The sequence below is a fragment of the Tachypleus tridentatus genome, chromosome 6 (genome assembly GCF_004210375.1).
Source record: "Tachypleus tridentatus isolate NWPU-2018 chromosome 6, ASM421037v1, whole genome shotgun sequence".
NCBI lineage: Eukaryota > Metazoa > Arthropoda > Merostomata > Xiphosura > Limulidae > Tachypleus > Tachypleus tridentatus.
The window spans coordinates 31,270,587-31,342,675 of record NC_134830.1 but is presented as its reverse complement, the minus strand read 5'-3'; the positions used below and the strand labels follow the sequence as shown (position 1 = coordinate 31,342,675).

Below are 72,089 nucleotides of genomic sequence, written 5' to 3'. Positions count from 1 at the left end.
AACTGTTTAATGTCATACTTACCCAAAGCAATTAATACTACCCACTTGATTGTCATTCCCAATGAAGCATCAGGAGGGCATAATCAAAAGAGATCAGTTGACTGCTCAGATATAAAGATACGTGCTTAACATCACATAATACAGGTAACCTTGCAGCTTTATTTGCCAGATGAAGATAAACTGTGCTACTCTAGGTTAGTGACACAGAAGAATAGGTTACTAGAACAAAAATAGTTAAAGGACCTTCTTCACCAGTGTCTTTCATGGAATCTATACACATCTGCACAAATAAAACTTTTGAACAATGCCTCTATTAATAAAAATAGGAATGTACGGTATGCTTATATACCAAAAAAAAATATATATGCATAATTTTTGTTTTCATTCTATAAAATGTCTTAGGAAATAAAATTATTATATTTATATATAAAACGTTGCACTTTCTGATATTTTTAAAAATAAGAATGAAGGTACATTTATCAAACTGTTGTTTTATTAGTCAATTGACAGTGTATTTTATTTACTTTATAGGATTGTAGAAGGTGCAATTCACTTGAAATTGAAAGGGCTAGTTGGGTCAAAGAGCAATCCAACATCCTGAAATCCCTTCATCAATCTGAGAGTGAAGTCATCAGACTCAAAAGCTACTTCAGACCACAGAAAATGAGAATAATGGAAATGCTGTAGTTGATAAAAATAAGAAGGTATATTGTATCACACATGTATTTTCTTTTGCAATATAGTAACTTTGTATATACATCTCTCAGAATGCCAAAAAGGATTATCTCTTAATGATTTGTGGGGAAGGTTTTTGGAAATTGTTAAGAATAGGTTTCTTCACCAATTAGTCAAGGAACTGACCAGAAACAATGTTATTTTAGATTTATTGTTGACTTCAAATATAGAAATAATTGAAAGGGTGGAAATTGGGGAACATTTGAATACAAGTGATCATTGCTCTTATTAATTTCAATATTTTGTTACATATAGATATAAGGAATGATATTATTTTAGTCACAAATTGTAAACTTTGAAGGCATGCAACAAGAATCATTTGTTGTGAATTAGGCAACTGAGTTTTATGAAAAGACTGATTGCTTGTGGAAAATTTTTAAAGATAAATTTTAAATATTCAAAATAAACACATTTCTTATAAAAACGTTAGCTCAAATGAGTTAAAATTAAAGAAAAACATCATGAATATAAGAAATTTGAATTGATTGGTATGACAGGAAACTTGGAAGATCATAGAATATAAAGAAAGTTAATGAAACAGGATTTCAGGACATTAAAAATATGTATGAGGAAAGGTTAGTTGAAAATATAAAAATTAACAGTTAAGATTTATTTAAATACATTAAAAGTAAACAAAATGTCAGAATGAGGGGAAAACCCTTGAGGGATGGTAAATTATCACAATATGATAATTGTGAGATGGCTGTGTTATTTAGTTTTGCTTTTTCTTTAGTTTTTACTAATGGAAGTTTAAAGAAGATGACTGAATTAATTTTGAGCTGGTTAATTATAAATTGGGAAATTTAGGAAAATGATGAGGCTCCTTGGCCATTGAACATTTCCCCAAGGGTTTTGAAGGATATTAAAGATTGGATATGTGAGCCACTTTCTACTATTTTTTGTTCGCCCTTGAATAGTGAGCTGGTTCCAAAGGATTAGAGGTTTGCTAATGTAAACTCCTCTTGTCAGGGAAGGTGATAAAAATTATTCCAGTGATTGTAGACCCATCAATTTTATTGCATAGTTAACATAATTTCTGGTGTTATCTATTTATTGCATGACATCACAATCTAACTGTAAAATTGTGATGACATCATAGTCAAATTTTGTGCCTACTGGGAATGCCATCCTATTTCTTCCTGAGTTTCTTGCTCATCATGTGTAACAGATTTATTATGTGTTAAGTTTAATACACGTGTGTGTTTCAGTTTGATGCATGTGACATATATTGTTGAATATGTATTGAGCAAGTCCTGACTGTTCTCTGAATTTGTAGAAGATTCTTGAGAATAAGAATCAACAGTATTTGTATTGTGAAATGCTGTTGCCTTTGAACCTGTGAAATGCTCTATTATCTAGTGTGATTCATATAAAACTATCTGAGAGACAGTAATAGAATATTATTAGTCAGCTACAGTTAGTGTGCTCTAGACCTCAGAAGCTGTAATTGTGATTAATACCTATTAATTGAAAAACTACAGAATTGGACCAGGAAATTCATAGATTTCAAATGTTAGAAACTGTTCAACATCAGTGAATTAATTTCAGACATCAGTATTTCTTAAAGGACATTAAATATCTTCCTCAGTAAAAGTCAGAGGGATAAGGTCAACCTAGTCAGCTTAAGCAAGGTGTGACAATACCAATTCAGAATTAATTTGCTCATTATTTTCCTGAATCATTGACAAAATATTCAGTTCTAGGCTGAATATAAAACTCTGTAGTATTTGTAAGTTTGTAAAACTGTTGTATGTAAATCATCACTTGTAATAACTGTTATTATAAATTATGTTGTTTTATTAATTTTCTTTGCATATTAAAATATATTTGTGTGAAGAAACAAAATTGTGTGTATCAATCTTGTTAGCAAATATCATATATGTGGTATGTATTGACCTTTAATTAACTTCTATTTAGATATAAGTGATATTTTTGTGTATCACATGCTTTCTAATTGAAGAACTGTAAATTGTTTGTTTAAGTAGGAGCATCTCAGTTAATTTATGACTGTTACAGTGTGACTGTAACATAATGTAAGAAAATTTCAAAATATTTTTGTGATATAATTTGATAAATTTGCTTTTTTTAATAAACCTTTACTTGTTTTTTGTAATGTAAGTGGAATCTTTTAAAGTTAAAACTGTTTTCATCAATTATGTTGTACATTTTTTCTTAAAGTATCTGAGAAAACTAATATTTTTGTTTCTACAATTTCTATCGATTTTATAAGAAATTTTCCCTGGGCTTTCCACCTAACAAATAAAGATGTCCCTCATTTCAGCAGCCAGTTGAAGTCAGAGTAGAATATAAAGGTTGCAGGTAGCTGGATAAATACTTAGCAACATATTATTTTTCACTGTGAATAAAGATCTTTTTCCATTCACACGTTAGTGATTTTTTCTTGTAATGATTATGTTTGACATAATTTGCACATACCATTTCTGGAATATGCATGTTGTCAATACTTTTAATTTATTTACCAGATATCAGTGGACCTGAATACTGCATATATTAAGAATTCAAAACAGATACAGTGGTTTATTACATCAGGGTGTAGGAGATATACGACATTTATACTTTTAAGTACTATATATAAATTTTTGGTTAAAAAAACACTTCCATCAAATCTTATAAACTGTTTGTTATTTAGTCATTTTTCTGTTAAAAGAAATAGGCTTTTATCTTTTCAGGGTATAGCTCTTCTAAAAGGAAAAATCAGTTTTTTTTCTGATTACATGTCACTTGCCATTTAGTTATTATGCAGCAGTTATTGTTACATTTAGAATATCTTTGCCCCAAAATAATTATATACTTTATATGTAACAATTTATAATTTTGTCCCCTTTATTGTCTACATCAGATTTATGTTGTTTTAAATACACGTTAGTATCACAAATATACTTTTATATGCTCTAATTTTTTTTAGATGCTGTAGCAAGAAAAATATTACAAGTTAGAGTTACTCCTTATATGTGGTATGAACCATTGATATTCAGCAGATAAGTTTAAAGTGTCTACAAAATGCAAATTCCAGAAATGATATGTACAGAATACATTAAACATGGATGATAAAAGACAGTAACACAATTAAGTGAACAAACAGTCTATTTACAGTGAAAAATATATGTAGTTAAGTGTTTCACCTACTGGTCAGTCTTTAATTCTGCTGTGACTTAACTGGCTGCTGGGGTAAAAGAAATCTTTCTTCAAAATGAGTTGCACTGGACAAGGGATATTCTTTTATGTCTACTCAGAAACATAACAAAACGAATTCTGTTTTTTGCTGAAAGTTCATTATACCAGAATCCAATGTTATGTACATCATCAGTTGTTCCAAATAACATTTACTCAGAGAGACAAGATAATATTACTCATGCAACTTTGTGACACCTTTGAGATAAGCTTGCCACTTCCTTGGGTAAACAGTCACAGAACTATGTTACGTGTTTGTAACCATTAGTGAATGCAACCCTTAATTCAGCAATTTTCAAGTAATTAATGTGTTTTCAAATGTAAAACATTATGTTGATCTAAGTGAGAAGAAACCAAAGAAATCAGAACTTAAATTATTAAAGAATAATTGGTTAAGAAATCTTTTTTTCTATTTAAGAATATGTGTTTTATAACATTTCACTTTCTTCATTTCAACAGTTTTACAAGGCTTATTGCAAATACAGACGTGCTGAAAATTACAGGAGGTCACTGGTCTACCAAAAGAAGTATTTGCTAAATCTATTAAATGGATTTCAAACCACAGAAATTGTAACTATGGCCCTCCTTGCAAAAATTATTGACGAACCCACTGATAACCACCAGACTATTTTGTCTCCTGTGTCATCATTTCGATCTGTGGCATATGCTATTATAGCACTTCATCGTATGCATTATCTGGTGAAACGATGGAAGAAAGCTTTATATATCTGTGCAAACAGCAACTGAGTATGTGCAACAGAATGACCACCATATTCTGTCATTAAACAAAATTCTAACGTGTATTATTTGTATGTCCTTGTTTTATGTATCTTTTCAAATTTGTGTTTTAAGAAATAGATAAAAAGTGTACATAAATTTATATTTTATTATCTCTAAACATTGTGGAAATTATATGTGTACACTAGCCAAAATCCTGATTGAAATATTTAATTATTTGTGTGTAACTTTTGAAATTATTATTTCATTTAGATAATTTACAATAAATTTAAGTTAATTCTCTGTTTAAATGGTTTACATTTTGTTCTAACTCACATGACATAATGACAACATTATATGCAATTAACATATTTACACAAAATAACTAAAGGATTTGAAATAAAAAAAGACTGTATAAGTTCACAATTTTTTCAGATGGGTCACAAAATGTAGAGGCAGACATGGCATAGTGGTTGATTCACAATTCATATCCTGCTCCACACTTTGGAGCTGTGAGTGCATAATAAGAATGATGGACAGATCCGACCATTTGATAAGAATATTCCTAAAATCGGCTATGAGTGCTGGTCACTAGCAACCTTCCCTCTAGTGAACCATTTCAAAATTAGGGGCAACTAACATTTTGTGTTGATAGCCCTTGAGTAACATTTTGCAATTTTACACAAACAAAATCAGAAAGTAATATGTATGACAGTCAGAATATCTTATAATATTTAATTCATTTTCATCAATAAGAAGAAAATTAAATGTTAAATGTTTAAACAAGAACAGTGATTTTCTGAATGTGAACTGATTTATGAACAAGTTTCTGAATATTCACACATAGCTGGTGATAATTGCAGTCAAGAGAATAACTCTGATGACCCCACTTTGTTAAACATGTATACAAAGTAGAACACTGGATTGGGGTTAGTTATTTTGTAGTAAAAACAAAATAGGTTAGTTGGTGGGCTAAGTATTAACAAATGCTGTTTGAAACATAAACCACAAGACATAAAGCCTAACATAAAATTGTTACAAGTTGGAAAATAATGATAACACTATGGTAGATATTAAACTAGAAAATGATTTATTTAACAAACTTACAACCTAAACACTTAACAAGGTAATACAACATTTGATGATGAATGTACTTTCATTAGTGACTGTTTAAATATCAACTAATGGAAGGTCATACTTTCATGTTCAGTTGCAAACACAATAAAACTATATGTCTGTATTTTTTTCTCTAAATATTCCAATTGGATTCATGAATCCATGGTAACTACAGGTCATTAGTCGGGATTAGTCATTAATATAACATCTTCACCACAATGTAGTGTCTCTGTCTCCCACAAATCCTTAGATTTCAAGACCTAGTTTTTGGGCTATCAAAGTTGTTGTTTTTTTTATCTGGAAGTAGAGAGAAAGAGAGTCATTCCAATTATTTTCTGGTTTTGTTCCCCTTGGTATTTTGGTTTAAAAAACACAGGACTCTGGGATCCAGGAATAAATATGGATGAAAAAGATAGATAACCTTCACAAATGACTCATTTGTCAATCTGAGTTGCCATTTTAAATAAGATTGTATATGTTCAGTGTCATCAGCTCCTTTCTGCAAATTATCACACTGATGGCATCCCACCAGTATTAGTTTGTGTGCACAAGGGTCTGGTGCAGTTCAGGATTCTCACCTTCAAACTATCATTGGTATTACATGGGTTTTGATGAATTGTACCTTTTGTTCATCACCTTCACTCCCTAACCCTGTACACACATTATTCCATGGATGTCTGGTTACTGTTGATACAATCTCATCAAATGATTCAGAACATCAACCTAGATTCTACTTTCAGAAACAACCTAGGCAGGCATCATTTTTAGAGTTAAGACATCTGTTTTATTTCATCACAATATGTTGCAGTCAAAGTATTTTTATCATTATGTTTACCAGTCCAACTCAGCTGACTCCCAACTGGCTCCATGCTATGGAACAAAAAGTCTGTCTCTTTCTCATCTGTCCTTCTCTCACTGCATGGATGGTTCTTTTGCTTTTAACAATGTCAGCATCATTTGAATTCCTCATGTCTTTGGGACAACCATACAAGAGATCTTTTCAATGGTATTTGTGCAACTACTGGATCATAAACAACAACTCAATGGATTCCCCAGTTTCCTTATTCAGGATCATTCTATTTTACCTTGAGATGCAGTTACATCAGCACAATACCAAGATATGGATTCCTCTGCTGCCAGCTTGTCCAGTGATATATATATCTTCTTGAATGCCTTGCTTTAGTGATGAGGTGCATATCTCAACAGTCAGAAATTTCATGGTCTATGAATGGATAGTAAGGCTTCCCTACACAACATTTTGGGCCTTCTTGATTTCTAAAGGCAATATCTCATGACTTGGGGCTAAATAAGCAAACAATTTTAGGCTTCACTCTAACAATTAAATAGCTGTCACAGTAGCATTACTTCATTACACTACTTAAGTAACTTCTCTGGGACTTATTGTTACTTAAGTACTCAAGAACTATATTATTTTTTGATAAAACTTTGTAGAATGGACAGCAACAATCTATCAGGAATATTTTATTTTTTACTTTGCCATGGTGATAGTTTTATTTACATCAATCAGAGCATGTGTATTCTTTCAAATGAGACAATACAAGCAGTGCTGCTGAGCAGGAAAAATAATTTACATCTACTATTGAGTGTAATAACTTTGTCCCTGTGTAGCCATCTTGTATGACACAAAAAATCATGGCCTTATTAGAAAGACATACTTTCACAGAAAACAGTATTGGGAAATTTACTGAAGTTGCAGCATACAAGTATTTGCTTAGTTCAGTGTGGTTCTTGTTCACAATGAGACAAGCTAATCTAGCCAGTAGGAGTGTTAAAAATCAGATGCTGCTGAAGCTAAATAATAAGTGGAGTGTGTGGGAAGAGCTATACCATAGACAGTAACACTGATTGTTTCAATAAAAGTAAAGTTTGTTGAGTTAATATTGGGTAGTGCCTTTTATGTGGGGATTTAAGTTAAACATAGACTATTTTTAAAAATGCATTCAGTCCTTATTTTTGCTAATACTTTTCACTGTATTGTTACTTGAGTGCTGTATATATTTAGTACTTTTATTTTTTACTTGAGTAAATATTTTCTAAAATAATAGTACTTTTACTGTTGTAAATATTATCATTGCTTTACCCACTTCCTATATGGTGTCTTGCATTTCCAGTCAAAGAGGCACTTCGTTCAGGGTTCTTTGTCTTTGAACGTTGGATCTCCTTTTTCAGGACCACTCCTGCCATGTCATTCGACTAGCTTGCCATGTTCCATGGGTGAGGACTTTGGTAACCAATCAAATTATCTCAACCCAAACAGGTTCTCCCAAAGAATAGATTCTGCATTACAAGTTTTCGTCTGTTGGATGGATTCTTGCTTTGATACACTGATGATTGGTTGATTGGCCACTTGTTGGTACACACAACTACTGACAATTTGGTCTCTAGTACCTCATCCTTCAGCCTTTGCAATAGATGCTTTCTATCATGATGGAATGAAATTACAATGCCATGCCTTCCCTTCAATTTGTATGTTACCCATGGTCTTAGCTATGATTCATTCCAATCCATAGTTAAGTACTTTTGATAGCACCAGATATGCAGCTAAACCCTGGTTTCTGTTTATGCAGTACTTTCATGAGTAGCCCCCTCTTCTACTTCCTCTTTGATCATCTCTCTGAAGGCAACCATCATCTGACATTGTACACCAAACTGTCCATAAGCTCAAGCTTCAGGCATGTAGATTATGTTCTCCTTTGCACATTATCAGTGTTTAATTTCCAAGATTACCATATATCTGGGTTAGCCTTTGCTTAGTCCTGCAATGGACATGTATCAATGGAAATGGCACACATGTCACCATTGGTATATTGAGAGGAGGTTGAATCTACTTTAATCAGAAGTGCCAATCATAACTCATTTTTAGTCTGGCTCTGTGTCAAGAATTTTACATCTCCCAATGTTTCACTGCATAAGACAGCCTTATTTAACACTTTTCAATTATAGAGACAAAATATTCTTTGAGTCCCTAGTACTCTCCAGACTACCTGTGTTGTTTTGAGTTCTTTCTCCCAAATGGCCATTGCAGTTACCTAACTGGTATGTAAAGGTGGCATTACATTACATTTATCAACATCCATTTGAGTCCTTGGCCTCACACGCCATGTATTACTTGTCCGTCAAGTTTATTTTAATAATACGTTATTAAACGTACCTGTGCATAGCCACCAATAGTTTTAACCTTATGTTCAAGAGCACCTGTCACAAACCTTGGGTTATTCTGATGAAACAGTGAGATTCAACTGTCACTCTTATAATACACTTACAGTTACAAAGTGTGGAGTGCATTTTCACAGCAACAGTATTTAACCTTTAACTTTTAAATTCAGTCTTGATACATAACCACAAGGCCCTGCTTGGCCCAAAGAACATTTAATGAAAATGAAATTATTACTGTGTTTATAAAATGAGAGCTTCACATCAACAAAATAACTTATGACTGCACACTTGAATGGTACAGGGCAGGACAATGTGTTTTATACACACTGTTTTTGATATGCAAATATTTAATTGTTTTTAATTTCAGTTTATTTGGGATGAGGAAAGTTACCTGGTTAAACACATTTTAAATTTGCTTGTTTCAATAACAATACATGATATTGTGTACTAAATGGTAATTAGTCAAGTATCTTGCAAGAAAGATGGGTAATAATACCTGCAACTACTAAGTAGTCCTGTCTGTCATTTAATTAGATAATGGCCAAGAGTTTCCACCATGCCAGCACAAATGGATAAAGGCCACATGTAGAATAGCATTCCCTGTGCAAATCTGGCTTAAGTTGTTATTGTATTTTTTAGTATTCTCCTCAGTTAGTCAGATTCATGTTGAAATTTTAGATTACTAAAGAATTTATATATATTGTAGAGATCTTACATTTGAGGTTTCGAAGAGATTGTGCAGAAGTTTTTAGATCTATGGTAACATTTGTGACTTCTTTTAATTTTATATATTTTAACTTGGTTTAAAAGTATTCAGCTTTGTAGTTTACCATACAAATGGGGACCAATCACTAGACTGGTGAGGGAGAGATCACTTTGTTTTATTTCCTCTTTCTTGCAAGTACAACACATGACAAACACTCTTGCTTTTGGTGTTTGATATTGCAATTGTGCTTTTGTGAATAAACACTGTACTTTTACATCTTTCAACTTTGAGACTTTCTTTCAGTCATACCCAGTTGGTGATCTGAAAGATGCACAGTCACACACCATAGACCATTTTATAAGAGCCTCTAATTGGTGAGTCTAACTGACTGCTTTGTGAGAAAATCATTCTCAGGAAAACACCACAGTTATAGCAACTGTATAATATTTACACTATAATAAAATTACTAGAGGTATTTTAATCTTGTGAATCGTCACCACTTAATACATGTGTTTTCAAACACTCAGTGTGTGTATTTTGAATGGTTCCTTATAAAAATGCATATTCTGTGTACAGAGATTGTCGTTTCCAAAAAACATAATCTTGACAAAAAAAACAGAAACAGGAGAAATTGCCAAGATAGACAAAAGCAGGCCAGGAGGTTATTTTTCACAATCTCACAAGTTGAAAAAATCTAGAACTTGACACAAACATCAATTGAAAGTATGAATATGGTATGTTGTATGCTATGTAAAAATCTAGTACTGTACACTATGTCAAATAAGAGACAATTTGGATGCACAGTATAAGTAAAATAGTACACAACATTAATTAACAGTTGTGACATCGGAGTATACGAAGTTACAAATAGAGAATAAACAAAATCCTACAGGAAAAGTAGATATCTAAATAATTTGTATTATAAGATGCAGTTGAAGTAAAAAATGTAATCCAATTATTATTATTTATCAAAAAGATAACATTGAGGCCTCTTTAATTTAAGCAGTCATAGAATTTAGAAGATTTAACAGCAGTAAACTAAAGTTTTCTTCAAAAAAGTGGACAATTTGCAATATTACTAAACTATGCTCTGTTTCCCAAACTGTAGAGTACAGCTGCAAAAGGAGTTGGAACATGATTTTGGCTTACAACCACCATTTGTTTCTGTAAGGAATACATATGCCCATCTTGAATACTTATAAAATTTATTTTTAAAAGTTTTTTACATTTGATTGATATCACCAACAATGCTATATCACAAAATGATGATAATCATCTTTCGAAAACCAAACCTGAACTTTGGACTAGCCCAGGCTACCTGTCATTTTACCCTAAGATATCTTCTGTCATTTTAAGCTAGGCTCCCCCCATCCTCAGTGGCACAATAGTATGTCTGCAAACTCATAACATTAAAAACTGGGTTTCAATACTGATTGTGAGAAAAGCACAGATAGCCTATAGTATGGTTTTGTGCTTAACTTTAAACAAACCATTCATTGCCTTTATAATGGTTCTACAGAAATGATTTGTTTCCTTTATTCTGCAGCAAAAGCAACAGTAGGGCTACTGAACTCAGCAGTCACTACAGGCTCCAGGTAAGGCCATACAATACAGGCTTGTGTGAGCTTCAGAGTGTGATTACATAGTATCCCTGGCTACCATGCCATTGTTATTGTATTTTCAAAATTCTGCGGGCCTTTGACATATGCTAGATGTACCGAGATAAGTTAAAATCTCATCTACTGATAACACTACTGATCTCCACTTAATTTAGTTGCCCAGTTCATAACAGGAAATTCTTCTATCATCTACTTAAAATTTGATTTTTTTGGAATTTGGATCCAAGATATCATTTTTACTTATCTCCACATGTAATAAAACATCACACCGAACTTAAAATCTTCCACAATTATGACATTCTTAACAGCTGTAGGGTTTCTTTAAGTGCTCTGTAACAAATTTGAATTAAAACCCAAACTGAGTCAATCATCTCAATACTATTAACTTGAATACACTCATTTAAATAGGATCTAACCCACATTTTTACATGTGGAGCCACTCCTCGACTTAATAATTTATCCCTATTAGTGACAACAATACACTTAATGAGAAAAGCCTAGAAGAGTAAGATCACATCAAATGTATTACAAAAGCCTTCTGCAACAATTAAACTACATACACAACAAATGAATTGTAATATGGAAATACATATCTAAACTTGTCATATTTATTGCTTTTAAAATAACTTTTAACACTTGTTATAAAACTAAATAATCATTAAATAAACTACAAAATAACTTTGAGACAGTACAGTCTTATATATCCAACATGAGAATCATCTTTATGAAAAAGATTGTTTTCAGTTCATACTAAAAGTCTTCTTATATGGTCTTAGGGCTAGTGGATTTTTATATTCTAAATTGAAGTCACTGTCTCCTGGATCAGAATCTATGGCAACCACACTTTCCATGCCCATCTGTGCCTCAGTAGCTGCACTAATTAGGTCTTCTCCCCTTTCAGAGTATCTCTACAACAGATTAATGTCATAGATCTTGGTTTTCCCATCTACCTTTGCTTTATAGTATACTCTATTGATAACTTCCTGCACTTCAAAGGGTCTTTTCCAATGCAATGACACTTTGTTGTTGGCAATGGGTAGCAGAACTAAGACATTCTATCTGATCCTGAAATGTTGATCCTTGGACTTCGTGTCACACAAGAGCTCTTGACTACCTTTGTGTTTAACTTTCACTGTAAAACTGCTTTGTAGGTCCAATACAGTACCGTACAGTCCTCAATTCTTTCGGTTTCTTCCCCTTTTTCTTGCGATCGACTTTCTCTCAGGCACTGTCCCAAATTTTCTGAAGCAAAGAGTTTTTCTCAATGCTTCTTTCAGTTCCCATGGACATGCATTTTGAATGTCACTTTCAAAACTTAAAGGGGCTCTTATTACTAACTTGTTCTTCTTGTTCTAACTTTTCTTGAGCTATTGTGGTAACTGCAGGTACCTCATTAGCTTCTTTTCTGTCTAGTTTATCCAACCTTCTACTATCTGGTATGTTTCCAATCATCAAATCATAAATTGGTGCCTTCATACACATGACTCCAAGGTTTCTCACTTAGTATAGAGTGTCCACCTGTATTCTAGCTATGGGAAGCTTTCTCACCATCCCATTAATCAGCACATACCTTGCCCATCATTTGATACAAGTGATTCTCATTACTGCACCCAATATTTCATGGTAGTTTTACTTTCTTGTCCTTGACATAGCATTCACTTACAGGCATGTTTTGATTTGTTGGCACCTCTTAATGTTTCTCACACGCTCCAATAATTACTGGTACTGTTGACCCATTTGCTGACTTGGGCTGACCATCAGTTGTGCATTGTTTAATCATGATGGTAGCAATTCCTTCTGTTGGTTAATCTAACATGTCTTGATTCTGTTTCTTCTGGCAGCACCATATATGTAGACAGCTCCAGCTTTTTTATATTGAGAGTTCTGAAGTTGCTTGTTGACAAGAGATGTGTACTCACTGACAATGTGCCTCATTGTATAAAAAGCATAGCATACCTTCACCTATTTTACTGTTAACCTCCTGTAACATTTTATAGAATCCTGGTAATATTCATCCATTACTTGTTTTGACTTCAACTGGTTATCCTTGAGTTTGCCAGTAATACTCCCTCCATGGGCTTCCATATACTGTCCTGCCAGATTGATCATCTCACCTAAATCCGTTGGCGTTCTCTTCCTCAGAAACAATGACATATTAGTGGAGCACGTGATCACGAACTCTTCACATATTAGTGTTTTCACACTTGGCAACTTTAGTCAACCTTGTAAATGTGCCACAAATACAAATACAGTTTTTCCATACACACTTATGGAAAAAAAGTTTGACTTTATTGAATTTCTGGTGAAAACCTTCCTCGGTAAATATATAACATTTCAAGAACACATTTTACTTTATTCCCTGTCATCATGTCTGCAAATGCTTGTAGGTCTTTTCCTGTAAAATTGGACTGAGACAGTTGCCTTCTTCCCAGTTCTGAATTTGGGGAAATCTTTCATACTTCTCAAGAAAACATTCATGTTGTCTTTTTGTTTACCAAATTTGGACAGGTTTGGTCAATTGACTTGACCCTGTTCTCATTCTTGGGTCTTCATCTTTCTGTTGAAGAGCTTTACAATCTCACTTGTTCTCTGATTATCTCTGTATGTATTTCCAGTTGCCCCTTTCCTTCTTTTAGCCATTCTTCACAATATAATCAATGCTAAGTTCACCTATGTTATCACAGTTCTATGTGTAGCTTTAAATAATTGTCTTTTTCATCAAAAATCCACAAAGTCTGTTCAGTTACTTTAGCAATCAGTTAAGAAAATGAACATTTTTTCTCAACTCTGTTATTACAATACAAACTGTAAATATTAATTACACTAACAGTTGCCACTATATACTTTATATGGCTAAAATCATGATCATCCAGTCTATACACATATTTTTCTTCTCATTTTTCACAACTTTTGGTCATACACGACAGAAAAACCCACCCCTCTAGTAACAATATTACACACACAAGTGAAAACCTAGAAACTTCAAGTGAAATCATGTTAACAATATTACAAAAGCATAGTACATCAATTAAATTACCAACACAATGTTCAACTTGTACAGTATTACATAATGAAACTCACCATAACTCTTTTAAAATAAGTATTTTTAACCCTCTTCTGATGAAAAGTAAATAACCATTAAACATTAAAATACTAAATAAACTAAATAATAACTCCAAAACTGAACAGTATTCTACATCCGATACTCCTTACGTTTTCATTCCCATCTCTGTCTGTCCTTTCCCTAGTTCCTTGTCTATATAAGCAAAATGCTGAAATCTATTACTCAACAGAGTTATTTCTACTGTTTCTATCTTTTTGACAGTTGTTATACCTTACATACAAATGTTAAGTTCATCATGAAATCCTGCTGCTATTTCCAACAGTTTACCCTTCACTTTATCTACACCTCTGCGTTATTTAGGAAGCTGTCACATTTTTCCACCAATCAAAATCATATTTCACATCTTCACTTCTACCTCTATTAAAGATACATACCAGTCCTGAATTCCTAAATAAAATCTAATGTGTTTATTAAATGTATTAAATAAACTTACTACATCTTAATTTGTTGCTGTACATCAAATTTTCTATGAAATGGTTAATAAATTGTTTAAACTGTACTTTACTAAATGAGGGAATACAATATTTCTATTAGGATAACAAATAAATTTTATTTTACCAGAAGAGTCATATAAACAAATATTGCTTAGGCAAAGGATTTGCTGCCTCTTTTTGATAGCTTACTGAAAACATTTGTTCAATATTACTTCAAATAAAGTTCATTTATCAAATATAACTATGCCCATTATATATTATAAGAAGAGACTGAAATAAAAATAAAAGGTTTAAATATATAAATTTATTCACAACCGAGTATGTGAAACTCTACTCGTTTCACAAAAAGTAACTTCGTTAACTCCACTAGATCCTTCTGTTTCAATTTTTGAGCATTTTATATTTCTTCACTTTGCCAGATAATGGTGATTGGCTATTGTTTAACTTTTTGAACTGACCTATTTCCTCTTGATGGTCCTAAAAATATTTAAGAGTCTGAGATCTTGGAAATTTGGGCAAGAATTCCAAGGATAAAACTGATATACTTACCTTGAAATTTGTGAAGTAATTTCAGTGCTTGCTAAGTGGCAGGAGGCCTTGTTATCATGCTTGACAAATCATACTATCCTGCTGACTAAAACATACAAAGTGACGTCTGAACATAGTACTTTTTCAATATAAGTTATGTTAAGCTAACTCTATCTTGCTAAATTAGAAATTATGAAGTTGTATAGAGTTCTTATTGTTGAGTTAAAAGTTTTTGATGTTCTACAGTTGGTGTATGGTTTGTTTGTCTCAGCCTTTTAAAGGTATTCCAATTCATCACTTGGCACTTGTTCACACTGACGAAAATTTAGTTGTGCTAAATACATTGCGAGTATTAACCAGCTGTAAATGGTATATTCATGATATTGTCTGATCCAGCGTCTCTATTTCGGCAGGTTTTTGGTATAAGATAAATATTTCATGTGAAACATTAATCCCCTGGGGTGCTCGAAGACTAAACAGTCTTTCTTCAACCCCGCACATGATAGAAATTAAGAGGTTAACCAAGTGAATAGATGATGGGGATAATCGGAATGATGGATGTACACTTTATTTGAATAAATGCTAGTCTAGTCTGGTAGGTGTGGCAGGCGGCAAAGCGAAGGCAAGATGAACCCCAAACGAAACGGAGATGAGAAGAGACGACGAGAAGCAAGCCGGATAAAATATGAACAACACCCAAACGGGCCATTTCAGGTCCGGGCATGGATCGATGGATCAAAGTGTCCTGGCAGGGATCTACAGATCCAATGCCTAAAATTTAGGTGTGGGGGAAACGGGAGTACCCCGAGAAAACCCACTTTCACTAGACGGGACCGAATGAAACCTGCCTAGTGCCCTTGAGATGTGCTGGTCTTGGGAGGTGGATTGGACCTGAAACGAGACTTAAAAAACAACAAGATATGTTAGTAAAAAAAAGAGAAACAAGAATTATGTTGTGTTAGACTGATTGTGGATAAAGTTATATGGAGATAAATATTTACACCAGGATTTGGGAGTAGCTGCTATGTTTTTGAAGTCAGAAGTCAGTGCATTACGATGAGTGGATTTTTTAAAGTATTTAGTGGCAAGTTTAATTAATCGTTCGGTAATTGGCAAGATTTTAGTGTGTGTCTGAACATATTCAACAGGTGTGTAGTGTGGCAGGCGGTGTGCGAGTCGTATAACTCGATTTTGGAGTCTCTGTAATAGTAGTACTTGGTTCTTGTTAATGTTGCATGTTACCATGGCTCCATATTCTATTAGAGGTCTAATGAATGTTTTGTAAATATGTAGAATAGTTTGAGACCTGCAACCATGGGTGTAATGACTAATTTTGCAGAGATATGAGACTCTGGTTAGTACTTTCTTTCTAATGTTTTTGAAATGGGAGTTCCAAGTAAGTCTTGTGTTGATTGTAATACCAAGGAATTTAGCGGAGTTAGAGAAAGAAACAGAGGTGTTATAAAGATGTAGTTTTGCAAGCTTTACTCGTTTTAATCTTTTGTTAAGCCTACGGTGGAGGATTATAGCCTGGGTTTTAGAGGGATTGAGTGTGACTTTCCATTTATTGCATCAGTGAATAATTTTATCTAAAGCTTTTTGTATTTTCTTAGCCGCTAGAGGGGGTCCCATGAAGTGGACCATAAGGCAATGTCGTCGGCATTTTGTGATGCATAGGTAGATGACGTGGTCGGCTGCCGTAGATCGTAAAGAAAGAGTGAGTATAGTAGGGAACTAAGAACTGATCCCTGTGGGACACCTGCGTTAAAGGTGAATGACTGAGAAAGATTTGAGTTTATCCTGACTCTAGATGTTAGGTTTTCAAGGAAATTTGAAATCCATCTAAGGAAAGTGGGGGGTATTTTAAACTTTAAAAGTTTATATCTTAAGCCATTGTGCCAAACTGTATCGAAAGCTTTTTGTACGTCTAGGAATACCGCGACTGCAGCTTGGAGTTTATTGAACCTTGTAAAGCTTCTTTCTACGAGCCGTACAAGGTGATCTGCAGTTTGTCTATTTTTGCGGCCTGCATTCTGAATATTAGATAAAATGTTTTTGTTTTCTAGTTTCCAGAGCAATTTGGAAGTGATGATTTTTTCCATTAGTTTGCCAATACAATTTATTAAACTAATTGGTCTAAAATCGCTACTGTGGTGCGAAAGAGATCCTTTCTTGGGGTATAGGGTAATAATGGCAGATTTCCATGCATTAGGTAGATAGCCTGAGTAAAAGGAGAGGTTAAACAGATTAGTAAGATGTGAAAGGAGTTCGTTAGAAGCATTTTTTTGAATGATATTTGGAATGCAGTCTTCCCCAGGTGTTTTATTTTTAAGTTTTCTTATGTATAGCTTGATCTCCGGTGTAGATATTGGGTTTGTTATGTTTTTTGGTCGTGTGGATGTGAGTTAGGTCGACTGGAAACTTGACTGAAAAAAATTCGTTATTGTCTGTGATGGTAGAGTTTACTTTAGTCTCGTGATGCTTGTTGAAGTTTATGTGTAGTGGTGTGCTGGAAGTATTTGGCGAATAGGTCAGTTTTTTTCCCTGTCATTATTAGCGGTGAGTATCCCCGCCTGTCTAATCCAACGTACTGACGCTCACCTCCTTTATACAATACTGTATCACTACGCGCAGTATTTGAATCGGTTTACAATCGGGATCTAACATTCATACATGAAAATACACTCAAAGGGTTATATCATTGATTAAACAATAAGCCACATAACATTGTTATATATTCGAATAACACTGCATATATTGGAATCTGAAAGAAATCCAAAGTTACAACTAGTACTATTTGTAAATGCACAAGATTCTCATTCCACAAAGGTGATTTGGCTAGGGTTGCTTCGAACTAACATAAATTATCGTTTGGCGCTGAAAACGCTTGACACATTGCGCGATACACAAAACAAATAAATAATGTTGAGCAAAACTTTAATTGAAACTTCACACTCCTAACCCAAATCACTTTGATTTTCTGAGGATCATTGAGAATACTGAGACTGTCTAATCCAACGTACTGACGCTCACCTCCTTTATACAATACTGTATCACTACGCGCAGTATTTGAATCGGTTTACAATCGGGATCTAACATTCATACATGAAAATACATTCAAAGGGTTATATCATTGATTAAACAATAAGCCACATAACATTGTTATATATTCGAATAACAATGCATATATTGGAATCTGAAAGAAATCCAAAGTTACAACTAGTACTATTTGTAAATGCACAAGATTCTCATTCCACAAAGGTAATACTGAGAGCTATGATAATTACAAATGCTGACCAATATGCCTAATACATTATCAATACATCATACATTATCGATATACAGTATTAAATCATTCAGTAATTCAATGCTGTTCTCTCTCCAATAGTACAACTACTTTGTGTATAGGGCATTCTAAGATAGTTGGCTGAGATAGTTGCTTTCCTTTCCTAGACAAACTCAGGTCCCAATGAGGAGCTCCACCTTTCTCATTAGGTTATCTTGGTCAGGTATAGCTTCTACAACATTGTTAAGTCTGTAATGACTTCTTACTATATCATCGTATTTAAACAGGACGATATCGTCATCTGTCAAGTTCCTACATTAATTAGTCCATTTTTGTCTCTGCTGGAGGTTTTGTAGATAGTCTTTCTCCCATCGTGTACAAAACTTATTAGTCGGGAACTGTACTTTCTTATATCGCTTGGTGGCATGCATATCCTCTAGAACAAAATTTCCCAGGAGGGGTATCATTTTTTTTCACTTCATTGTGAGAAGTCATTGTGATGATTAGGTGTCAGAGGTTCTGGTGCATTAGGTTTATTGAGGCTTTCTAGAGTCAAAGACCAACTGTTGACAATGGCCATTGTCTCATAGAAGAAAGTTCTGAGAGTGGCAGGATCAAGTCTGGAGCCGTGCAGTCTCAGCAATGTCATCAGAATACTTCTCATGGGGCGGATTTGTCTCTCCTATACTCCTCCCATGTGGCTTGAAGAGGGTGGATTCATAAAACTCTACCTGGGATGATACAAGAAATTCCTTAATCTTTGACATCTCTGTTTCTGATGCTGCCTTTTACAATTCATGTGACACTCCAATGAAATTTGATCCTTGATCACACCTAATAGTTCGAATAGGAGCTCGAATGACAAAAAGCAGTGCAAAGAATTAAGGAAGGCATCTGTTGACATGTCATCAAATAGCTCTATATGAACTGCTCTGGACACCAGACAGGTTATAAGAAGACCATATTTCTTACATTTCTTTCTACCAATTTTCTTCACAAAGGGTTCAAAATAATCCATGGCAATGTGAGTAAAAGGTGGTGAAGATGCTGTTTGTTCCTTTGGAAGATCAGCCATTTTTTGTGTATGTAGCTTGCCTCTCAGTTTCTTGCATGTTATGTATTTGTACAAGTGAGAGGAATCTGCTTTTGTTCCTCCAACGATCCAAACCCTGTGACTGGATTTCATCTAGGATAAAACTGCGTCCTTGATGAGCTACTTTCTCATGAAAATGCTTGATGATCAAATTGATCAAATGACCTTTTCTGGGAATTATGATGGAATGTTTCATATCGTAGGTTGCCGAGCTTCATTGCAATCTTCTGCCAACTGTGAGAATCCCGTCGTGGTCCATGAAAGAATCCAACTTCTTCAGTGGTCCTATGGCTGATCCTTTGTTTCGACTGATGGCCTTGATTTCCTCATGGAAGGAGGTACTCTGAAGCATGTGAATAATGGTGTTATCCTCAGTTTTTATCGCTTGTACTAGGCTGATAATTTCTTCCCCTTTCTCTTTGCTATATACCTCTGGATTAAAGCAAGAGATTTAATTGCCTGGAGCCAATCAGAAAAATGCTGTAGCCGTTCTAGGAGTACTGACCCACTTTGATCTTTCTCTGTAACAGTCGCCGACACATTACTGACTTCAGGGTCCTCTCCTTTCAGTGTTGTGTCCATATCATTGCTTAAAGGTAGCTGTGAATCCCAGAGGAAACAAGGGCCACTAAACCAAATGGATATCTGTATTTGTGAAGCTTGGAGTCCACGAGAAGCATCATCAGCTGGGTTTTGGTTGGTGCAGACATATCGCCACTGGCTTGGATTTGTTGTTTTTCTGATTATTTGGACTCGATTAGCTTCATTATAAATGTAGCTGAGCACTCTCCTTGAGTTTGTCCAAAAGTGTTCCGACATTGCAGGTTTCATCTCGTTTTGGAGTACGTTGCTGATCTTCACAGCAGTCACTGCTGCAATGAGCTTCAACCTTGGTAGGATTATAACCTTCAGTGGAGCAACTCTGGCTTTGCCCGGTATTAGAGAACAGTTTACCTGTCCTTTACTGCTTACTAGACAGAGGTATGTATATTTCCCATAGCCTGAGAGGCTTGCATCTAAGAAATGGTAGAATTCCCTCTGGAAGTCTCAGGTTGGAGAGGGAGTCCAGTTACACCAGCCATTGTTTCCATTTAGATTGTAGATTTGACAACATGGGCTCATCCCAGCCAGTGTTTTCTCTGCAGAGTTACTACAAGACCTGCTCTTCAAGTAATGTAAAGGGAGTGATACTTCCTAGTGGATCATACACTGATGCAACAATTAAAAGGACACACCTACGAGTTAATAGTCATACTGGTAGGCAGAGGCAGAAATTGAATTCATCTGATTCGATACACCACTGAGTGTTGAAAACTAGTTCAATGGATAGCTCGTCAAAGTGTAGATCCAAGTTCTTCAGTTCTTTAGCTCTTTCCAACTCAGGGACTGCCATCATAACCTCAAGGCTGTTGGAAACGAACTTGTGAAGTCGAAGATTTCCTGCATAGCATGAGGCTTGGGCATCTCTTATCAGCTGGATGGCTTCTTGAGATGAGCTACAACTCGCCAAGCCATCATCCACATAGAAATCTCACTCAAGAAAGTCACAGACTTCTTCAGAGAATCTCCCACGTTCATCTGCTGTAATTCTCTTCAAACCAAAATTTGCACAAGCTGGTGAGGATGTAGTACTGAACAAGTGCACTTTCATTTTGAAAGTGCAAGGGGTTGTCGAATGATCACCATTTCTCCCCCAGAGAAAGCTCAGATAGTCTCTGTGTTCAGGATACACACGAAACTGGTAAAACATCTTTTCAATGTCCCCATAAAAGCCACAGGTTCCTCTCGAAACCTACATAGGACGCTGATCAGGAAATTCATCAGGTCTGGGCCTTGGAGAAGTTCGTCATTCAGGCAGTTTCCTTGATAACAAATGCTACAATCGAAGACAACTCTGATCTTTCCTGTCTTCTGAGAATGATAAACGCCGTGGTGTGGAATGTACCAGGAAGTCTTAGATTCTTTTTCAAACAATGACACTTTTTCTGTCTCCTCTCACTCTGTTATTTCGAACATGAAAGACTTGTAGTCTTTTAAATACCGTGAATTCTTCAGCGTAATTTGTTCTGGTTTCTTTTCTGCCAATTGTTTGTTGTTAGATCGGTATGGCTGTCCATGGTGTATAAACCTTCCTTGTATTTCTCTCCAGCACTGTCATGAACTTGATACCTTCCTGAGACATCGAGAAGTCTGATTTCAATAGTTCAATAACTTGAGACAGAATCTCCTCCTCTTCTGCACTCATGTTGCAAATGAACTGAACTTCATCAGGATGACGTTTGTTCAAATAGCGTCTGTTCAAACAGTGCTAGTTCTTTTGCATATGCTCCATTCCAGATCCATTTTCTGAGCAAATGGCTCTCTGTCATGACCAACTATAAAATCACATGGAGCAAGAGCCTCAGAACAGTTGTAACCCACAAGAAGTCCAACCTCGCACTTTTGAAGAGGGAGTAACTTGTTCTCCAGTTTTCTGAGGTGCTTCCATCTATTTGCAGTGGTTGAGGTTGGGATGTGGTCTCTGTTCAAAAAATGAAGTCTCTTGAATAGGTTGTCAACAGACAGATTATTGTGCTTGAACCCATCCCTCGAACCTGCAGTCCTTTGAACTTTAAACAGTTAATTGTGGAGGCAGATGTCAAAGTGGGCAGCTTGAATCTGATAAGTTCTGGCTCAGTTAGAAGTTTATCAGCTGTGTTTTCCAAGATAAAAGTTGTGTCGCTCTGTATGTCCAGCAATGCATACACCCTGACCTCTGTATCAGGATCCTCCTTCATTGACAGATAGACTGGCACAATTATAGAGGTCATTCCCTCACCATTACCGTTTGTCGCCTTCAGTGTTACAGAGCCTTCCATTGCAGTCATATTTATTGATGTGATTCCATTTAAATGTGCTGTCTGACCATTCAGACGTTTTTAATCGCTATGCAAGCAGAATGGATGCCATCCCTTGCATTTGGAGCAATGACTCTTGTTGGTTTAGTTCTGGGAAAATGCCCATGAGTGAGGCAGCTGAAGCAAAGCCCATTCTTCTGCAGATAACCTCTTCGCTTGGAAGGAGTTTTATTAATGAAGAACTGACAGTCGTGTAGGGTGGAATTGTTCCTCTGACAGACGATGCATCCCGTCTTTGAAACCTTTGTCGTGTATGTAACAAACACATTAGCACCCTTGCTCTGCTTTGGTTTTGTTGGAATGTCCCTCTTTGGCTCCAGAATGGCGAGGTAGGACAAGAGATGTGATTGGGTTGCAAGCAATATCAGCTTTCTTATTGAGGAAAGACACAAAGAGCTTAAAGGATGGATAATCTTGGTGTTCAGAAACCATTCTGCCCCAACATTGCACTAACCATTTTGTTAGTTTTGCAAGGATCTTTCGATTCTCTCTGCATCTGCAATCATCGAGGATTTCCAAATCCTCAACATGGCCCACTGTTACTTGACACTGTTGCAGAAAATCAGACAGTTTCCTCAATGATTGGCTGTCTCTGCTCCCTTCTCTCGGTCATTCTTGCAGCTTGTCTTTGGATGCTTCTACTACCATGAATGGATTCCAATAACGATCATTCAGGATTTTTCTGGCACTCTAGTAGGCAGATCCTTAATCAAAAGAAAAGGTTCCCTCTATTGCATCCTTGGCCTCTCCACCAAGATACTTCTTCAAATAGTGGATTCGCTCCATGGGAGCAATTCACCTTGAGTCTATAAAGTGCTGCAAGGGAAGCCTTCCACCCTGAATATTTCAGGGTATTCCCTTCAAATACAGAAGGCTCAGGCGCGGCGAGACGACTGATTTTCACCACATCTATGAACGTCTTTACAAGCGACTGTATATCAGGGATAGTTTTTCCTGACGAGGAGTAGCTCTTGACAACTGCAAATCATGTTTAGTGCCATCTATGTCTGATGATTCATCATCAAGAGCTTGCAACTCTGCTTGTTTTTCAAAGAGTTCACTAATTATTCATTGTTCTACTAGTTCATGTCGTTGTCACTGAAGTTCCCCTTGAGCCTCTTGCTCTTCTTTGTGTGCAGACACCTCTGCCTGTAGAAACTCCAGCTCATGTTTTTTCCTTCTTGTTTCCTTTTCTGCCAGTAGAGCTGCGGCTTGAGCAGCGAGAAGTGCTCTCCTCGAGGCAGCCACCGAGCTTGACCTTGTTGAATTGCTGACCCAGCTGAAACCTTTCAATGTTTAGTCATTTGTTGTCCCATATGAACTATCGTCTGGATATCACTCTTTGCTCTGTCTGATAGAAGCCTAATATCAGGTGGTACCTCGTTCTCTGTATGATCATGAACCTCAGAGTACAGTCTGTCAAGACAATCTAAACTACTATTCAGCTGTTCCATTGTGAAATGAATTATTTCGAGACGACACACAGAGTCAAAACGTTTCTCTGCCTTGTCACGTAGCTGCCTGCTCTGCTTGAACCAGATCAATGGTTAATAACCTCCTCATTCTTTCCCATAGCCTTTAGAGATGGCACGCAAACTCTAGTACTACAATGGGTATCTAATGCATTTCGAGCATTAATGGAAGTAAGTTTCAGGATGAGCATCTACAGCCACTACAACGTATTGGGAAACATGAGTATGAGTATTGGCAGGGATCGGAATGTCATTTACAATGAGATTGTATAACAAGTGGCTAAGTACAGAGCCTTGTGAACTCCAGCTAGTAAAGGGAACGAGTGAGAGAGTTCATTATCAACTTTAACTCTGGTGACGGAGTTAATTAAAATGCTAGCTATCCAATGGATAAATGTATTCGGAGTGTTACACCCACGGCAACCTGGTTCTGGTTAAAGGCTTGGAATAGGGATTCAGTAAGTATAACAAGGTGGTCAACGGTTTGATGTTATTAGTTTCAGCAAAGAAAGTAAGTCTATTAGTGATGATTTTCTCCAATAGTTTGCTTAAGGTATAAATGAGGCTAATAGGTCTGTAGTTTGAAGAATCAGACAGGTTAGATAAGGACTTGGGGATGACAGTGATAGTGGTTGTTTTCCAGTAATTAGGGTAGTAGCCATGCAAAAAGGAATAACTATATATAGAAAGTAGATGATTTAGAAAGGTCAGGGATAGATATTTCATGGCGCAGTTATTTATGCCATCTACTCTGGGGGCAGTATTGCTTTTAAGTCGCTTGATGGACATTTCGAGTTTGGTTTGGTGGTTTGACTGGTTTGGTGATATAAGTGTTATGGATGAGAAGGTCTAAACTGAAGCTGGGAGTTAATATTTTGCGATCTTGGGATATGAAATTATTTATATTAACGAAGTGAGTGTTGTCAAAAGCAGAGAGGTTAGACGTTATGAAGAAATTCTTGAGGACTTTAGCAAAAATTGTGCATTTGTTCTTGTCAGTAGAAGCCATTTGGTTGTTATGTACTAAGTTGTGAGTGTTGAGATTTTATAAACAAATTTAAATTTATTCCAGAATTATTTAGGGTGGTTGCAGAAATTGTCTATTGAGGTACAGAAGTTTTCCCATCTAGCCATCTAGTAAGTTGTTGTTGTTTTATTAGTCGTTTAATGGTATTGTTTGTTTAATTGATTAATGTTTTGAGGTGGTAATTGCGTGTAGAGACAAAACGTCTACGTAGACGACGTCTTTCAGTAATGTGGCTTTGGATTTCGTGAGTTAAGGCCCAGTGATGTAACGGCGGGTGCGGACCTGAGCAGAAGTGACAGAATGCAGGGCATCGGTAACAGATTTAGTAAATTTAAGAACAAGATCATCAAGGACTTGGGGGCCAGAGATTAAGGGAGGAACATAGAAGGGAGTGTTAGACAGAGTAGATTTAAAAGCATCACAGTTGGAACTGGAAAGTTAAGGGTAGAAGATGTGGGAAGGGAAAAGCAGGAAGAGTTATTAAAAAGATGGAAGGACACAGGAAGGTGATCACCTTCAATATGATTATTGACTTGAAAATCAGAAGTATGAGGCAGATGGTTAGGGGTGACTATGACTAGATCAAGAATATTTTGGATGATCGTTATTGACACCTGTTAGATTCTTCAAACGTAAAAAGTTACGAATAATATGTCCGTTACGATTGTTGGTGCAACAGAAGAATTCTTTGTGCTTAGAATTTAAGTCACCAAGGATTATGGAGTGTTTGTGGAGAAAATGGGCGTATTGTAAAAAAGTGGAGTCAGGGAACTGTGAGGGGCTGACGTAAATTAAGAATATGATGATGGGGTTGTTATTAGGAGTTAGTTCAGCTAAAATAGTTTCATTATGGGGCTGAGTGGGAGGCTTCAGAATTTTAATATTTAACTTAGGTTTGTAAATAAAGGCAATGTTTCTAGTGGGGGCAGAATGGGAGACAGAGAAAATTTTATAACCAGGGAGGGTAAAAGAATGATTGATATTCAGTAAGGTTTTATTAATTGAGATTATGTCAGTGTTTAGGGTGTTGCAGAGGTCGAAAAGCTCATATTTCTTAAATAAAAGCCATCTTGAATATTTATGTGTAAGAATGAAACCATACCATTTACCTGGAGGGGTACTGACCTTTCTTGCTTGAATCTAGTGGTACATGACACTCAGATCCGGGTTGCTGATGTCTAAGAACTTGGTAGAGTGGTATATCCAGGAATATAGTTGGTGGAGGGACTCGGATTTGTTTTATGTCACCATGAAAGCAATATCAGCAACAAAAATAGCGAGCCGTTCATGGAAAGCACAACCAAAACCCCTGAGTTTCTTGGGAGTAGGCTCCGAAAGTTATTGAGCTCCGGTCTTGTTGAAAGTTGGGTTTTCAGGGCTGCTGCATAGTTGACATGTGAGCCTGGACAGATTTAGTATTGGAAGCAGGAAGGCTGGGGAAATCACTGAAAGGTCCACCTGAAAGTGTTGGTTTGCCAAGTTTCAATTTGTTTTTCCAGCACTTGTTAGTATTTAGGGCAGCCGTGGTAGGAGGCAACATGATCACCATTGCAGTTGCTGCACGTAGTTTCCTGATGGGGCCTCTGGCAGTTACTCACGTGGTGTAGACCTCCACAGCAAACGCATCGCGGAGAGGCTTTACAGGCTGCAGGGGAATGACCAAAACGTTGACATTTGAAACAGAACTCTCTGACGAGTTTCCATTGGGCTATCCTTGTATCCCAAGTAAAAGCAAGGATGTCTATGTTTAACGTATAATCTCCAACCATCATACCATGTTTGCTTTGTTTGTTTTTGTGTTAACATTTTGATATACATTCATTATTATACTTTTCAAATTTTAAGTGTTCAATAGATTACTTCCTTTCGTATTTTGAGCAGAAATTAAGTAATTGAAACAAGTAAACACTTAAATAATATACGAATTGGTGATGTATAATTAAACAAAATAAAGAATTTTAAAGTTAAACTGATGTCACAAAATCTGTTTCATTTTGCCTGTAAACGACGGACATCATCACTCAGTGCTGCTACCTAGAACATTCCCGATGCTTAAAGCTTCATTTTTTTAGTAAATACTTTTTCCATAGGTGCCAAAATTGTACTTTTTTAAAAATAAAATTGACCGAACTTAGCCTCGAAATCAAATATATAGTTAAATTCTTTGATGACAGCAAGCATTTGATTATACTGCGACAAATTATATGATGTTTTCTTTTCAAAGTGTACAGGAAAAAGTAAGATGGTGTTTGTAATGTTAAAACTAAATCAAACTGAGGAATAAATATGTAATGTAAAAAAAATATAAATAGACCGATATCTTCAGTATTACTTTACATATAAAAATATATAGTTTTTATTTTGCTATGCTTTTTTTATCGAAATGGCGAAGCTATTTTCTTTGAGTAGTACAATTGTCTTGTCAGGTGTACTTGGATAAAGTGTGCTACAACGATTGAACAACACTTAATGAAACAGATATTGTGGTTAGTAAACTCAAGTAGAGGATTGGAAAAGGTTTAATACTTATTCAGTGTGTTAATATTCTTGTATTTCTAAAGTTTATTTCAGAATTTTCTGATCATATTTCATTAAGGTAAAAATCGATATTTTTTAATGCGTCCGTCTCGCTGAGCTGATTATTCTTTATTCGTTGTCACATGTTTTGAACAATTGTCGTCTATAATTAAGGAAATCGTTCCGCTTGTAGAATTAAATGTGTACAAATGCTACAAACGTATTCAACTTTGAACTCAAACTAAACACCTAGAGTTATTTTAACAGAAAACCAGTAGTTAAAAAAACATTCATACACTCATTTTCTTTCAGAAAAACAAACGAGTTTGAAGTTATGAAGAAGAGAAAAACACCAGTTGAATTGACACATTCCACTTGTGTGCATTTTACGAATTCTTTGCACCTAATGAGCACGGGTTCAATGCTGATAAAGTATATCTGTGTATAAATAACACAGTGATGAATCAGGAGCGTGCGTGGATTCGTGATTCATGTTATGAGCTATGGTTCGAAAGCTCAAATTTCTAGTAGCAATAGGCTGCAGAGCAGGTTTCGCGCTTTTAACTGTGGTGGAGTTATGACTATCATAAACAATCCTACTAAAAGTATCCATCTCTTTAGTACTTTGAAATCATGGATAAATATTCCCGACCATTTGTTACCTGCTTTTTTGAAACCCATGTTCCACACAAGGTGTTTAGCAGTTGGAGATTAAGGATCGTTATGCTTTAAATATGGGATCTCTGACCTGTGTTTTGTGGTTTTAACATTCGAAAAGTTTTATTTATGGCACTCGGTATTGTTTATCAGGCATTTCGATACCACAGGAAGACGTGACATATTTTCTAATTGTACTAATTAACAATAACAAAAACAAAGACATTTTATGATATTTAAAGTAAAGAAAGTGCTTAATCAACTCAATCGCATTGTAACATACGAGTAGAAGATTTTCCAATGGTTTCGACAAATACTGAGACGTTTGTTTTCAAACTGTTTCGTCTGTATTCTCGCAAATATGAATAGCTTGGCTGTAATCTACCATCGCAAACAATCCAACAAATGTGATGCTGAGCTTGCAAGTATACAGATATTAAACATTATACAGTTCAAGAATATCCAATCCCATTAGTTGATTCTTTGGTTTTTTCTCAAGAAAATAAAATTTATAAAAATATCAATGAAACTGCTGGTAGTGTTCATATTTTCCAAAAACGTAAACCTAAATTGAAAGCAAAAAGCATTTTAAATGTGATATCCCATTGCTTACATTTGTCTGTTAATCGTATTGCAATATCTTTATTTTACGTGCAAAATCTGTGCTGTTCTCACCGCAAAAATACAACCCTGAATTTTATTAGACCTTAAACTTATCTCTTTGACATTCTTAGCATCTTTTACTGTTTCCTGGATAATGTCAATTAAACTAGCATAAATTACAAAAAAAAATATTGTATACATCATCCAGTTAAGATCTGTACATAAAATTATAAATAATAACTATTTATGCTGTAAAAAAAGTTTTAAAAATTTTCAGAAGAAACCATTTAGAAAATAAAGACTATTTACTGCACAATAGTATAATATTACAAACATAATTTACAAGCATTACACTATTGTTTTAGCTTCAATTGATAATTTTTTTAAATTAATAGGTTAAATCCATATGGTGGCCCGGCATGACCAAGCATGTTAAGGCGTGCGACTCGTAATCTGAGGGTCGCAGGTTCGCATCCCCGTCGCGCCAAACATGCTCGCCCTTTCAGCCGTGGGGGCGTTAAAATGTGACTCTCAATCCCACTATTCGTTGGCAAAAGAGTAGCCCAAGAGTTGGCGGTGGGTGGTGATGACTAGCTGCCTTCCCTCTTGTCTTACACTACTAAATTAGGGACGGCTAGCGCAGATAGCCCTCGAATAGCTTTGTGCGAATTTCAAAAAGAAACAAACAATAAATCCATATGGCTTTATAGAAGCCGAGTTTGAGTAACGAATTTATGAAGCTCTATTCAAAACCTAAAATTTTTAAAACATGAACAATTCATCACAGTCGAAAAATAAACATAAAAAATGTCTTTAAGACAAAACAGATTATTTAATTGTAACAAATCTCGATATTAATATATCTGTCCCGTCAATCCACTCAAGTATCCAATAATTTTTCACTACTAACCGAGTAGAGTCGAAGCTGTAAGAAGACAGTTGAAAACCATAAACCACATTTTCTAGTTTGATAGTTATAAAGAAATTTGGATAAATAAACAAGGATCATTTACCTTGAGACAGGGCAGGAGTAATTATCAGTGTGAAACAAATATTTACAAGTAATTAAATGTAATAAACTATATATCTGGAGGTGTTATCTGTGGGTTATGTATGCTATACGACCAAGAGTATTGAAACTCGGATTTTAGCGGTATGAGTCACATTTACTGTTGAGCCACTAGAGGCACGATATCTGCAATACAAATATTGTTTGGTTCCCGTTTTCGTAACTGTTCACAAAGTTCACAAATAGTTACAGTGTATATTTTAATATTATGTTTCGAAAAAAGTTTGACTTAACTGAAGCAAAAGTTCATGATGTATTGTATTTTGTCTTTTATATTAAAGAGCTGCAAAATGTTTTAAATCAATGTTACTAAAGAGTTAGGTGGATAACTTATCTTCAATTATACAGTTATTTGTTTGTTTGTTTTTGAATTTCGCACAAAGCTACTCGAGGGCTATCTCTGCTAGCTGTCCCTAATTTAACAGTGTAAGACTAGAGGGAAGGCAGCTAGTCATCATCACCTACCGCCAACTCTTGGGCTACTCTTCTACCAACGAATAGTGGGATTGACCGTTACATTATAACACCCCACGACTAGAAGTCGCACGCCTTAAGACGTTTGGCCATGCCGGGCCATTATATATTTAATTCCACTTTATAGTATTAATACATTAATCTATTTAATACAACTTCTTTTTTCAGAACGATGGTTACTAGGTCACTGTTAGTATTTAAAACTGTGTGAACAGTGAAAGGTGTAATATAGGGATGAAACACTTTATGTATATGCGTGTGGAATCACAGAAAATTCATTTTATTGGTTTCTCTCAGCATTGCACTAATGAAGCCAAAATAATTTTCAATCACTCTCTTCATCTTAACAGTGGTAGTGAATGTTGTTTCAGCCACCCAGCTCAAGACGAGTTGTAAGTTATTATAAATAGTTCAGTAGTTGCTACTGTATGCTTTCATTTCTAAAACTACGAATTTTTCATGCAAAAAAATTAAAAACTGATAGAACTTATAAGTTAGTTTAAATGTTGACAAACACGGTCATACTTTTACACTTAACGTTTAGTTTCTTGAATCCTAGCAGTTAATACGCCTCCTAGTCTAACACCTAACTATATACGTACATAATCAAATTCAGTTGAGATTTTGTTTTAAATCAGGTAGAATTAACTTGAATACAATTTGAGTCTTAGTCTTATTCTTAAAACACATCGTACGTCAGTTTGGAAGATTATAAATCAACTATCAATTACACTAAGTAACACAAATTTTGTTCCTGGATAGTTTGTGTTATTTCTTAACTTCTTATGTTGTAAAAGTACAGCAAATAGCCATTATTCCCTTCAAACTTTGCTTTTGTGACCTGTATAATGAAATTTAGAAATTAACCTATTTTCTATGTAAAAACGGGCAAATTTGCACATTTTCATTTACATAAGGTATGAATAAAACAACATATGAATCAAGATTTGCATATAATTATACTAAAGTTGTACCAAAATGAACAAAAATGTTTAGAAGTGAGTAGTTTTTCGAATTTTGCGACTGTAATATAAATCACTTTCACGAATCAGCCCCCAAATAGTCTCCCATCATGTTTTCATTATACGCTCCTTGGTCACAATAGTTAAGTTTGGAGAGAAAAATATGTCTTTTTCATTTACTTTAGACATAAGCAACTGGGAAATAACGCTTTCTGCCCAGGAGCAAGAAAAAGTAAAAATGTTATTACATAGTGTTATAATATTTGTAGTTATCAGTAGTAATACTGTAGTTTAAACCCGCTGTAAATTTAACTACGTTAGGCTTACAACATACACACACAACAAATAGGCTAAAATAATTACAACAGCAGCAAAAACAAAACAGAGAACTTTTTTTTTTCAGTACTGAACCAGTGAAAACCCAGTCATGCATTACGCCCCAACGTTTCGACCAATACCTCACGCTCTTAATAAATGAAAATATTTTGTGGTCACGGGCTTGCGATGTAGTCTAGATACTAGCGCCCTCTTTTCAACCCCAATATTGAATTAATGCCACACCCACAGAGCTTAAGTTTTGTATATAAGCGTCGCGTTGAGTCTGCGCGAATAACTTTGCTTTAGCTGACAACTTTGTAACTAAACTGTGTAAAACTTTTCCAATAACAGCATCCTATATTCAAGATTTAAGATGGTTTCACAGGTAAGATTATTATTAATAAAGTTTTTCATACATTGTATTTTGAAATTAGTGTTTAGATCTTCCTATTTTCAATATATATTTACTTTTCTGTTTTCGTCGTTTATTTTAAAAACAACTATATTTTGGTATTTATTCGATTGTAAATTCAATTTAAGCCAAATATATAGTTAAAAACTGTTAAAATTTTATTCGTGTACTATAATACACCCAAAAATATTATGGGAGCTTAAGATCGTATACTAAATCTTAAAAATTTGAAATGCTTAAAAATAAATAAATAATCATTCTTTTGGGTTGTATAAGAATGCTGTTTCGAAATTCTACAATTTCAGTACCAAAACATTCTCGTGTTTTCGTATCTACTGCTTGTATTAATTGTCGTTAAAATGTGTAAAGTTATTAATATACCAAAGTGATAAAAATCATCAAACTTTTCGTAAAGTGTGTGTAAATCAGCGTTTTACACTTGATGTCATCATTAATGGTATATTTGGATATTTATTTATTTATCAATAAATATTTATATTGATATATATCGATTTGTCAATAAATTTTCTTAGTGGATTAATAAAAAGTACCTTCAATTATAAATGATTATCTATCACATAAAATGGGAAATTTCAAGGGGCTCTTTTTATACAAAACCCATTTATTATTTCAATATTAAGTTGTTTCAGTATTTCGGAAGTATATATATATAATTATAGTAAATAATACATATCTTGTTATATTTTAATATCTGTGTTCGGTATCTACTTCCTGAGTCATTATCATTAACATTTACAATTGTCTTTACTGAGATTTCTTTTTTCAGGTGCATGAATTTGAAGTGGAACTGACTTCTCAGGATTGTGTCGACGTTGTGAAGAAAACCGTGGAGGGCATGGAAGGTCTGTTTGTAATTATCTTAATAAATTCGAAATAGAGAAATAAAATAAGATCAGTAGAATCAGCGGTTAGGCTTGTTAAGTAAAATATTGAAAGCAAACGTATTTTCTCATGAAGTTTTCCTTCTTTTTGTTTTTCTTACAATAACTCAAACTATCTATTGCTTGTAAAATAGTTGTTTGGAAATACACAGGTAATTAATAGATATGGTTAATTAAGAATTGTAAAATGATTTAATGAAATGCGTCAAATTATCAGATTTGTGTCTTGAAAATAATTCCATACGCTGTAATTATGGATTTCCTGTTTGTTTCTCGTTTGTTACAAATAAAATTCACTTGCTCGTTCGTTAAAGAACAATAGACATATCATATGTCCCATCCACGAGTGAGATTCAGTATTGTATAATATTAGTTAAACACAGAACACGTATGAACGGAATTATGCGCTTAATTGAAATAGCTTAAAGAATTACCAGGAAGTTTTTAAAAATATTTCCCGTTTAGACGACCATCGTGGTACAATGATAGTTTTAAATCGGGACAATGCACTCAGTATATTACAACAGGAGCACATGCATGTCAAATGATACTTGTTACCACTTGAAATGTCCTGACGTAACTTGTGTAATTTGAAACCGCCGTAATGTAACTTGTCATACTTTTCGTGCTACTTACTATTAACTTATTGATTACAACTGCCGTTTTCATTTGATAACTCTGAGGTCAAAAAATCTCTTGCCCTGTCCAACAATCTTATTTAGACACTGTATATAGTTTGATAACAGTGAATCAGTATCACTTGTCCTTCGAAATGGACAATATGGGGGACGTATGGTGATCTCTTTAGTTTATTGTACTGGCATTCTTGACCATTTTACCATTTATATTTCAACTGATTTAAGCTGTCAAAATGTTACAAGGTTAGGTGTAGGTCAAAGCGAACTAGGTATAAATCATTAGCGCACTGAGAACCTTAGGCATATGAGGAAAATCGAGTGCGGTGAATACTATAGAATAAATCTGTACAAACATCACTGTAACCTGATATTATGTACAAACATCACTGTAACCTAATATTATGTACAGACATCACTGTAACCTGATATTATGTACAAACATCACTGTAACCTGATATTATGCTTTACGATAGTCTAAATCTTTATTGTTCGATTTAATTTCACACATAGGAATAAAATATGACGTCACATATTTATTGTTTGTTTTGTTTTCGGTTTTTTTTTATTTCGGGCAAAGCTTTTTCTTATTCTTTTTGAATTCACGCAAAGCTACTCGAGGGCTATCTGCGCTAGCCGTTCCTAATTAAGCAGTGTTAGACTAGAGGGAAGACAGCTAGTCATCACCACCCACCGCCAACTCTTGGGCTGCTCTTTTACCAGCGAATAGTGGGATTGACCGTCACATTATAACGCCTCCACGGCTGAAAAGCCGAGCATGTTTGGTGCGACGGGGATGCGAATCCGCGACCCTCATATAACGAGTCGCACGCTTTAACCCACCTGGTCATGCCGGGCCTAGCGCAAAGCTACACAAGGGTTATCTGCGCTAGCTGTCTCTAATTTAGCAGCGTAAGACTAGAGGGAAGACAGCTAGTCATCACCATCCACCACCAACTCCTGGGCTACTCTTTTACCAACGAATAGTGGGATTGACCGTCGCATTATAACTCCCCCACGGCTAAAAGGGCGACACATATTTATTATATTTAATTAACAACACATAACCTTGTTCTTAAAACGTTTCTTATAACAATGGTTAATCAAATATCTTCGTGGACCTTGCGTAACAAAGTATTCTTTTTTCCTCAACACTGATATTTATTTCATGGAAGCGAAATACGAAGAAAAATGGATAATTTAACAGTGCATTCGGTTAACTCGCTTATTTATCCAACACAAACAAAAGAGAAAGGGAAGATCTGTTCCTCAAACAATGTATAATTTCAACTAAACCTATAAGTTACCTCATAACACATCTATGATGTACAGTAATCTATACATTTTTCTTAGAATCTTAAGGTAATCCGAAGTTTTATTTTAAAGATAAAGCAAGTTGAGTTGCTTTCCTAGAATGTAATCAAGATATCTATAACCACGTGTTCATCGTGATGTAATGTAACTCACTTTATTATTAACGTATATATTACTTACGATATTCATTTTCAACGTAATACATTAATCCTATCGTGAAAACAGTACTTCATTCTTTAGCAAGTACATCTGCGTGAATACCGTTCACCAACAAAGAAATAATGTAAACTAGGTTAATTAAGTTTAAGCGGTCAGAAATTCGTTGCTATCAAACCATCAGATAAGGTAAATATTTCAATATAATATATTTATGTTATCCTAACAAGCAAAAATCACTTCTAAGTCCAAACACAAATGTTGTAACACCAGTGTTGTTTTGATGTGCATGCATAAGAAGTGACGTTCTCTCGCTCGTTAGGTTAACACCGTATCATTTTGGCTTGACCGTCTTGAAAAGCGTATACAAATTAAAAAGCAAACAAAAATAAACATTAAAAGCTAAAATGAGAGCAAGGCCTAACTATGAATCAAATTTCATCTATAAAAAGATGTAAATTACAGGTGTGTGATTATGTTACTTACTGTCATTATACTAAAAAATATCATTGGTGTAGGATTAAAAAGAAATTATAAACGGAGTGCTTCTGAAGAGGGAGATGTCTGAAGAAGAAAGGTTGTAGGACCTTACTATTGCAAAATTGATGTAAAAAAGTAAAAATATCAGACATTTTGTGTTTTGGATACTTACCACTAGGTTCGCTGTTTCCAGGGCATGGCCAGGTGGGTTAAGGCGTAATCCGACGGTCGCGGGTTCGAATCCCCCTCGCACCAAACATGCTCGCCCTTTCAGCCGTGGGGGCGCTATAATGTGACTATCAATCCCACTATTCGTTGGTAAAAGAGTAGCCCAAGAGTTGGCGGTGGGTGGTGATGACTAGCTGCCTTCCCTCTTGTCTTACACTACTAAATTAGGGACGTCTAGCGCAGATAGCCCTCGAATAGCTTTGTGCGAAATTCAAAAAAACAAACAAACAACTGATATTCTTGCTTTTAGAATAATTTAATTTTCCTGAGTGACTCAGTGCACTAATTATATTACATTAGTTAGTAAAACAAAATGCGTTATCTTAGTTATAAAACTCATCCATCCATCCCATGCGAGTTGGTTACATAACCACATTTTCTATGCTCGCTGAGCAAGTTTCAAGTTCTCTAAAAATATGTATTAAAAATCGCCTCTCTTTTTCAGAAGTGTGCTACGTTGGTATTTTGTATAAATGCACTAATATACAATTTCTTAACTTAGACTTTTATCACTTGAGAAGATATTATTGTATAAGACAACTCTGAAATCCTTATTTTAAATTGTTCATATATTGCTTATGTCCTTTTTGGATGGAAGTTTCACACCTCAGTGTAACATAAATATTTACTGAATTTACATTATTACATGTATTTATTCTACACTTGTGTCCATCAGCATTTGTTCTTGTGTTTTGTGACGTTCTTGGGGAGATCACGTTTAGATGACTGACTGGAGGACTTGTATTTGATATTAATTCGGCTTTTAACTCATCACATTATTTTCGCACATAACATTTTGTTAAACGTGAATGACATTTCGATTTCAGTTTGTTCGCTTTATTCGATTAAGAGGACAATGAGCAATTAAAGTCTGTTCATCTTCCATTCTTTCTCCAAACTACCCAGCAGACGATTTCTGGTGTAAAAGGCGTGACATAAAACATATAGGAATGTTCTCTTTACACACCACTTGTTTTAAAGCTGTAATGTATTGATGAAAAATAAGGTAATAAAAACCATCCGCACTCAACTGTAATTATTATCACGTTCGTTTACGCTTCTATGGAAACAACGTTTTGGTTTGTTTTGCATTTCGCGCAAAACTATACGAGAGCTATCTGCGCTAGCCGTCCCTAATTTAGCAGTATAAGACTAGAGGGAAGGCACCTAGATATCATCACCCACCGCCAACTCTTGGGCTACTCTTTTACCAACGAATAGTGAAGAGGATGCGAACCCGCGACCCTCAGATTACGAGTCGCATGCCTTAACACGCTTGGCCATGCCGGGCCAAGAATATTAGAGAGAAGAGCAGAAACGTTAGTTTTTTTACTATAGCAACAAAGAATTTTATTGTTAGAGTTTTGTACTATAGCCACAAAGTATTTTGTTGTTAGAGTTTTTTTATTATAGCCATAAATAATTTTGTTGTTTTTTAATATCCAACATTTATCAAAATGAGTAAACCAGAGGGTTTTGTCAAATAGTTTAAAGTTAAAAGATCCTCTGACAACTCCAAGCTTCAAGTTGAAAATCTTTGAAACGACCTCTTAATTTTAAAGTTTTCAATTCCTTTACGCAAAATGTTATAGATCCATCTTATAAAATTATGAAAACCATTTAAATAAACTTTATATCTTTGACCTTTGTGCTAGACAGAATCAAATACTCTGACCATCAAGAAAGGTAGCTAGAAGAGAAGCTTCTTTCAAACCAAAACATTTAAATTCACGTTGGATAAACAAGTTAAATAATTTGTTAAATTCACGTTGGATAAACAAGTTAAATAATTTGTTAAATTCACGTTGGATAAACAAGTTAAATAATTTGTTAAATTCACGTTGGATAAACAAGTTAAATAATTTGTTAAATTCACGTTGGATAAACAAGTTAAATAATTTGTTAAATTCACGTTGGATAAACAAGTTAAATAATTTGTTAAATTCACGTTGGATAAACAAGTTAAATAATTTGTTAAATTCACGTTGGATAAACAAGTTAAATAATTTGTTAAATTCACGTTGGATAAACAAGTTAAATAATTTGTTAAATTCACGTTGGATAAACAAGTTAAATAATTTGTTAAATTCACGTTGGATAAACAAGTTGAATAATTTGTTAAATTCACGTTGGATAAACAAGTTGAATAATTTGAGACTCTCCGGTTTGTTACTTACAAAAACTGTTAATGTATTATTTATTGAGTGCTAGTTTCTAGTCCCTCGGAATATATATTTTTTCAACATAATATTAATTCTTGATTAAATTAAGCTAAAAATCAACCCGGTATGAAAGTAGCTGATTAAATATACTGTTATTTCTTTCTTAATTATAAATATACAAAAAGACCTTAATTTGATGAGCTGTTTATTGTAATCAGTTGTATCTCAAGCTTCGGCAACTTTGAGAGATTTGGGTTAGTTCTAAATTCATATAGACACGTTACGATACAAAATAATCTTTATAATGAATATTAATTATACTAAACTACACATAATAAAAGTAGATGTGATATGTAAGAAACTAGACGGCCTATAACAGTTTGATAAGTTGTCATTTTATCAAGTTGTGACCGAAATTCATCACAAATCCTGTTTGTAACCTGCACAAGAAACATGAGGTTTTACTGTTAAACATCTAAGCTGGAAGGAACCATGAAATTTGGTTGACATATATTTCCCTGAGGTAGTCCACTACAGACTTAAATTTCCAGATATTCGCTCATACTTGTATAAATCATATAAACCACAGAATCACCAAACATATATTCATTTATGACGTTGCTAAAAGATTAAATGTTTCTCATGTTTATGTTGAAAGAAATGTTTATCTGTGGTGTAAATGAAATCATTGGATTAAATGTGTTCGGGACTTGATTTCTGCCACATGTATCCAGACCTGACTCAATGAACCCGTTTCGAAACCCAAATTCACCGTCTCATCCGTCATCAAAGATCTGGTACATGTCTGTAGAAAGTAAGACTTACACTTGATATCAGCTTTGTTTTGGCGGGTTATATACGCTCTGTCCTCTGCGAATAATCGAACTCCGGATTTTAGCGTTTTGAGACCACGAACTTACAACTGAACAAGTAGGGAACTTAACATTATAAGTTATCTTGTATAATAATCAGTATGTGAAATGACTCCTAAGATTGGTTCCACTTCATATATTTTTTTAGTTTAAAAGATATCTGATATTTTGTCATATGATGATTAATCTTAAATAGTTATAATCTTTGTCCATCAGTGGCAATTAAAAGACGATGTTTAAAATTCATAGCGCAGAAACCGATAAAAATAGCACCAAACATGCTCGCCCATTCAGCCGTGGGGGCGTTATAATGTTACAGTCAATCCCATTATTCGCTGGTAAAAGAGTAGCACAAGAGTTGTGGTGGTTGTTGGTGACTAGCTGCCTTCCCTCTAGTCTTACATTGCTAAATTAGAAACGGCTAGCGCATATAGCCCTCGTGTAGCTTTGCGCGAAATTCAAAACAAACCAAAGCAAACTAAATGAATACTAAATTTTGATGTATTTTAATATAAGTACATTTATAATAGACCGGCGATAATCTGTTCCCTTGTTATCTATATAAGTATTTGACACAACACATAATTTGCACACGGTGTTATATTTTATACATGTGTTTATTTGCAATATTACAGAAATCCATTATTGTTTAAATAAATGAAAAACTTATTTTGAAGCAAAAATATTTAAAACTACTTGTTTCTAGTATTTAGATTTCATTTAGAGAGAGTGAGACTAGGGCTAAGAATCTAATACACAATCGATAAAATCCTGTTTAAGTTTTGTTTCACAATAAAACTGGTCTCAAGTTTTGTATTTTGTTTTAACCGTGTAGGTGTAAACAAGGTAGACATTGATCTCGAGAATAAGCGTGTTTTTATTGACTCCAATTTGTCCTCTGACGAACTGCTCGAGGTCCTGAAGAAGACAGGCAAAAAATGTTCTTATGTTGGAGTGAAGACTGCTTGAAACGTTCCCAGTTTGTCATGCGGGCCAATAATCATCTGTAGATGCATTAACGGGAATTTTTGTTTTAACATGCTAGTTAAATGTGCTAATTTGTAATGTTTCATGCATTTTAAATAGCCAAACTTATTGTATTTATATAGCATTTACCTTATTATAAAACCTGGAATGTATAAATCATTGGTGACTTTGTAAAAGAAATGTTTTAAAAGAGTTAATTCGTCAAAAGCGTTAAATTATAGTTTCGAAAATTTATTAGCTACTCAATCTTGCTTTGTGAGATTTACAAGTAAAGTGAGAAAGTATAAATTCAGATTAACTAGAACATTTCAAATTTTATATCTAAACAAAAATTAGCTTGATTTTATTTTGTCAGTGAAGATTTGATAGCGTCATTGTTTGGAATATGCATTTAATGTCCTGAAATTGTAGAATGTTAAAATTTCCCTTGCATATAACTTCAGTTTTTAAAGGGAAGAAATGTTTATGTGCATTTTGTTACTGGGGCTTCAAGCTTTTGCACTCTGTTAGGGTACTCCTAAAATGAACATTTTCACCTCTGAATTTATTTTATATCAGGAGCACATCTTTTCGCAATCCAATAAATCAGATGAGGCACAGATTCTTATGAGGAAGAAATAAAGAAGTTTCTCCTCTTGGGAAATAAAACATGAAAAATACTGTGCTATTTACTGAAAGTAAAAATACGGATTTGCCTATCATGGCTGAGGTTTATAGAATTTGTAATAGTGCTGCGTATATGGTTAAAACACACATTTTGAACACAAATTATTCTAATAAAGGTTAGATGATTCATGAAATGTTTTGATTTGACTTAATAGATAATAATCCTAATCTTATTCATATCGCAGTTTATTGAATAACATTTGTTTATTAGTGTTTTTCAATCATTATTAGATGTTGAAAAAGTTACGCTTTTTTTGTTTACTGTCTAGTAATCGTAATCGTACAAATTAAATTCAAAAGTTATTATTAGTGTTTTGATTTCTGCTCACACAGAAAAACAAACAACAACAATATGGAAAACACAATTATAAATGCGTATTGTGATATCATTCATCAGTCCTAAAACATTTTATTTATCTCTACAGATATATTTTGTGCACGTGTTAAGTAGCGGCATGAATATATATATATACATATATATATTAATATATTTTGAAACGTAAATTTTAACTCGTGGATAGTAGACTTTTGGCAGTGTGCCAACACAAATGTAACTTCTACTTTGCTTTAAAGGATGTGACCCCCGTATCGGTCTGGTTAATAACTAACAAAAAAGGTCGAAGTAAAACATGACGTCACTGAAATCCAATATGATTACTGTGATAAACTGTTTTTGTTTTTTGTCTGTTTAGTCGAGGAACTAAATATTATATACACGAATAATGCCGGCTAACGAATAATTACATCATTGAATGAATACTAACAATTTTGATGTATTTTAATATAAGTACATTGAAAATAGACCAGCAGTAATCTGTTTCCTTGTTAACTTGCAAGTATTTAATGCAACATAATATATACACAGATTTAAAAGATAGATAAGTGTTTCGCAATCGTCATATCCCTAATAAAAAGGGAAAAATGGCTCGAGATTAGGCAATCAGAGATACGAGTATAATAACTTGACCATTAGAATAGGCAGTACCGTGATTAAACTGGACACATTCAGAATTATGTTTGGCCCTTACGGTATTAAGAGTGAAAAAAAACTCTAGCTTTAGAATTAAAGTTAATAATATAACATTAAATAAAATTCAGTTAAAAGTTTCTAATGTGAAAGGTTTCATTATTTTCAAACAACTTTTACTTATTTAAATACTGTAAATGTCCCGAGTTGAGTTTTAAACAGTAAACATCAGATTAAAAATTTAATAAAACTGACAAACAAATTGTATTGTTTTCACACGTACTTCTCTATTGTGTTTTTCTGTTTGATTTAAATCAGATGTAATGAATTTTTGAAATTATTTCTTCCTAATTGGTCAATAAAAACAATAACAAGAAATGTATTTTAAACTTCTTTAATAAAGAAACAATAAAAATTTGCTCGTTCAAGTGTTTGTTTTGGATATCAAATTATTTATTATTTCTTTATATGGTACTCCACACCCTCAATTCACTATTAATGTAACAGACATAACAACAATATTCCTTAACGTTACATTTTTTTCCATACTTTTTTTTTGTTTCACTTCGTGGAGGCTCCGGCATGGCCAGGTGGGTTAAGGCGTTCGACTGAGGGTCGAGGGTTCGAATCTCCGTCGCACCAAACATTCTCGCCCTATCAGCCGTGGCGGCGTTATAATGTTACGGTTAATCCCACTATTCATTGGTAGAAGAGTAACCCAAGAGTTGGCGGTGGGTGGTGATGACTAGCTGCCTTCCTTCTAGTCTTACACTGCTAACTTACAGACGGCTAGCGCAGATAGACCTTGTGTAGCCTTGCGCGAAATTAAAAAACAAACAAACAAACACTTCGTAGAAACGCAGAATTTCTAGCTTTTATCTTCAGTCACGCTATTATGCTTATATATCTAGTGTCCAACTAATTTCACAGATTAGTAAAACATGTGCTATAATTAAACACTTTACTCTTGGTGACATAATTGTAGCCCCGAGACTTATAACCCTAAACTTTGGGGCTTAATCTTATGCAGCCTTATCTTTAAAATAAACTACTTTTATTACTCCATTTGTTACTGTTTTTACTCTATATCATTAAGAATAATACCAAACATTATTGTTCCATTTACACCTGAGTGAATTGAAATCAAAGGGTTAAATGCAAAGAAAAATAGGGATAAAATATTTTTTCTGCGTTTATCTTTCAAGAATCTTGAAATATTTCACCACAGCTTTACTCCAAAATAGTATTGCTGGGATATTCCAACCAAATAATGGGACTTGGGAATTACTCTTAATCTATCCTCATGACCCCAGATATGGAAAGCGAATTTTCGACAATGAGGCGCGAACCAGCTCATTTGATTTTAGAAAATTTCAATCCAGTACTTAATTGGAATGTGTGGTGCGAATAGTCACGTTTAAAGTATTCACAAGTATTATCAATGACACTTTGTATTGAGCGATAATGTTATGTGAAACGATAAAATAACAAAAGTCATCCCGAATTAAAGTCCAAACAAAATACGAAATTGGGATTCAAAGAAAGGCGTTGTTTCCATGTTAATGGTATGGTTACTCATAAATTGAATTACTTTATCTTGTTTCTAGATGATTACGAAGTTACACGAGAAGCTTCCGGTTATGAATGTTTTCTTACATTTCTTTTGTAAAGATTCTCTGCTGATATATTCCAAACTGGTTTAATATGCCAAAACGTTCGAGGGAATTCGAAGAAGCCTTAAGACGAGGACTAAAACAAGTTATACAGAGCCGTATTAATACACTTCTCAGTATATTTTAAAGTAAAATAACAAAATAAAATAAAACAAGATAACAATGAAGGATTCTTACACAAAATGTAGTCCACGTCATATTCTATCAATGATTCTTGTTAAAAGTGAAGCAACGAAATATTTGCTACATAGTTCTGATAGGGTAACTTGTATGAAAATGGACTAACACTTTGATATTGTGTTACAGTCAGAATTCAGTCATTTCAATATCTGTGTAAGGAATTGAGACATTTTTAAATTGAACTATAGTATAATAAAGTTATTTTTAACGTTTCGTCAAACCTTGTTTGTTTATTTTCGTTATCAAAACTAACCTTGTTCTTTGATTAGCAGGCCCGGCATGGCCAGGTGGTTAAGGCATTCGACTCGTAATCAGAGGGTCGCGGGTTCGAGTCTCTGTCACACCAAAATGCTCGCCCTTTTAACCGTGGGGGCGTTATAATGTGACGATCAATCCCACTATTAGTTGGTAAAAGAGTAACCCACAAGTTAGCGGTGGGTGGTGATGACTATCTGCCTTCCTTCTAGTCTTACACTACTAAATTAGAAATTGCTAGTGCAGATAGCCTTCGTGTAGCTTTGTACGAAATTCAGAACAAACAAACAATCTGTGATTAATGTAACGTAAAATGCTAATACATTTAATAAGATTTAGTATAATGCATCAAGCATTAAAATATGTTTTCCCATAAATTGGGTTAGGATACCCATAGCGGGCAGAGCACAGATAGCTTCTTGTGTTGCTTTGCGTTTAACAACCACCAACCAACCATCATTCCTATCGCTATAAGTTGTAGTGCCAACTAGAGTACAATCTTCTGTTGCTATTACGTTATATATTGCTGTAATCCAAATTCCCTCTACAACCTACTTTTGCATCATTATTGTCCAGTGTTATCTATTTATTTTAACAATGGCTTTTCTTTTCATATCAGTTCTATTCGACTAGTACTAGCTTCAAGCGGGTAATATCAACAATATACCATAAAGCCTTTTGTATTTTAAAAACTTCTATAAAGTTATTGAAAATGTGTAATTTTTTACAGCCAATTCTGCTGAAAATCTAATTAAAGTATTACGTTTGTAAATGTAATTTTTTTTCTGATAACACTTGAATGTATTACTCTTAATTGGATCGCTGTCTCTAACTCTACCTTGCCCTCATGAATCATTCACTATATAGTGTGTACATGCTTTGTTACAGATGGACGACGACACTATTATTTTTATTTTTGTTGAATATACTGCTTGGAACATGACTTGTATCACGAAATGCGTTTACAAACCAGCGGAGACGTACCAGACACTTTAATACAGGAAATTAAATGACCGAGCTTAAAGATGAGATGATAGGGGTCAATCACATTTAGAAATATTGTTGTTATTGGATCTTACAAAAAAAAAGAAGATAGATAAATAAAAATAATATTATAAAATGGATAACCGTAGAATAAGTAAGTTTTATATTCAAATTCAGACGTAATGGTATCTTGTTACATGAGAGATGTTTTGGTAACTTTAGAGTTATATAAGGAATACAATATATACCATGTATAATTTTTCACGTACTTTTAGCTCATTATTCTGAGAAATTTAAGATTTAAAATCTTACACGTATCGAAGAGTCCAGCTTTCCTTGTTCGGGACACATACATATATATATACATATATATATATATACACTAGCGTGTGTATTGTAGAATCCTGCTCGTGTCCACAGAAGTAGACCACATCTGTGAAGCACACAGAATCTCACTCACGTCTACACTTGTACAGACACGGAAAATCCCATTTACACCTTTAAAAGCACACACAAATATACACAGAATTTCATTCGTCTAGCCACACTGAATCCTGCTTAGATCTATACAGGGTCGCACATGCGAATAATGCGTCTCATATTTAAAATTACACACACTGAATCCTACTTCATCTTCAAAAATAAACACAAAATCCCTCTTACACCCACTGAAATACGCGTACATCGAATCCTCTTTAAATCTATACAAGTACACACACGCAGAATCCCTCTTTTGTATATATATATATATATATATACACATGTAGACATTTAAAATTCCACTAGTATTAACGGCCCGGCCTGGCCAGGTGGTTAGAGCGATCGACTCGTAATTTGAGGGTCGTGAGTTGAAATCTCCGTGATACCAAACATTCCCGGCCTTTCAGCTATAGGATCGTTATAATATAACGATCAATCTCACTGTTCTTTCGTGGTGATTACTAGCTACCTTCCCTCTACTCTAAATTAGGGACGGCTAGCGCAGATAGCCCTCGTGTAGCTTTGCGCGAAATTCAAAAACAAACACTAATATAAATACAATTACGCCCAGGTGATTCTATTAAAAAAAGCATATACGCATAGAATCCTCCTAACATTTACTAAAACATACACACAGATGTACACACAAAAGGGGTAAATTCGCCGTAACAAACAAGCGATTTAATTTCATTTGGTCAGTAATAGTTCTTAGATTCAGTTGTTGTTAAAACGATCAACTTATATTAAGTTTTGAATAATCGTCGTAGAATTTCCACACATAATACCACACCACATACGTGTAAGCCATCTTTATAAAGGGTGATTAACCTTCTGCACTATTATTACATAGGATTAACCTTCTGCACTATTATTACATAGAAACTTATAAATTTTAATACTGCATGATACATACTTAAAGAATAGAAAGTGTTACATTTTTCATCTGCAACATATGTTTTCAGTCAAACATTTATATGTCTTCATTGCTTTTGGTTTTAATTTTGTTCTATTGTTACTGAAACGCTGTGTTACTGATGTGTTTTTAATTTTTTATCACATTCAAAACGGTAGAACACTGAAAACATGTTGATTCTTTTGTTACCATAAGGAAGTATTCTGCACATGACTTCACTGTTTATTATTTTGTTCATGCAATAAATGTATTGACAACTTATAAACGTTTTGTATATAACAGAATGCATATTTGCATTACACATCTGGCATGGCCTAGCGCGTAAGGCGTAATCCGAGGGTCGCGGGTTCGCGCCCGCGTCGCGCTAAACATGCTCGCCCTCCCAGCCGTGGGGGTGTATAATGTGACGGTCAACTATTCGTTGGTAAAAGAGTAGCCCAAGAGGTGGGTGGTGATGACTAGCTGCCTTCCCTCTAGTCTTACACTGCTAAATTAGGGACGGCTAGCACAGATAGCCCTCGAGTAGCTTTGTGCGAAATTCCAAAAAACAAACAAACAAAGCATTACACATTACATTGGATAAACAGATTACATGCACTCACCATTCTGGACCAGTATTTTCGTAATTTCACGCAAAACCAAATTGTTTACTGGTGCTGTAATTTTTAATAATTAAATAATGCAAACTAATATAAATGTTATGTAATTAAAGTAAAAGTGTGGTATTTATATTCAATAATTGCAAAGTCCCACATAGAAAAAAAATCACAATGAACCGAATATTTTGCTGCATTCGGACGATAACAACACTTGGTCTTTTGAACAATAGGTAGACTACTACCGCCCACTAGTGGCACAGTGGTGTATCTACGGACGTATACTGCTAGGAACCAGGTTTCGATACCCGTAGTAAGCAGAGCAGAGGTAGTCCTTTGTGTAGCTTTGTGCTTAATAACAAACAACAACAACAAATAACAACTACTAACTGATGACATGCCAGAAACTGTTATGTCGTATATCACGTGAGGTGTAGCAGCAGAAATATGATAGATAGGGCTTTGTGAGAAGAAAGGTAGTTTCACGCATAAATACACTCAATCAAACCAAATACACAGTATATACATACATACGTATGTGTGCATGCATATAAATATGTAGTTGGAGGAGAGAAACTGGCCTGGCCTAGTTCAAAACAGTTTTTGAGATTCAAGAGCTATCCATTTTCACTATTGTGGACTAAATATATTTATATTACAAGTTTCTCATGTCAGGAAGTTACAAAAAACAATAAAATATTATATTATTTTTACACTAATTTAAGAAGTTTGAAAACATTCGTCGAAGGCCATAAAAAGTGTGTTTACTTCGAAAAGTTGTTGTTTTGAAGCTAAACACCAAAGCTACACAATTAGCTAACTGTGTTCTGCCCACTACGGGTATCGAAGCCTGCATTTTAGCGTTGTAAGACTTAGAAAAAAAAGAAGTGAACAATGTTCAGGCGAGAGAAATGTCTTAAAACAATCTTAATCCACGCGCTCTTAGTTCACTCTGTAATAACGTTAATAACTAAACCTTCAATAAAAGTAAATAATGAAAAAAAAAAGTACCTAATGTCATCATAAACACACTACGTTAAACGGCCCTCCATGGCCAAGTGGTGAAGGCCTTTGACTCCTAATCAGAGAGTCGCAGGTTCGAATTCTCGTCGCACCAAACATAGTCGCCCTTTCAGCCGTGGAGGAGCTATAATGTGACAGTCAATCCCCCTATTCGTTGGTAAAAGAGAAGCCCAAGAGATGGCGGTGGGTGGTGATGACTAGCTGCCTTCTCTCTAGTCTTACACTGCTAAATTAGGAACGGCTAGCTCACAGAGCCCTCGTGTAGCTTTGCGGGAAATTAAAAACAAATCAAATTACGTTAAATATTCGATGGAATTCAACTGTATAAAGTAAGGTATGTTTTAATTTTTGCAGTTTAAAATTATCTCATAATTACATTTGAGAAGTTACTAATTATAATTTTATTATTCCAAATGGTCATCTCTCAATATATGTAACGTTGATAATAATTGTTTATTATCAGATTCAACCGTTTGTTTGTTTTGGAACTTCGCGCAAAGCTACGCGAGGGCTATCTGCGCTAGCCGTTTCTAATTTAGTACTGTAAGACTAGTGAGAAGGCAGCAAGTCATCACCACCCACCACCAACTCTTGGGCTACTCTTTACCAACGAACAGTGACATTGATCGTCAGTTTATAACGCCCCCACGGCTGAAATGGCGAGCATTTTTGGTGTGAAGGGGATACGAACCCGCGGCCCTCGGATTGCAAGTCAAGAGCCTCAACCACCTGGCCATGCCGTGCCCAGATTCAATTGATGTTAATTTTATAGGTATACTTTACGACTACTTGGATAAAAATAGTATCATATGACGTTAGCACAATATTCTCGAATCAGATTAGATTATAAAACATGGACATCTCAACAGTTTATTTACATGGCCAAAAAAGATGCATGCCAGGTATATTTTAGGACATTTTTGGACGTAATATATACATACACTCAGATCGTAAAGATATGCTCAGATCGCAGCTTTAGAAGTTAAAGACGGGGATATTCCTTGTACTTAATAGCATTAAAAAACAAATAAGTTTAAATCAATTTGGGACACAAAAATCATCCAAAAGAAAAGACCTGCAGCAAGTTGTCTATCGGTCGTGGTAAGCAATGTGCAGCAGTTTGTAAAAAAAACACGAAACTCTGTAGCATGAAAATCACTGATCCACGTGCTACAGACAACATTACTCAATAAGATACAAATGAATTCCGTCTGGAAAAGAGGCACATTACCTCACATGCAGGAAAGTTTCTTTTACGACATATTAGTTCAACTGTCACATACCCCAAACAGCTGAACAATACAATAGGTATTCATGTTATGTTACACTAAAATATAACGATCAATTCACTGATGCAGCGCCTATGGATTTATGCGTGTCTGGACTGTTGAAAGGGGTACTATGAAACCGTCGTCTTCATACCATAGATGGCTTGTAGAAGGCAGGCAGGGAGTAATGGTGTGCTTTTGACACGCATATCTTTCAAAGGAGTCTATTTTAATTGGAGCTGTGTTGCAGGGCTGTCGTCAAAATGCTCGACCACCAGATAGAGCATGAGTGAACATGGCGACATGGACAGTAACAAAGCAAAGAGGCTTCAACATCGATGTAGCATAACATACATAAGAAATATGCGATCTTCAATCGATACGTGACATAAATTTATGATACACCAGAGCATTCTTGTTTTTGTTCATACATATGTTCTGGGTTTTAAGTGCATTGAAATTTTATTGTACATAAACGTATCTATATATGTTTGTGTGTATATATATTTTCCATGATGGTTGCAAATGCTCCAAACTATATTTGAGCCCGGCATAGCCCAGTGGTTAAGGCACACGATTAGTAATGCGCGGGATCGAATCTCCGTCGCACCAAACATGCTCTCCCTTTCAGCCGTAGAGTTGTTATTATGTCCATTCAATCCCACTATTCATTGGTAAAAGAGTAGCCCAAGAGTTGGCGGTGGGTGGTGATGACTAGCTGCCTTCCCACTAATCTTACACTGCTAAATTATGGACGGCTAGCGCAGAGAGCCCTCGTGTAGCTTTGCGCGAAATTCAAAAACAAACAATGTTTGATATGCGGAAGAAAATATTCTAGGATCTGATGTTGTGACATAGTAATGACTTCAAAACTGCACCAACAATAGATTTTTATGCTAAATTTATTAACTCCTAACTTTCGTTTAATAACGTCTTTTTTTATGTAACTTTGGCTAAGGAAAATTCTTAGTTCTCGTTGATTTCATTTGAATGAGTCATGGTATTTCTTCCTGTTATTATACATTTTACATTATTCAGACTTGGTTAGATTTACGCCACATTTCTTTTTAAAAAGTGCTTTTCTCACTATCGTCATGCATAACATTTTACAAGCCAGTAACCAAGTTACCGAGTGGCTATGAAAAGAAATATTGTCGTTTCTTTTTTGTCGAGTTGTTGGTGTGTTTTTTTTTCTCCACAACTTGTTTGCTATCTCATTCCAATTATTTTCTACACAGGTTTTGTCGTATCGCTACCTTAAGATCGTGGTCACAGTTATGTTACCTGCAGTAAACCCATGTTGTTGTTTTTTTCATTTAAAATCATATAAATGGATTCAGTCACTAACCTCTGAATGATTCATGAGTTAGAGAATTTAAGAAAACAATCAAACTGTGGTATTTTGAACATATCTTTATGAGTGAATCAAAGTCTTGATAACAGAGACAATACTGAAAATATCACTTTACATCAGTTATTATCAGTTGATTTTGGTTGATTACAGAGAACGTTATCTTGTGGGTCAAGTGTAGTTTTTCGTGGGCTCCACCTTGCGGCTAAGTGCCCTCTTGTAGCACAGAAGTACGCCTGCGGATTTATACCACTAGAAATTTCAATGACTGTGGTATACTTTTAAGCTTAGCCCATCGTGTAGTTTTGTGCTTGATTGCAAACAAACAAATACCTGATTGCAGTCTTTCCTACTGGATATAATGGTGAAAATTTCTGTACTTAACTCATCTCAGAGTTTTAATAAGAAAATAACATGCTTTTAAACATTTTAATAGCACTGAGCACGAAGGGAGACATTTTTGTAAATGTATCTTAGGTTTTGGAGGTGATTGCGGACGTAGGACCTACATTGCAGTGTGGATACACCATCTACCTAGGATACATTTTATAATCCCTCGTTGTAGCTTGTACCATAGGATCCTTTTGAAAATATGCAGCGTATTTTGTTTAATTCTAATGTGTTTTGTTTTAGTTTTAAAATGTATGGTTATAATATAATTAATCAAAGGTTGGGATTTGCTGTTTTTAACGCAGTCCTTCCTCATGATTTTGTTTACTTAGTTGGCTTCATTTAAATGTATTTATTTAATTTCACTATATATATATATATATATATATATCATATTTAAGATCTGCCAAATACAAAAGATTTTAGGTGTGATTGTATCACTGAAAGGTAAAAACAAAACAAAAATAACTAAATTTTAGAGAAGCTTGTTAAAAAACATAGTCTCGGACTTTTAGAATGGCTAAAAGATGTGTGTGTAAAATACGAATAAACGTACACTGAGCCGACAATTATTTCATCTGGATTATCTTTCCTGTATAGCTATACCACATATCTGTATTTCGTTTAAGGCCCGGCATGGCCAGATGAGTTAAGGCGTTCGACTTGTAATCTGAGGGTTGCGGGTTTGAATCCCCGTCACACCAAACATGCTCGCCCTTTCAGCCGTGGGGGAGTTATAATGTGATGGTCAATTTCACTATTCGTTGGTAAAAGAGTAGTCCAAGAGTTGGTGGTGGGTGGTGATGACTAGCTGCCTTCCTTCTAGTTTTACACTGTTAACTTAGGGACGGCTGACGCAGATAGCTCTCGTGTAGCTTTGCGCAAAATTAAAAAGCAAGCAAACAAGTAAAATGAAACGTCAAACTTCGCGTGTCAAAAACATTATCCAACTATTACGGTCACAGCATGATTTAATAGTTGCAAAATATTCAAGAGATTGCGAAAATATCAATTACGTTACTTCTGTCGTGCTGGTGCTTAGCAAAACGTGTTATTTCAGTGAATCTATTCGAAAACATAATATTTGTAAAGAATAATTAAAAAGATTCTTAAGGTATGACTCAGCTAATTTATTTTCTTCTCTATAATGTAATAGATCATTCTAAATGGAGTGATAGTTTTGTTACTTTGGAAAATATCTTAACTGAAGCTAACAATTTGACTGTCAATTGTTGAAATAATTATAATAGAAATTATAAGCAACATGACACGTCTTCAGATCATACATTGTATATTTTTAGGACTCTATTATAATTATTAATGCCTTTGGATATTAATGCCTGTTATACTGATTTCGAAAAATAAGAGTATTTTTTAACATACGAGGGCTGTTCAAAAATACGCGGACTGTTTGAATTGCGTGGCTCCAGTTGGTTCCAGGGGAATCCGCTTGGTGTCGCTAGGTTTGCACAGATCAGCTGATTACGACGCCATTTCCCGATTGCAGATATCTTCATTTATGTATTAGCTACGCGGTTTTAAGTGAAGTGCGATTTTATCGTTTGGTGGATTTCAAAATGAATGACCTGAAGGAGCAACGACTTGCTGTGAAATTTTGTGTTAAACTTGAAAAATCTACAACTGAAACTTTTGCTATGCTTAACACGGCTTACGGTGATGTTGCTATGAAGCGTACGGCATGTTTCAAGTGGCATGAACGTTGTAAGGATGGTCGACAGTCCATTGAAGATGATGAGCGTCCTGGACGTCCTTCCACGTCAACTGACGACCCACACGTCGACAAAATCAACACCCTGGTGCGGGCAAATCGACATCTGACTATCAGGGAGCTTGCTGAAGAGTGTGTGATATCAGTTGGATCTTGTTACGATATTTTGACAGAAAAATTGAAGATGCACCGCGTTGCAGCGCAATTCAGCCCTCGGAACTCGTGAGTTTTTGGCCAAACACTCAATCACTGTTCTTCCCCACCCCACCCCCTACTCACCTGACCTTGCTCCTTGCGATTTTTTCTTGTTCCCCAAACTCAAAAGACCCTTGAAAGGAAGAAGATTTAAGACGATTCCCGAGATTAAGGCAAATGCGACGAAGGAGCTGGAGGACATTACCAAAGAAGCGTACCAGGACTGTTTCAACAAGTGGAAACACCGTTGGGATAAGTGTGTGCGTTGGAGAGGAGAGTACTTTGAAGGGGTCTCAGACCTGTAACTTCTAAATAAAGTACATTTTGTTTTATGACGTCAGTCCGCGTATTTTTTGAACAGACCTCGTAAGCTCCGTTTCAAATTTTATTTTTGAAGAGTTTACTAGTTTTACATGTTTTAGTGAAGCAGTCGGGAGAAAACGAATAAAGTTATTCTGTTAATTTTTTAAACACATTAAATTACTTTAAATTACTTTCTCAAAATGTGCAGAAAATTCACGAAAAATGTTTAATTTAAATAGCCATTAAAGCTACAGGGGTAAGCCTACTGACGTGATTACGCAACTAAGAATATATTCAATGATACACCATTCTCTAGTAATTTAGTATACTAAGGACCTCCTGGTGAGTTTGGTTTGTGATTTGTTTTGAATTTCGCGCAAAGTTACACGAGGGCTATCTGCGCTAGCCGTCCCTAATTTAGCAGTGTAAGACTAGAGGAAAGGCAGCTAGTCATCACCACCCACCTCCACCTCTTGAGCTACTCTTTTACCAACAAATAGTGGGAATGGCCTTCACATTATAACGCCTCCACGGCTGAAAGTGAGAGCATGTTTGCTGTGACGGGGATTTGAACCCGCGACCCTCAGTCCCCGGTGGGACAGCGGTAATCAAACAAAACCGGAAATCATAATTTTTTTTAAACAATCAAATTTTCTGGCTCCATTTGTGGTTATTACATAATCAACAACAGTTACATTTATGGTTATTACATAATTAAAAACAGTTACATTTGTGGTGATTACATAAACAGTTACATTTGTGGTTATTACATACTTAAAAACAGTTACATTTGTGGTGATTACATAAACAGTTACATTTGTGGTTATTACATACTTAAAAACAGTTACATTTGTGGTGATTACATAAACAGTTACAGTATTTAAATGCTCATATTTTTTTATTGAGATCATTTGTGTGATTTGTTTGGATTTTATTGTGAGCTACGTACTAATGTTGTTGCACTCGATTCGGGAATGCCCAACTTTGTTGTCAAGTGGGAGGAAAGAAAAATCTAAGTCCGTATAATAGAGTATATAAACTCACTGACAAAAATTGGAGTTTTCAGGGGCCCTGTCCGTCCTTTGAGTTGGACACCTATATATAGGTTCTCTGATTTAAGAAACGTTGCAGCAGAGCAAATACCTCGAATGCAAAGTGTTGTCCATATGGGGAGCCATGGAGTGTGTTTTGAAATAGTCTCTCGCAGTTTTAAGAGTTTATGGGAGTAGTTGTCCTTGGGTGGTTTGTTGTTTTTATTTATAGCAAAACTATCTACTGTGTCTACTGAGGGGATTCAAATCCAGGATTTTAGTGTTTTAAGCACTTAAACTTATAGCTGTCCCACCGATAGACCATGACCTACGAAGATGGAATTATCACATAAATAATGTTGTGTCGTGAAAAAAAATGGAAAGACACGCTTGGCAAGGGTAGATGTTGATGGTCGGTCAAGAAAGTCGTTATACGCATGAAGCGTTTGAGGTATGTATATCGTCTAACAAGTAAAACATGTTTTACTTCTGATCTGTTTAAAGTCTATCTATCGGTTTCATTTATGCGATATTGTGTTACATATATTCTGCTTAGGCTTCACAAATAATATTTTATGTTAGTGTAAGCAAACAACAACGAAACCTTTCTTCCTCGGTCCGTTCTTTGATAAACGATACTTCTGTTTTCATTCATTAAGCTGGTTTCTCACAATAACAGAAGAGGTAATGACAAGCAATGGACAGTGTGCCCGCACTACGAATCTGAGGGTTCATGGTTCGAAATATTGTTGCAAAAACAAACACGAGCTACGTGCTTGGAGATCGTGGGTGACAGTTAAATCCCATTAATAGGCCAAACAAGAAAAATCCAAGGGTGCTGTTGACTAGCTAACTTTACCCTCTAGTCTGCATAAGCTCAGTATTGGGACAACTGTGCACATGGAGGCCTTTGTGCAGCTTTGCGCGAAGTTTCTGAAAGAAGCAAAATCTTTAAAAATTAACATTTTTAATAAGATCCATACATTAACTAGCGATCAAATTACACTGTTAAAGTTGTTTCTTCTCATAATTGTTTTGTGAAAAAAATGGTTTAATTTTAAAAATTCAACCAAATAAAAATAAGATAAAAGAACCATGTTCTCTCCGGGAATACCAAATGTATCCTCTTTTCCTCAACGTTTGAATAAAATTTTGTGTATTTTTGAAACATGGTATTACGTCAAATGTTTATTCACAAAAACACCAGACATGGAGTCTGTATGTATAAAAAGTTACTGTACATGTTATTGTAACAGCTTTCATCTTACATATACTCGTGTTGAATACCTACTCCATCGTTATGGTCTCTTAGTAGGTTAGCATTGTCTAGGTGTTATTCATTCACATCGCATAAAAAAACAAAAATAGTATACAGTTACTTTAACTTATTGTATTTTAACTGTAAAATGTTACCGTATTGATGTCACTTGGAATACAAACAGTGGTTAGGACAAGATGCGAAAACAAGCACAGCGTTTCGAAATAACTTGGTGATGACGCACACCTGGTGGCGAATCACGAGAATGTGAAATATGACAGCACGTGATGTGGAACACGAGCTACATACAATACACATAGTAGGCTCCGGACCGGAAAACTACGCTTATTATGCGACTGTTGTAAATTATTATATTTTTACTTTGATGAATTACCTATGTGTGTTACACAAAAGCTGTCTTTGGAAAACTAAATGTAGATGGAATAGCCTCGTCTTGGTGGAAATGGGATTTTTTTTTTTTTTTTGTCCAAGTGAAAAACTATTCACGGTGGACCATCTGCAACATGCCACGTTGAACGCCGAATTTTAGACTTAAGTTCACGTTTAATGAGAGGTGGAATTTAAGGAGTGAGCCAGTTACATAAGGTTTTCTGACGTATTGTTTGTTCGTTTGTTTTTAATTTCGCACAAAGCTACTCGAGAGCTATCTGTACTAGCCGTCCCTAATTTAGCAGTTTAAGACTAAAGGGAAGGCAGCTAGTCATCACCACCCACCGCCAACTCTTGGGCTACTCTTTTACCAACGAATAGTGGAACTGACCGCACATTATAACGCCCCAACGGCAGAAAGGGTGAGTATGTTTGGTGTGCCAGGACTCGAACCCGCGACCCTCAGGTTACGAGTCGAGTGCCTTAACCACCTGGCCATGCCGGGCCTGCTTATAAGTGGAAAATCAAATATGTTGCTATCAAAAATTATACATAAAAAATCTACATATTACAAAAGTCGGCCCGGCATGGCCAGGTGGGTTAAGGCGTGCGACTCGTAATTTGAGGGTCGAGGGTTCGCATCCCCGTCGCACCAAACATGGTCGCCTTTTTAGCCGTGGGGGCGTTATTATGTCCATCAAATCCCACGATTCGTTGGTAAAAGAGTAGCCCAAGAGTTAGCGGTGGGTGGTGATGACTAACTGCCTCCTCTCATGTCTTACACTGCTAAATTAGGGATGGCTAACGTAGATATCCTTCATCTATCTTTGCGCTGAATTAAAAAATATATATTTATTGTGTTTTTTTTGCTTTGAATTATTTATAGCTCAACCAAGAAGGCTAATATTACACGTTTTATTGGTCAAATGAATTTCAAAACTCCAATCACTTCTTAGGGAATATTAGCGTGATGTATGTAGATATATTACCTTAATGTATTATGATTAGCCGAAATATTCTAAACTAGAGACACTTTGGGGTATTTATTATTCTTAACTAAAACTAATGCAATACTACGATGACGAAATTTCTACTTTAATATGCATAGTATATCGTAGTATTAAGAAAATGTCACGTTGAAGAGTCATCCAAGAAAATAAGCTAAGTGTAAGTCAAAACGACGTGAGCAAGGTCTACTGGACAATAGAAAATTGTAACTTAACGAGATTGCCCTCCAATTTGGAGCGTTCTTTTTTTTATTATTACCGTTTTCAAAGATTATTGTGTACCAATAAGGGTACGCGTACCACATATTAGGAACCAATGATCTATATAATAGATATTTATGATAAACTGCACGTTTTCACAACTGCTTCCCAACTATCATATCGCTTTCGTCTTCACAAACAAGGTTTGATATGTGCTGCCATCTCTTGAATAAAATTGTAAAACAATTGGTTGTGAAGATTTATAACGTCCTTTAGCAGTTGTTGCGTGAATGTTTATTGTACAAACTTGTTGATTGTTTCCATTGTTGTTGTTTCTGTGAACTATGTAAATTTGAAAAACAATCTAAGCTTTTTGCAACTAAAAAATGTTATAAATACATTGATAGATAAGATTTTTATATTATAGAAATCACATATTGACATACAAGATTCAGCAAAATCGAAATGTTCTGTAATATTTTATTGGAATGAATGTCGTGATTACAATTTGTATTCCGTATTTATGGCAAATGTGTATAGCTATCTACAACCCTAATATTAAACTACATACCAGATATAAGGTAGTCAGCCAGCAGAACCGTCCACTGTAAAGGTTTGGACTGTTAAGAATTATTCACCAAATCATATGCTGGCAAGGTCTTTCAGGAAGGGCAAAAAAAGACTTAAAATAACGGTTAAAACACGTAAATCAGTTGGATGTATATTAAGGACTCACAATTATTTGATACTCTGTACTTCAGTTAGACCTTTAAACCAGCAGCCTTCCCCTAATATACATAATTTGTTAACTAAAAAATAACTTAAACCAAAAAGGGAAAATCAAAAGAAAATAATTCAACCATGACTCAAATATACATGATAATAAAGTACCGAATAATACAGGGTGGCCCGTAAGTCCCTACCCATCCATATATCTTATGTATCCAGTGTATCTGTGTGCTGTACCTCATTCTCGCTGCACTCATGTACCCACTTACTTGTCACAATACACTCTTCAAGTGTAAATAGGCTTACATCGGCCATATTTCTCCGACAAAAAAAGAAACAAATTTATAATACATTTGTAATTGAATATAACATAATAACATATGGATGGGTAGGAACTTACGGGCCACCCTGTAGAATAAGTTGATTTACTCGTCGAGTCTGGCTTCCAGATGTGAGATTGGTTTTCTTTCTTTTTTACAGTTTACAAAGGTTTTCGCGTAAACATATAAACGACTTTATATACCCTTTATATATATCTGTCCTATAGATAATTAATTCCCAACTGGTAGTACACGTACTCTTATGGGTTTCGATACTTATGATAGGCAGAGTACAAACTGCTCATTGTGTAGCTTTGCGCTTAACAACAAACATTAAAATGTGTTATATACATTTCTTGTTTGTAAATGTATGTAACACAAAACATTAATCATAAAGGTAACTAAGTTTCTTACACTCCAGTTATCTATTGTTCTGATTCATTCATCTATGACATAATTTATCCCTACTCGTAGAAAATATTTCTGCAAAGTTGAATATGCTCTGCGAAAGAAGACAACGGTATTTTCCACTGGCAGTTCACGTGATGCGTTCAGAATATATTATTCCTTATTTGTCCGTTAGAATGACTAACAGTAATGCAAGAATGACAGTAATGAATTTTGTATACAATAGACTGGTACACACACTAAAAGCCCGGCATGGCTAACTTGGTTAAAGCGTTTAACTTCTAATCTCAGGGTCGTGGGTTCGAATCCCCGTTGCATCAGACAGACAACTTACGGCAGGTCTTTTTTCTTTTGATGATTCTTGTATCCCAAGTTTGTTTGTTTGTTGAATTTCGCACAAAGCTACTCGAGGGTTATCTGTGCTAGCCGTCTCTAATTTAGCAGTGTAAGACTAGAGGGAAGGCAACTTGTCATCACCACCCACCGCCAACTCTTGGTCTACTCTTTTACCAACGAATAATGGAATCGACCGTCACTTTATAACGCTCCCACGGCTGAAAGGGCGAGCATGTTTGGCGCGACGGGGATGCGTCTGACACTTAAGTTATTTACTTTTTACCAACGAAGAGGGAGATTGGCCGTCGCATTATAACGCTTCCACAGCTGAAAATCATATTCAGTGATGAGCTTTTATTTGGCGAGTCTCGGATTGCGAGTCGAGCGTTCTAACGAACACACGATGGAAATTTCGGAATTTACCATTATGTGGCGAAGGGTTAGACACCCGTCATGGAAAGAAATTTGTGAAAAGTATTTTACAGAAATACCTAGTTATTTGCAACAACGCAAACGCTCGTCATATGTTGTTGTTGACAATTACAATTGTCTATCAGTGGGTCAACAGTACGTATGAGTATTTACAATGGTGAAATCCGGGATTGTATTTCCCATGGTGAACAGAGCGGAAATATTCTACAATGTAACTATTCACTAAAATAGAACAGGAATTATCATTATCACCGAGTTACACACAAAAAGTCAAAACTAAAAGAATAACTCAGTAGGTCATGCAGCTAATTTAATGAATCCATGTATACAGAAGCGTATTATATCAACAAAAACTGATAATGTACCTATTCATCATTTGAGCGATATTTTATATTCCACTTTCAGCTGTAAGGTATTCTAAAAGTTACAGTCATATCCCATTATTCGGTTAAGAAGTAGTCGGGCAGGCGCAGGTGGGTGTTCTATAAAGTGTTCTAATTTAGAGCATGAATATAAAATTCTTATGGTCTACGATCTGGCTATTTAAGCCTAAGTGTCTCATAAGGTAAAATTAAGGTCAGGGGATTATTTCACAAAAGCAATAAGGGAAGGCAAAGAAAACATTTAGTAACATTGTGTGAACAAACCTAGTGAGTCTATATTATAACATTCTCTGTTCGTATCACTCTCTCCTCCCTTCAAGTTGGAAACACCAAACACCGCCGCACACAAACCACAGAGAAATGGTTGTAACTGGTACACATACACACTTAGACAAGTAGCTCTTAAAGATTAGTTAAAGAGAAGTTAAGATAGAACAGATGAGTACTTTTTCTCAAAAATCTTACTACTGACTACCCTAATACCATGAACCGTCAAGTCCCACTGAATTTACGTTCTTACAGGTTTGGCAGTATGCCTCTGCAAGTAGGACCACAAATGAAATTAAAACCAGCCCAGGAAAGATATATTTTTCTATATACTGACCCTCGAATGAAGCGAGTAGGTTTCTCAAAAAACAGAGAGAGAGATCAGGGTATTATGTGGCTAATAATACATACCACAACACCAGTATTTTCCATACAATTCAAAAATTAAACATAAATCACATTGTGCGAAGTTTTCATTTACAATCCATTGTTTATTTCGTGTTATTACTTCCCTATTACTATATCAGCACAAAAAATTACATAACAGTCCGTTAATCGTGCATCCATGCTACAAGTAGGAAAACTGGGCTCCCTTTAAAAAGAAATTAAAAGGCAAAGTTTCAATATATTTTTCGATGGACTGACCCTGATTCTAACAATAGAACTCATTACTGTTTCGTTTGTTAGGATACGTTATGGACTGACCCTGATTCTAATAACAGAACTCATTACTGTTTCGTTTGTTATGATACGTTATGGACTGACCCTGATTCTAACAATAGAACTCATTACTGTCTCGTTTATTAGGATACGTTATGGACTGACCCTAATTCTAATAACAGAGCTCATTACTGTCTCGTTTGTTAGGATACGTTATGGGATGGCCCTGATTTTAATAACAGAGCTCATTACTGTCTCGTTTATTAGGATACGTTATGGACTGACCCTAATTCTAATAACAGAGCTCATTACTGTCTCGTTTGTTAGGATACGTTATGGACTGGCCCTGATTTTAATAACAGAGCTCATTACTGTCTCGTTTATTAGGATACGTTATGGACCGACTATGATTCTAAGAACAGAGTTCAATACTGTCTCGTTTGTTAGGATACGTTATGGACTGGCCCTAATTCTAATAACAGAGCTCAATACTGTCTCGATTGTTAGGATACGTTATGGACCGACCATGATTCTAACAACAGAGTTCAATACTGTCTCGTTTGTTAGGATACGTTATGGACTGGCCCTAATTCTAATAACAGAGCTCATTACTGTCTCGTTTATTAGGATACGTTATGGACTGGCCCTGATTCTAATAACAGAGCTCATTACTGTCTCGTTTGTTAGGATACGTTATGGACTGGCCCTAATTCTAATAACAGAGCTCATTACTGTCTCGTTTGTTAGGATACGTTATGAACTGGCCCTAATTCTAATAACAGAGCTCAATACTGTCTCGTTTGTTAGGATACGTTATGGACCGACCATGATTCTAACAACAGAGTTCAATACTGTCTCGTTTGTTAGGATACGTTATTGACTGGCCCCGATTCTAACAACAGAGCTCATGGGGGTGGAATACAGGTCAAACTCGCTTGACACTCTAAGGTTTCAAACGACCAAATCCCGATTCCGAGAGAGATCGGAACTGTTACGGGCTGTTCATATCAGTAAACTGTCTTCGCCATAACGTATGCAACCAGTTAATATTTCTTTCCCGGGAGTCGAACCTGTAACATCTTTTCCTCTTTTTCTTCTTCATGTTCATTGCTCCGTTACCTCCCCCCCCCCATTTAATTTTCTCTCCTGTACCTTTTTTCGCATCATCAGTAAACATTTTTCATCATTTAAGAAAATGTTTAACTTTAGGCGATTATCGTGATGTTTGTGCAAGTTTTATGACGTGTTCTCCGCGACCTTGAATATCTTCAGGCAACACTGGTCTATCACGCGTGGGCTCTTCTTCTAAGTACAAAGTACAGTATGGTAATATATACCGTGTTTACTCGCTTATAAGACGGGGATTTTTCCTCGAGATTTCGGGCTCAAATTGGGGGGCTCGTCTTATAGGCGAGGTCTACAGACATAGAAAATAAATTTAGTTCACTCAGAACTGTGCAGATCGTTTCTCAAATGCGGAATTTCGAATTCCATTGACGGCAGTGAGGATGATGAACTTTTCAGTGAGTTTATCGGCGGCAGAGATGACGTAGAGCAGGAGGAGAACACGGAGGAATGTGACCTCTACGATGATGGATTGTCCGAGGAGCAGTTTTATGAACTGTTTGGAGATAGCGACAACGAATAATTTGAAGGCTTTTGAATTTCATAACTTGCATACTGATTTGCTGTGTTCTATTAAAGTGCAGTTTGCGTAAACTCTTTTAATACTTTGAAGAAATGTGGTTTAAAAGTTAGCATAAACGTACTTTGATACTGAAATATGTTGTGATAAGTTTTGTGCGTTAGATTGTTCTTTGTTATGTGTTTTAAATATGAATATTTATCATACAGTAAATAAAATAGTTGATGAAATTCCATTAAACGCTTGAACACCGAGTTTGGATTTATTCATTTATTTTCACTTTTCTATCTCTCCTATTTTTCTCCTTCTAATCTGAAATCAAAATATCGTATACGAAACCCAAAATTAGGTTTCTATTAATTTCCATTTTTTTCACTTTTCTCTCGTTACCTGCTTTCCTTCCTTCGTCTTATAAACGAGTCTAAACAGAATATCGACAATCTCTCAGGTGAAGTTGGGACCCGTCTTATAAGCGAGTCGTCTTATAAACGAATAAAAACGGTACACACACACACACACACAATGTGGATGATCCTCAAAATAAATACCTTCATTATTTATTTTGATTAGAAAAGGACATCAATATAAATTTAATTCACCATTACCTAGCCATTTTAGAGCTCTTTACATATTTTCCATATGTTGTTAATTTTAGAAATTTGCTTATTACAAATTCAAATTCACGAACAACTAATTAACAACTGTTTCAAGATATGAAAAAACTAATTGCTATAAAGTCTGTGGTAATGTAAATGTTATGATTTTAGCATCTCTCCACTAAATGTGTTTGACGTATTATTCACAAATACATATCAACTAGATGGTAAAGGGTTGTATAGGAACAAAATTAGATTACACTGACAGTGATGTAAAGATTTTCTTCAAAGTGAAACAGAAAGTTACTGTTATGCCATGCTTCAGGGAGAAATTAAAGACCATGTGTGAATTAAAATAAGTGGTTTGAAAAAAATAAAATGGTTTGACTTGTACATATTTTATGAAGTACGAATTCACAAGAAAATAAATTCTGTTACATTTTTTTTAATTTACATAAAATTTTCTATTCCGTAATTTTCATAAGAATTTCCACGATAGAGTATATTTTAAATGAACTACAGGATTGACCCCTAAAAATACTTGTTCTGTGGGCTCTGTTGACTTCTTAAAAAAGTTAAGCGTAGGCCCTGTTCATTCTCGAATCAGTACAGTTTTCTTATCTACGTTGCCAATAGCTTGGAAATGTGAGCTATTTCAATCTGAGTTTTTCACTTTTTGCGTTTAGTAATAAACATGGAGGAGGAGAAACGTTGTCGTAGGCTATTCCGGGCAAGCATATCAGTTGGAAAAAAAATAATTGTAATTCTACTCTGGTCTACAAGTTCAGGTGTGGGCTGCAGTAGAGCCTGGCGGCGGATCAGTCCTGTTATTCTGTTTTGGTCAGGGTTTTCTGTCTCAAAATAATAATAATAAAAACCTCGGGTTAGTCGTAAGTCCTTGGTCACCTGATTACTTTATTGTCAGTACTTCACGCATGTTGCCTTCCCTCGTTGCAGTGCATGACATCGGAAAGTAGTTTTAGCTACAGTAGATTTAGTTGATCATTTTGTGCCGCAATGTGGACAGAATACGACTCACCCTACGTAATATTTGGTAACAGGAACAGGAGACTGCACGTTGCGTCATCTTATCACTGCGTAACAGCATGTATTTGTGTAAATTGAGAAATTTAACTTGATTATAAGCATGCTCCTATGGGTCAGGTATAAAACCAAATTTATGTTAAAAAGAACTGATAAACAAATTAAAGGTATAACATGATATAATTAAAGTTGTGGTGCAGTTTTATAATATATATTATCTTTACGAACTCATAAATAATAGGTTGTATAAAATAACGAAATAATTTTATTTTTCATGTCATTGCTTGAATTTATTTTAAAAAATAAATAATTACACTAAACAAAGTGAAACTAATTGCTGACCTGTTTTATTCACTTTCAATGTTACGATGTATGCTAACATGTTTTTGCAGGTAAGTATATACCATAACAGATTATAAAACAAACAAAACATGGCTGGTATGCGTTTTAACATTTTTATTAATAAAGCATAGGACAACGTTTCAATCTTTTAAGGACATTTTCAAGTTAACCATTCCGAGATACATTTTTGTTTCAAGTGGTTTTTTTTGTCATCAAGAAGAACAATACATGGTTTAATATGTAAAACAAAATGTACGAAGGGAAAGAAATACTAAATGTACTTGTACTGAAAAAGAATAAATTTTGAAATCATTGCGAGTTGTGGATTTGTTTGTATTGTCATATGGTGAATTATTACAAGCAAAAGTAGAAGTGTGAACTTTGTGTGATTTTTGTCATAACGAGCTATATTTCCGAAATAAACACACAAGTAATATTGCTTTTTTTCCGATTTTATCGAGTAAACTTAAATTTAAAAAGTATGTTCATTTTCTCGTTGATTGAGTTTTGGTTATAATTTTTAAATTAATCAAATATTTGAAATAGCTTTCTTCGTAATTTTGAACACGTAGGGCAAGGTCTAAACAAGTTTACAATCAACTAGATTTTAATATATTTGATTATAACTTTAAATTGTTTAAAAGACAACTTTTAAATAGTTTGGACTTGTATATCGGGAAAACTTAAACTTAATACTTCAGGATTTTCCTTTTTATATTTTTATAAAGAACATTCTTTCTGATAGATGGGGCTGTAATGCATCAGGATATTTCTCTTTGTTATTGAAAACAATATTCGAGATAATAGATGGCGCTACGGGATATTATATCGCAATATAAAGGTTACATAATAGGTGTTATATGGTTGTGTACTTCCGCAAAATTTCTAGAATGCTCTTTTGACTTTTCGTTAAGCATGTTACACAATTTCCCTTTAACCTTTTATAAAAACAAATGTTTATTACTCTTAAATACGTTTGGTGCTTAATAAAGATCTGAAAATTAAAACTTTGCGTCAGAATATGAGAGCTATATTCTCTATTTGTTGCACTAGAATACAGTGAAAAGGCCCATGAGTGCTATTTAAGGCGTTTTTTGTGCCTCGTGACGTAGTAGACGACTTGAGAGAGTTTCGAATAGTACGGTTGAAGGGCGTGAAAGCGGATTTTGAACGGAAGGTAGACGAGAACTTCGGAGATTAGAAGAACAACCAGAGGCGACGTAAAGGCAACGATGAATGGCAAATTTTAAGAAAACATTAGTGAAATATCAGTTTGATATAGTAATTGCATATTCTTATTTAAAAAAAGAAATAGGGCTGAAGAGTTATCGTGTAGATGCAAATATGATAATTCTAAATTTATTGTAACGATAAACGTAAATGTTTTTGAGTAAACATCCGATAGTAATAATGTGATGCTAGTTTAATCATCTGTTGCTGTTTTTTTTCCAAAAGTTTTTAGTGGGGGAAGATTCAAGACAAACACTCGTGTGCTAACTATGTATCTGTTGCTGTAGTAATTTCTGGAAGAGGACTATATGTTAATCACTTTTTCCCTCTGGCGAAATCTGCACAAAAAAATAACGAAACGATAATGTGAAGATAGACTTACTCGGCGTATGTTTTTTAAACATTTTATGTATAGGTGTTACTATATGTGATGCGACTATAATTACAACTGACTTGCATATAGTCTCTAGGCTGTCGAACAAGGGTGGAAAGGTGGGATTAAAGAAACTTTGGTTTTGTTTTTTAATAGGTTCAACTGATGTATAGATTCTACTGTACTTGCAGTTGTACTTGTAGATTAATCTACAATATCTAACTTTGCCTTTTGATGGTAAAGAATCTCGAAATGACTAACTGCATAAGGAGTGTGTAAGTACTGCAAGGACAGGTAACTTTCCTACTAACTACATCGTTTTCGTTTTTGTAGATTGTTAAAAGATGGAAGTCCAAATTACGAAATGAGTTGCACGTATTTTGTGCGTTGTGTAAGGATGATGAACTGTTGGGGATGGGTTGCTTTTTCTGTTTTTTGAAGTACAATTGCAGAACGGAAGTTACTGTCACGGATTTCATTCGCCATGGTCGTAGAAGAATAGTCATCTGTTCCTAGTTTGGAGTAAATGTAACATTCTGACTCTTGTATAGGGTAAGCTGTATTTGGGGTAACAACTTTGCGTTTTTACTTTTCATCTAATGTTTAATTCCTTGTTAGTTACAAAAGAGATTTACATTCAAAGTTTTACTCTGAATACCGTGCAAGACTTGCTGTACGAGTTTATTGTAACTGAAGTGATAACGTAAACCGTAAATTCAGTCTGGCCTCAATAGATATTTTAATGGCAATTTCCATACCTGATCTGTATCTTAAGACAAATGCCGCCCTTTACCTTGTTCTGTGGGTAGGGTGGTAGTGGTTTACTTGCACCTTGATTACTTAAATAGGTTCAGTAAAGTGAAGAATCTCCATGAGACCCTTAAGAGCTTGCCACGTATGTATGATTGTTTTTTATTATGCTGTTTCGTCATTCAAACTCAACCCTGAGAACGAAGAAGAGTACTTGTAGTTGATACACCTGCAGTAAGGTAACATTTTGTATTGGTGAACATGTTTTTCTGAAGGTTAATATATGTTACAGTAACGTTAGCAAAACTTGCTAGGGAATAGGTGTTTTTGGTAAATATCACGCAGGTTCTTCAACATGAATTCTTGGTGATGTCGGAATTTCGTCCCTTTTTTTCATACTACTGACGTGTATCTGGAAGATCGTCCAACCTTGATCATGTGCCATTGGTACGTCTAGACCAATAGGTAATTTCGGTTAATTTAAGTGCATGTTAAACGAACGTGTAATTAGAACAGGGGTTCTTAACCAGGTGTCCCCGCACCCCTAGGGGGTGCGAAGATGATTCCCAAGGGGTGCGAGGATGCCCATGAATAATTAAAGCAAATCTATATTTTTACATAAGAGTATGCTTTATATTTCTCCAGGGGGTGCGAGAAATGATTACTGATTTGAAAGGGGTGCAAACACTGAAAAAGGTTAAGAACCGCTGAATTAGAAGGATTCCGCTTAGTTACCAGCCTCTGATTAATACTTTCTTACTTTGATTAGTCAACTGAACTTTATACAGGTTAGGGATAATCCGAGTGTAACTCGTAACTGTCTTCAACATAGCGTACTTGAATTACCTGCAGTAGAATGTTGATCTATCTCATTCATAGTAATAGTTCAGAGTTATGTGCTCTGCAAATACTTTTCGCGTGTGTGGCGTTTTTTTTTTCTTCCACTGAATTAGGTCTTAAAAAATGACGTTCACCTGCAGACTTGTGAACAACTGAGATTCACGTACTGTTGAAGATCGTAATATTAGGATATGCTGATCTCGCAGCCTCAGCAAGCAAATTGTTGGACGGAGATGTCTATTATGGATGATGAATGCACATTTTTTTAACCTCCCAAGTACTACCTTCTGTTTCAATTATACACCTTAATTGGAACCAACAGAAAATTCTCAATGTAGTCGTGCATGAAAATTGTGTCCCGACATCTTTTGCATGGGCTTAAGTATAGTAACGTGTAAACTACCACTAAACTGGATAAACAAGTAATGTATATTGTGCTGTATTTCTTGTTTCAAATGTTTTTATATAAAAAGCAAAAAACACCGTAACTCTTGCTATTGTAAAACATGCAAGTTTAACTGTTTTAACAAACCTCAGTGTAAAGCTAATGGGTAGAATTTGTGTAATTTTAAAGACTAACTTCTACATACCTGATTTTTTTTGGGGGGGGATTTGTTTACTTAACTTCTCAGAATACTTGAATAGGTTCAACACTGGATAAATCTCGGACTACGAAATAACCACGAAGGTTTGAGACGTTTCATGTATAGTCACTCTGAAAACTTAGTGAAGACTGAAGAGAGAATTGTAGATACGTGGCTTTTACAAGTTGTATTAAGGTAACATTTTGTTACTGTAAACTGCATCTTATTTGAATATTGGCACTGAATTTCCCCGCCATTTTGGAACTTGTTCGTAGGAAGTGACAAGTTTAATGCAGTAGTTGCCAAGTTCTGCAGCTTGAATCTTGGAGTTGGGAGAACAGTTCTGTGTTTTTAACATCAGCAGTATATCTGCTGTGTGCAACTGTTAGTAGTAGTTATCACATATAGTTAGTCTATTTTTTTTTTTTTAATATAGAATTATCGGTTATTAATGTAGCAGGTATAGTTCAATGTTTACATTTTCTTAAGTTGATCAAAGTATGAACTTTAGTGGTTTACGGTGAACGATTTGGTGGCTTTCTAAGTGCAGAGTTAACCAATTGTATTCGTGTCGGAATGTGCAAGTTTGTTAACTAAATATTTAATTTGTGTGCTATAATGGGAGGGTGGGAGCTAATATTTTTATACGTTGTAAAGTAGGATGACCAGAGTTCTGAAAGTCCGTAAAGGTGTTCACCAGTAACATCCCGAAATATGGGTCCCACGGTTTGGACACGACTTTCACAGTGGAGGTGTACGGTTGAATCTTGGCTGGCTGATTCTGATAAGTAGTAACTTGTTTCGTAGTCCACTATTAAAGAAAACCAACTTTATCTAACAGTCTCAGTATTTTTATTCTTGTTTTATATAAGTGAAAAGTCGTTTGTTCTGAGATTCTGGAAGCAGAGCTTTAAAATGTTAGAAATTGCATATCTCGCCTTATAGGTGAAGCTCTTAGTACAAGACATACAAGTTGTATTCCATCTTCAGTGATAATTTACACCTCGATCTTTGAGCGATAAGTTTCTACTTGTCATTCAACCAAGTCTTCTCGTGTGGCTCTTCTTGTAAGAAGCTGAATGAGGAGTGGAAGTTTTCCGGGGGGAACAGTTGGTTGTAATCTAGTGGTCCTATTTGAAATTTGTACTTGAATATTTATCGTGTATTTTGTGAAATCTTTCAGTATAAGATATTTCTGAACATTATACTTGTTACCACGAGCTTGTGTACATGGACATATCGTATGGATTGTGCAACTGTTAGAGAAAAGACGTGGAGTGTTGGATACTTTGTGTGTAGTGTTCATCAGCGTTTCATTTAACGAAATGATTAAAACCTTTTGGAGTTTTTGTATGAATTGTACGTTATTTGATTAAAAGGGTATTTACCCATATTTCTTCTTCATATTTCATTTACGTTTCAACTAAACACATTAATATATTAACTTCACGCTAAAGCAGCGAACAACTTCCCGGTTTATGTAAACCGGATACAAAACATTCCTAGCTTACACATGTCAGAAATCCCAATTGGCTTTGTATTAAGTAACAAATTCATAAAAAAACTGCAAGTTACATATTAAAAAATAAAAGCCACTGTTAACCATTATTTTAGAAGTAAATTACTAAAACTTCTACATTTCAAATACAACTAAGACTATATATCTTCGTTTGTTTCAAGAACAATTTGAAAACATGCAAGTCTTCAAAAACAGATGAACAAGAACTGGAGATCTAAACGTCCTGAAGAATCAATCTTGTTACAGCAGGTTTTGAATTTTAATTTTTCTGAGCTTTACGAAAACAAACTATTACTACCCAATACTACTTACATTTTAGAAATATCTTAAGTTATATTTGAAATAAAATTACTACATTTGTACGTATTTTAACAAGTTTCATAAGGTAGTCTTAGAAAATAGTTAATCGTACAACCTATCGTGGTTCAATACCAAGTATTAAACGTACAACGAAATTTAACTTTATTTTTACATACCCAGTGAAGTAAGTTTAAAACTCGAGGGTGCCGAAACTTGTAAGAACGTAATTAGTTAACGCTGTAACAACATTGGAGGAAAACGTCGATTTATTTTTTTTATGTAATTGCTAACACGACAATGATACATATTCCAGATAATTTTACTCATCGTAAAATGTTCCATGAGTGAGTCAACTGTCTCATGCCGACTTCAAAACAGGATTTCATTGAAATGCCAACCACCTGAAACTTCGAATGGTCACATATGATGGTATGTTAGTCAAATATCGTATATTCGAAATTTAGGTTATGGTCTGAGGTGTAAATAAACTGAGAAATAAGTAACTAGTTGAATTTATGAACAAACAGGATTGTTAAAACTACTCTTAGAATCCACGGGAAACGTTACTAAAATGGCAAAATTTCCCGTTACAAGCAGTAAATTTGATCCAATGCAGTTTCTTCGAATACATTTACGATACATTCAATAATGTTCACTATTGTAACAAGCAACACAGAATAGTGAACATTTTGGGACTGCTATTATGCCTGAAGATGTCTTGCGGACATAGGAGGAACTCGATTACGTGATTACATTTTCAATCAACGTTACAGAAATGTCTTTATATGTTAGTGTGGTATAAATTTAGTGATAAACAGCTAAAAATTTTCAGTTATTCTAAATGTAAGGAATTACAAACGTTTGGAAGTGCTTGATTAAGGATTTTAAAATGAATGTTGCTGAGATCTATCGAAAGGAGTTTTGCTTTTAAACTATTCGCATATGTTAATATGTAGGAAATTTGTGAGGAATTCGGTATCTGCGCAGTGTATTCACTAGATATAATATTAATATTCCACTACGTTGAACATTAATTTTAATCGAGAAGTTCATTCGTAGGTTTTTATAAATACGCTTAATTCGTTGATTGAATAAGTAGTAAGTGAGAAACAGAAATACAATTTTAGTGATACACTTGTAGAATATTTACTGTCGGATAATCTGTCTATAAGGAAAGGTATAATGAATTCATGAAAATGTGGACACTTTCCAACGATTTATTTTAAGGGACAGTTGTAATAAGAATAAGAGACATCGTCCGTGTCTAGAGTTTAAATAATTATAATGATTAAAGGTGAAATGTTTTGTATTGTTCATTTGTACAAAATTTTATATTGATTATGATATAAATATTACTTTTGAAATAAGTTGATATTAACTACACGCACTAATAAGATAAGCACTTTTGGATAAGTGAAAGTGACGCACGTAATGTGTGATGGAATGAGTAAGAGAAATAACGCAATGAGATAATTGTCCATAATCTTTATACCATTCAGATGAAAATGTACTCTTTGAGATGATTTAGCAATATGTAATAATATCAACGTGCAACATCTATACAGTGAATGTTCTATCAGTAATGGTAGAAAGTGGCATTAAGTTAACACATTTACTGTGCTAAGATTTCGCTATGCGTAGTGATGACCAAGCTATCATTAAGGTGAAATATTTATTATGGTATAGTTGCTCCACTTTGCTGAGACAAAAAAAAGGTACAATACTGATTTTGCAATGGGTTTATTATTTGTATTTGCATAATGGAATTGGAGTACAATTTACAAAGCCTTTGAAGTAAAATTTAGTAATCAAGTGAAGCATTTGTTTTTGGAAAGCGTTGAGGTAGTACATTTAGATTGCGTGTATCATAAGTACGTGCACAATGATGAACAATGTTAACTGTGATATCAGCTCATCATCAGATCACTAATAGTAGAGAACAAATATTTTGCTGTTACGAGTAGAATAGGTAATCTAACAACGGTAAGAAGAAATCCATGTATCTGCTCTGACATGATATATGTGCAAGAAAGGTTAGTGTTAAGTTTTTGTTTATCAAATTACGCTCTAATTCACACGGGGGCTATCTGCTGTAGCGTTAAGAATAAGCTAAATAATTTACTGTGCAATAAGCTGACCATAATACTATAACAGGAGTAAAGCACTTTTTTCATATGTTCGTCATAAGTATTCTTCCAATTGTAAAAAGGTGGCTGGTGAAATGTCTACTCTGCTGTTGGTCTAACATTAGCTTTATAGATATTGATGAAAATCCATGGTGCTTGTATGATAATAGGTGAATAACGTAAAATCTTTGATTTAAAAGATGTTTTCTATTAAGAAAAGTGGCATGGAAACATTGACGCTAAACACATTGCAACGATTCGTAATAAAATATAATCAAAACAGTATTTTAATGTAGAATCATTTGATTAAATTTAATCACAATTACATTAAGAAGGAAAATTGGTTTGCTGTATATGCTATACGTATCCTTGAATGATAAGAATAAAAGAACATGGCAGTGGAATGTACTTGTAAATAATGTAATAGTGAAAGTGACGTTAAACATAATAGCGAGTTTAAAGATAATTGTTTAC

The 72,089-nt window shown here is 34.9% G+C and overlaps 1 protein-coding gene and 4 long non-coding RNA genes across 8 annotated transcripts in view; 4 read left to right on the top strand and 1 right to left on the bottom strand.

Annotated features, from left to right (window-relative positions):
• LOC143252192 (uncharacterized) overlaps positions 1 to 4,738 on the top strand; it is a 5,189-nt gene extending 451 nt beyond the window's left edge. Inside the window, exons 2-3 of the long non-coding RNA XR_013028876.1 lie at positions 532 to 704; positions 4,387 to 4,738. This is a non-coding gene — a long non-coding RNA (uncharacterized LOC143252192). The remainder of the gene's footprint in view (positions 1 to 531; positions 705 to 4,386) is intronic.
• Positions 1 to 26,637, bottom strand: part of LOC143252190 (uncharacterized) — a 27,477-nt gene extending 840 nt beyond the window's left edge. Inside the window, exons 1-2 of the long non-coding RNA XR_013028873.1 lie at positions 26,233 to 26,637; positions 525 to 681 (exon numbers count right to left, since the gene is read on the bottom strand). This is a non-coding gene — a long non-coding RNA (uncharacterized LOC143252190). The remainder of the gene's footprint in view (positions 1 to 524; positions 682 to 26,232) is intronic.
• On the top strand, positions 16,990 to 28,866 carry LOC143252191 (uncharacterized). Of its 2 annotated transcripts, none has more exons than XR_013028874.1 (3): positions 16,990 to 17,065; positions 25,169 to 25,233; positions 27,953 to 28,866. It is a non-coding gene; the product is annotated as an uncharacterized LOC143252191 (long non-coding RNA). The 2 variants fall into 2 exon arrangements; XR_013028875.1 differs by having other exon boundaries at positions 16,993 to 17,118.
• Positions 28,867 to 31,837: 2,971 nt separating this feature from the next.
• LOC143252188 (copper transport protein ATOX1-like) lies at positions 31,838 to 41,932 on the top strand. The gene is made up of 3 exons (XM_076503941.1): positions 31,838 to 32,108; positions 32,923 to 32,998; positions 39,720 to 41,932. Exons 1-3 carry the CDS (start codon positions 32,097 to 32,099, stop codon positions 39,851 to 39,853), a joined length of 222 nt encoding a protein of 73 aa, XP_076360056.1. The 5' UTR covers positions 31,838 to 32,096; the 3' UTR covers positions 39,854 to 41,932.
• A 22,796-nt stretch (positions 41,933 to 64,728) lies between these two features.
• Positions 64,729 to 69,063, top strand: LOC143252184 (uncharacterized). Of its 3 annotated transcripts, none has more exons than XR_013028872.1 (2): positions 64,729 to 67,865; positions 68,616 to 69,063. It is a non-coding gene; the product is annotated as an uncharacterized LOC143252184 (long non-coding RNA). The 3 variants fall into 3 exon arrangements; XR_013028871.1 differs by having other exon boundaries at positions 68,331 to 69,063; XR_013028870.1 differs by having other exon boundaries at positions 68,328 to 69,063.
• Positions 69,064 to 72,089: the final 3,026 nt, after the last annotated feature.

Excerpts from the sequence above, each read along its gene's own strand:
- LOC143252188 (XM_076503941.1), top strand. Across the intron at positions 32,999-39,719 it reads AACCGTGGAGGGCATGGAAG|GTGTAAACAAGGTAGACATT; the intron begins GTCTGTTTGTAA and ends TTAACCGTGTAG.